Source organism: Pelobates fuscus, chromosome 3, assembly GCF_036172605.1.
Source record: "Pelobates fuscus isolate aPelFus1 chromosome 3, aPelFus1.pri, whole genome shotgun sequence".
Lineage (NCBI taxonomy): Eukaryota > Metazoa > Chordata > Amphibia > Anura > Pelobatidae > Pelobates > Pelobates fuscus.
The window spans coordinates 420,291,011-420,363,099 of NC_086319.1; the positions used below are offsets into that span (position 1 = coordinate 420,291,011).

Consider the following 72,089-nt stretch of genomic DNA (forward strand, 5'->3'; position numbering starts at 1 on the left):
TAGTGTGTTTGTAGTGAGTGCATAGTGTGTTTAATGAATGCAGTGTGTTTCTAGTGAGTACAGAGTGTGTATAATGAATGCAGTGTGTTTGTAGTGAGTGTAGAGTGTTTTTTTAGTGAGTGCAGTGTGAATAATAAATGTAGTGTGTTTGTAGTGAGTGCAGAGTGTGTATTATGAATGCAGTGTATTTGTAGTGAGTGCAGAGTGTGTATAATGAATGCAGTGTATGTAGTGTGTTTGTAGTGAATGCAGAGTGTGTATAGTGAATGTAGTGTGTAGTGAATGCAGAGTGTGTATAATGAATGCAGTGTATGTAGTGTGTTTGTAGTGAATGCAGAGTGTGTATAGTGAATGTAGTGTGTAGTGAGTGCAGAGTGTGTATAATGAATGCAGAGTGTGTATAGTGAATGTAGTGTGTGTAGTGAGTGCAGTGTGTACAGTGAATTTAGTGTGTTTGTAGTGAGTGCAGAGTGTCTATAATGAATGCAGTGTGTGTAGTGAATGTAGTATGTTTGTAGTGAGTGCAGAGTGTGTATAATGAATGCAGAGTGTGTGTAGTGAATGTAGTGTGTTTGTAATGAGTGCAGAATGTGTATAATGAATGTAGTGTGTTTGTAGTAAGTGCAGATTGTGTATAATGAATGCAGTGTGTGTGTGCTGGATTATGTGTGTGTGTGTGTGCTGGATGATTGTGTGTGTGTGTGTGCTGGATGAAGTGTGTGTGTGTGTGTGTGTGTGTGCTTAATGAATTGTGTGTGTGTGTGTGTGCTGGATGATGTGTGTGTGTGTGTGTGTGAGCTGGATGAAGTGTGTGTGTGTGTGCACTGGATGATGTGTGTGTGTGTGCGCTGGATGATGTGTGTGTGTGTGTGCTGGATGAAGTGTGTGTGTGTGCTGGATGAAGTGTGTGTGTGTGCTGGATGAAGTGTGTGTGTGTGCTGGATGAAGTGTGTGTGTGTGCTGGATGAAGTGTGTGTGTTTGTTTGCTGGATGATGTGTGTCTGTGTGCTGGATGATGTGTGTGTGTGTGCTATGATGTGTGTGTGTGCTGGATGATGTGTGTGTGTGCTGAATGATGTGTGTGTGTGCTGGATGATGTGTGTGTGTGTGTGTGTGTGTGTGCTGGATGATGTGTGTGTGTGTGCTGGATTATGTGTGTGTGTGCTGGATTATGTGTGTGTGTGTGCTGGATTATGTGTGTGTGTGCTGGATTATGTGTGTGTGTGTGCTGGATTATGTGTGTGTGCTGGATTATGTGTGTGTGTGTGCTGGATGATGTGTGTGTGTGTGCTGGATTATGTGTGTGTGTGTGCTGGATTATGTGTGTGTGTGTGTGTGTGTGCTGGATTATGTGTGTGTGTGTGCTGGATGATGTGTGTGTGCTGGATTATGTGTGTGTGTGCTGGATGATGTGTGTGTGCTGGATGATGTGTGTGTGCTGGATTATGCGTGTGTGTGTGTGTGTGTGCTGGATTATGCGTGTGTGTGTGCGTGCTGGATTATGCGTGTGTGTGTGCTGGATTATGCGTGTGTGTGTGCTGGATTATGTGTGTGTGTGCTGGATTATGTGTGTGTGTGTGCTGGATTATGTGTGTGTGTGTGCTGGATTATGTGTGTGTGTGTGCTGGATGATGTGTGTGTGTGTGCTGGATGATGTGTGTGTGTGTGCTGGATTATGTGTGTGTGTGTGTGTGTGTGTGCTGGATTATGTGTGTGTGTGTGCTGGATGATGTGTGTGTGCTGGATTATGTGTGTGTGTGCTGGATGATGTGTGTGTGCTGGATGATGTGTGTGTGCTGGATTATGCGTGTGTGTGTGTGTGTGTGCTGGATTATGCGTGTGTGTGTGCGTGCTGGATTATGCGTGTGTGTGTGCTGGATTATGCGTGTGTGTGTGCTGGATTATGTGTGTGTGTGCTGGATTATGTGTGTGTGTGTGCTGGATTATGTGTGTGTGTGTGCTGGATGATGGGAGGGGGTGCATTTGCTTTTTAACCTTTATGTGTTTATGTTTTTTTTACTTTATTCCCCCCTCCCTGCTTCTTACCTTGTCAGGGAGGGGGGAGATCGCCTGGTGGTCCGGTGGAGGGAGGCAGCCGCTGCACACAGGGACCCATCACACGCGGTGTTCTTCTCTAGCTCTAACTCTCGCGAGACTCGCCTGTGCGGAGCGTTGCCATGGTAACTCGTGGCAACGCTCTTACAGCTGCGGGTCTCGCGAGTGTTAGAGCTGGAGAAGAACACCGCGTGTGATGGGTCCCTGTGTGCAGTTAGCAGGGCAGGTCCTGCAGGACTGGTAACGGGAATGGCGTTCCTGCTTTGGAAAAAGTGCAGGAACGCCGTTCCCATGCGTTCCTGCAGGACTCGAGCCCTGCAGTATTGTTAACATAAAGCGATTAAAGTGTTACACTGAATGTTAAAAAACCAAACAAGCTATTCGTTATAAATCCCAGAATAGCTCTATCAAAGACTGGAGATACCAGAGAAGTTGAAAAAAGGCTTTATTAAGATACATAAAAATTAGTAACATAAATACACAGATGGAAGATACATAAGAGTATCTGCATATCAACAAAAGTTAATGTGAAACTTAGAAATATGAGTGTCAAGGTAGGGAGGCAGTGGGCTGTCTTAACACGGTTATACTCAAAGACTAGCGGACATACCCCAAAGGAAGCCCACAATCAAGTACTCCTAACCACACTTAAAAAAAATCAAACATTAAGGTTCAAATAAGCAACAAATAAAGATTGAAGCTAATGCTCTATGACAACCCAGGTACACCTTAATACAGAGGGTGTAACTACATTTCCTAGAGGCAAATTGTTATAGCTAATGGGAATGACTAAACTGCTAAAAATAGGAATTAAACTCACAAGTGTAAATGTATAGGTACTATCCCCACCTACGGATATAATTGGGTCACAGATTCTTCGACAACGCTTGCATATGTGGAGGAAAAGAAACAGTGTATAGTGCTCTCTGTATGCAAGTACATATGAAAATCCACCGAGCTGAATGTGGCGGAACCAACCTCGCCACTGAGAACTGGAGAAGCCTGGTTGCTAGCCTCCTGCCCAGTGATTATGGTCCCTGGGAGATATTGCCCTTTAAGGGACTGAATTGGGGCTTATGGACTGCTACCATAATGTACTGACCCTTTAAGAACTACTTTTGGGCATGTGAATTGTATAATACTGTTCCTAGCCCTTTAAATACTTTGGGGAAAGATTGGTACTTTTTTATATGGCACTTCGGACACAGTCGAAGCTGTCGAAGTTGTCGAAGTTGTCGAAGCTGTCGAAGCTGTCGAAGCTGTCGAAGTTGTCGAAGCTGTCGAAGTGCCGAAGTTACCGAAGTTGTCGAAGTGGCCGGCATCGGACAAAGGACCACGTGACGTCGGCCATTTTAACTTCGAACACCGCCGACCCTTACCATCCCCTCCACTTCGACACTTCGACTAAAGTCGAAGTACCGCCCACACTTCGAACGGGACTTAGCCGTTTTTATGCCAGAAATTGACCGACCGCACAGCCCAAATCCATGGAACTGTTTTGGGCAGGAAAATGTGCTTGTGGTCAGTCATAAAGGGACCTCCAGCTAACTATTGATCTACAGGAGGGATTTGAACGATTTTTGAGAGTGTTCCTAATTGAAGTATGCTGAGTAAGAAAATGTATGTTTTATGTTTGTGACATGTATATTTTAGAAGTTACAAATATTGTGTAAAAAGTATATTTTAAACTGTATGAATAATGGGATTATGTGTCACTCTAAGGGGAGGGGATGTGTGGGAGGTAACATCTATGTCATTGGTTCTTTTATGCCTCCCCCTGGGTGTGGCCTGTATGTGTGAGATGGAAATAAAAGCCAGGCTGGATGTGCCAGTCCAGAGTTCCTGTTTTACCCTCAAAGTGAAGTGTCGTCTCATTATTGGGGGAGGATTTATTGTATGCTGTTCCAGTTTGACTGCTAGGATTGAAAACCTATTCGTATGGTTCCTATTCAACTGTCTACAGCATTCAGAGGCTTGAGAGGATTTATATGCTTCTCAGATTCGGTGATTGTGGTGTCTGCCAGAGTGCTTGGAGTCCTCAGGAAACGCTAGGAGCATCCTTTAACGGAGGTACCCAGTCGGGGTGCCAGGCGATCCGTTACACTGTACTTACAATTTGTGGAGCAGTAAAATTGCTCTGTTTTGACAGCGTGGGTGGTACAATCCCCACCGGGGATCAGATGGTAAAGTTTGTTGTGCTTAAGGGTATGCCAGGAACAGATGAAGGTTAAAAAAGGAATTAATAAAAAAACTAACTGGTTACATTATAAATGAACTGCGGTATTTTATTGAAACAAAAAATAATCCAGAATGCGTTTCACCAGCGTGGAGGCTTCATCAAGTGGAAAGAGTGGTACCTGGAATAAGGGTATAGAAGGAGAAGCACAAGCTGAAAATTGGCACCTTAATGACGTCATAGTCACATAATCACAATTTTGATAATGTGATCAAGTTTGAGAAAACATATATGTACATAATTAAAGGGACACTATAGTCACCTGAACAACTTTAGCTTAATGAAGCAGTTTTGGTGTATAGAACATGCCCCTGCAGCCTCACTGCTCAATCCTCTGCCATTTAGGAGTTAAATCCCTTTGTTTATGAACCCTAGTCACACCTTCCTGCATGTGACTTGCACAGCCTTCCATAAACACTTCCTGTAAAGAGAGCCCTATTTAGGCTTTCTTTATTGCAAGTTCTGTTTAATTAAGATTTTCTTATCCCCTGCTATGTTAATAGCTTGTTAGACCCTGCAAGAGCCTCCTGTATGTGATTAAAGTTCAATTTAGAGATTGAGATACAATTATTTAAGGTAAATTACATCTGTTTGAAAGTGAAACCAGTTTTTTTTTCATGCAGGCTCTGTCAATCATAGCCAGGGGAGGTGTGGCTAGGGCTGCATAAACAGAAACAAAGTGATTTAACTCCTAAATGGCAGTGAATTGAGCAGTGAAATTGCAGGGGAATGATCTATACACTAAAACTGCTTATTTAGGTTTCTATCGGACATGTCCTCTTTTTGAGGGCTATTTTTATGTCCGGGGGGCTTTCAGACTTTGTTTTGCTTTTTGACAGGGCCGGCATCACTACGCTTGAATACATGCCCGACTCCATTACATATAACTGTCAGCATACGGATCCGCCTGCTGCAAGCCCATTAACGAATCAGTGTACACCTGGAACCCAGCCATGGTCATCTCTGGATCCGAACACCTGCTTGACTTAGTGGGGTATTCGTCATTCTAAGGGACAGCAGGGAGCAAGACTGTCTTTGGTACATTGGTTTACTTTAGTTACATTTGGTTAGTGACCCCAGCGTGGACCGGGATAACCCCCACCTGTCCAAAAGGGGTGGGGTAACGGGGCTTCATTTGATTCACTGTGGGGTGTGCAGTTGCAGGCGGGGGATCGGCGGCTTCCCTAGCCATTGGGCCGGCAACCCACTAGGCCGTGGAGCCAGACGGTCAAATAAACTTGCAGAAATTAATGTCTTGGGATCCTGAATGTCTCCTTCGGTAAATATATTGTTTATGCTTGATACCGAGCCGTTTGCAGGTGTGTGCATGCAGTTTTAGCAGAGGTAAAGCTCGATTTGGCAGGAGCTCCTGTATAACACGTCTGGCCAGCTTGGGAGTCAGGCCCCGCCCAGCATGAAATTAGTATTTAATAATTTCTTTTTAATAACAGATTTATTATCGCCCAGTAGAACATGGTAAATGGAATGTACTGACACTCCGTAATGCATGTAAAACACAAAGTAAACACTAGGGATCGGCCGATTATCGGTCTGGCCGATATTATCAGCCAATATTCGTTATTTTTGGCAATATGGGTACCAGACAATAAATATACCGAAATTGCCTATAATACATACCAGGACCTCTGGGCCCATGACAAGCCCGGCGGTCCTGGGGGGCCCAGCAAGCTCTTACTTACCTTCCCAGCAGCTCCCTTCAGCTCCCCTGTGTAAATCTCACGAGTCCCGTGGCCGTCAGAGCATTGCCAGGGGTTACCATGGCAACGCTATGCGCGGCACACAGGCCGCGAGAGTTAGACGGGGAGCTGAAGGGAGCTGCTGGGAAGGTAAGTAAGAGCTTGCTGCGGGTCCCCACTGTGTCACAGTCCATGCCACCGGACCACCAGGTAATGCTATATCCCTCCCTCCCTGGCCAAGTACCAAGCAGGGAGGGGGGACAAAAAAAAATTCAAATAAAAAATCACCTCCCCTCCCCCCAAATTACATACTCACAGAAACACAAACACACTGCATTATATGAACACACTACACACACACACGCACTCTGCATTCATATACACACTACACAAACACACATACACACTCTTCATACATATACACACACTACACAAACACACACACACACTCTGCATTCACTATACACACTACACAAACACACACACACTCTGCATTCATTATACACATACTACACAAACACACACACTCTGCATTCATTATGTACTTACTACACAAACACACACGCTCTGCATTCACTATACACACTACACACACACACTCTGCATTCATTATATACACACTACACAAACACACACACACACACACTCTGCATTCATTATATACACACTACACACACACACACACTCTGCATTCATTATATACACACTACACAAACACACACACACTGCATTCACTATACACACACTACCCAAACACACACAGTCTGCATTCATTATATACACACTACACACACACACACACACACTCTGCATTCATTATATACAACCTACACAAACACACGCAGTCTGCATTCAGTGTATACACACACTGCATTCACTATACACACACTAAACACACTACACACACTGCATTCACTATACACACACTACACACACTGCATTCACTATACACACACTACACACACTGCATTCACTATACACACACACTGCATTCACTTTACACACACCACACACAGCATTACTTTAATCCATTGCATTGTCTCTGGTGGCCGATAAAATGCCCATTCCTCATATCCAACACATTGAAAATGTCAGTCACTTATTAAGAAGTGGAAAATTCAGAGATCTCTTGATACCAAGCCAAGGTCAGTGTGGCAGACACTCGGGTAGGGACACAAGTTTCGCCGCCAAGAAAGTTCTTCCCTTTTTCCCTGGATCTCCGTCAGCGATGTAATCAGTGATTATAGCTGTGCAGTGTGACATAGCTTTTACCTCCAGACATTAGCCGAGACTTAATGCTGGGAGTAGACTGGTTTATTAGGGCAAGGCACACTCAATTTATACACAGACCGGCGCAGGAAAAAGGACCTAGTTTCTTTGTCTCCCTGGCACAGACAACTCGCCAAACTAGCCAGTGCCCCAAAAGTGTCCTCACCAACCTTTTGAACCCCCACAACGTACATTTCTTGAACTGGTCTCCGTTTGCGCGGCTCTTGTGCGAACCCCAGGCAAGGGAAGCGTCTCCTTTTTGGGATACAAATGTTTCCCCTGGTTGGCGTTTGTCTATATGAACTGGCGGCCATCCAGAGGGGCACTCATGAATTACTTCCCTTGCGATTTTGCACTCATGTTACTGGTGTGAGCGTTCTAATTAATTGGGTGTGAACATTCTAATAGAGCCCCGGGGTGGTCCCTGTTCAGGAGATGAGTGGGTTCCGTTGGTATGAACGCTCCCGAATGGAGAACAGGGCATTGTACACGAAAAGCAAGGGGAACACATAACACAAAGGGGAAAATACACAAATGAGCAGTGGTTGTGCCACACAGCTCCCCCTTACCACAAGCCGGCATACACAGTCTGATCCCAACAGAACAGCTTGAGGATGTCCAGGGGAGAACTCACAGATCACAGTTCAAACGAAGCTGACCTCCAATCTCCCCAGGAAGCCATGTAGTCTCTGTTGGGGTGATAGAACAGTACTGTTCCAGGGATACTCACACCCAAGTGGAGGAGGCTATCATTACAGACAGGTCATATCATTTAATTATTATTTCAGTGTCAGAGTGTAAGGTATGTTAGGGTTCATGTCATTGTAGGAAGAGTCATACTGGCCATTCCCTCTAATGTTATATCTGTCACCGAGTGTCATTATGTGTTAAACATCGTACTGAACCTGTTCCAGCCTGCAGTCTGTGGATACGTTAATACTGTCTGTCTGTCCATCCAGCGACCCATCCATAGTGAGTCTTTTATTATTACTCTGTATTTCTGTCTATCTGTCCTGCAGTCTGTCCTGCTGTCTTTCTAGCTGTCTGACTCCCTTTCTGTGCTCGCTAATAGCTATATCTGTCTCTTGTTTGCTGTTATTGTGTTTAGCGCTCTCTCATTTTATCTCTTACTCTGCCCTCTCTCAATCTCTCTCTTTTTCCTCTATCACTCTGCCCTCTCTCAATCTCTCTCTTTTTCCTCTATCACTCTGCCCTCTCTCAATCTCTCTCTTTTTCCTCTATCACTCTGCCCTCTCTCAATCTCTCTCTTTTTCCTCTATCCCTCTCCCTCTCTCAAGCTCTCTCTGTCCTCTCTCTCTCTCTTTCCTCTACCACTTTCTCACTCTCAATCTCTCTCTTTGATCTATCAGTCTCTCTCTAAATATCTTTCCTTTCTCCCTCTCCCTCTAAATCTCTCTCTCTCTTTCCTCTATCACTCCCCCACTCTCAATCTCTCTGTCTCCTTCTCTCAATCTCTTTATTTCCTCTATCACTCTCTCACTCTCAATCTCTCTCTCTCTTTCTCTCAATCTCTCTCTCTCTTTCTCTCAATCTCTCTCTTTCCTCTATCACTCTCCCATTCTCGATCTCTCTCTCCTTCTCTCAATCTCTATCTCAATCTCTCTTTCCTCTATCACTCTCCCACTCTCAATCTCTCTCTCTATTTCCTCTATCACTCTCCCACTCTCAATCTCTCTCTCTCTTTCCTCTATCACTCTCCCACTCTCAATCTCTCTCTATTTCCTCTGTCAGTCTCTCTTCCTCCTCTATTTTCTCTCGTTGTGGTTTGTGTGGTTTATAAATATATTGGGAGAGAAAAGAGAAATGAGGGGTTAATAATATAAAGGAAAGAAAGATAAAAGGAGGGGTTAATAATATAAAGGAAAGAAAGATAAAATGAGGGGTTAATAATATAAAGGAAAGAAAGAGAAATGAGGGGTTAATAATATAAAGGAAAGAAAGATTAAATGAGGGGTTAATAATATAAAGGAAAGAAAGATAAAAGGAGGGGTTAATAATATAAAGAAAAGAAAGAGAAATGAGGGGTTAATAATATAAAGGAAAGAAAGATAAAAGGAGGGGTTAATAATATAAAGGAAAAAAAGAGAAATGAGGGGTTAATAATATAAAGGAAATAAAGATAAAATGAGGGGTTAATAATATAAAGGAAAGAAAGAGAAATGAGGGGTTAATAATATAAAGGAAAGAAAGAGAAATGAGGGGTTAATAATATAAAGGAAAGAAAGAGAAATGAGGGGTTAATAATATAACGGAAAGAAAGATAAATGAGGGGTTAATAATATAAAGGAAAGAAAGATAAAATGAGGGGTTAATAATATAAAGGAAAGAAAGAGAAATGAGGGGTTAATAATATAAAGGAAAGAAAGATAAAATGAGGGGTTAATAATATAAAGGAAAGAAAGATAAAAGGAGGGGTTAATAATATAAAGGAAAAAAAGAGAAATGAGGGGTTAATAATATAAAGGAAATAAAGATAAAATGAGGGGTTAATAATATAAAGGAAAGAAAGAGAAATGAGGGGTTAATAATATAAAGGAAAGAAAGAGAAATGAGGGGTTAATAATATAAAGGAAAGAAAGAGAAATGAGGGGTTAATAATATAAAGGAAAGAAAGATAAATGAGGGGTTAATAATATAAAGGAAATAAAGATAAAATGAGGGGTTAATAATATAAAGGAAATAAAGATAAAAGGAGGGGTTAATAATATAAAGGAAAGAAAGAGAAATGAGGGGTTAATAATATAAAGGAAAGAAAGATAAAATGAGGGGTTAATAATATAAAGGAAAGAAAGATAAAATGAGGGGTTAATAATATAAAGGAAATAAAGATAAAATGAGGGGTTAATAATATAAAGGAAAGAAAGATAAAATGAGGGGTTAATAATATAAAGGAAATAAAGATAAAATGAGGGGTTAATAATATAAAGGAAAGAAAGAGAAATGAGGGGTTAATAATATAAAGGAAAGAAAGAGAAATGAGGGGTTAATAATATAAAGGAAAGAAAGATAAAATGAGGGGTTAATAATATAAAGGAAATAAAGATAAAATGAGGGGTTAATAATATAAAGGAAATAAAGAGAAATGAGGGGTTAATAACATAAAGGAAATAAAGATAAAATGAGGGGTTAATAATATAAAGGAAAGAAAGAGAAATGAGGGGTTAATAATATAAAGGAAAGAAAGAGAAATGAGGGGTTAATATAAGGGAAAGAAAGATAAAATGAGGGGTTAATAATATAAAGGAAAGAAAGAGAAAATGAGGGGTTAATAATATAACACCAACTGGTTTTTGATGTAATAATCACTTGTGATGGAGATGCTGTACTTCCTACACCCTGGACTAGGCTGCAGCTTTCTCCTTCCAGGCAGGTATCCTCACCTCTGCCTTTCCCTCTTCAGCCCCTTTCCCAGGCAGGAATCCTCACCTCTGCCTTTCCCTCTTCAGCTCCTCTCCCAGGCAGGAATCCTCACCTCTGCCTTTTCCACTTCAGCTCCTCTCCCAGGCAGGTATCCTCACCTCTGCCTTTAGCTCTACAGCTCCTCTCACAGGCAGGAATCCTCACCTCTGCCTTTTCCACTTCAGCTCCTCTCACAGGCAGGAATCCTCACCTCTGCCTTTTCCACTTCAGCTCCTCTCCCAGGTAGGTATCCTCACCTCTGCCTTTACCTCTACAGCTCCTCTCCCAGGCAGGAATCCTCACCTCTGCCTTTCCCTCTTCAGCTCCTCTCCCAGGCAGGAATCCTCACCTCTGCCTGCACTGTGAGAGCTTCTGCCTTTACAAAGGCCCTTGTTGCTCTCAGGCCGAACTCTTTTTGACAAGCAGTCAGCCAGCAGGTCCGAAGACTCTGTTACGGGGGTCTCTGAATAAATTTACCAGGTCACACAGTTCCAAAAGAAACTAATGCACACAGCTTTATTTTTTGGAAGAGTGCTAGCCTTTCTTGTCTAGTCCTTAAACATGTGGTGACAAACATCTAAAATACAAGTATACAGTAATTAATGCATTCAATATTTACAAACAATAAAAAGCAGCAATATATGCATTTAACTACAAACTTTGTTGTCCTAATTTGCATGCTAGCATTATTTACATGTTCACACTTCCATTCAGTCAGCAGAGAGTCAAGTAACAATGAATAGTTTGTATATCAATTGCTACAGTCATAAGCCCCTTTCAGGAGCTCTTTGGACCAGGTCCATAGTCTGTGGGTAAGATACTGGCCTTCAAGCCCTTCCAAAAGGTCATGACATGGGAGCTTCTGTCACAGCGACGATTTTCTCAAACTTTCCTTAATTATCTGAACCAATGTTACAGAGTTGGTCAGACTGACCGAATCCTGACTGCTTTTGGCTTTGGTAAATCTGAGAATTGCCAACGTGGTCATAATTTGTTTTATGTTCACCGGATTTAGTGCATTCGGACAATCCGGTGTTTATTGAACAACCCTGCATATATTCAATATTTCCAACACACTCTGAAATATCAGCATAGAAACAGGAATAATATTTCTCTCACTTATTGTAGGTCAAAAATAGTCATACTACAGGACCGTTGAATGCTTCAATCTGATTGGTTGACGAACGTTCTTAGGTGTGCATTATTTTCAGGGAGACGCACGGCTAAAATAGTTCCAGACAGGTCTTGACCGCATTACAGTTGCGTAAGAAATTAGTCCTACATACAAGAGCGTTTTAATGACAAAAACTTGACAAACGTCTTGAAATAAATCATCTCAGCAATGTTTCGAGGTGTGGTAACTGTAGTATAAGTGGAATAATTGACTCCAGGCCGTTGAATTATTAGAAAAAAATAATGCACACCCAAGGTGTAACGGCCACTCCGCTTCGCGTCGTGACCGCATTACCACCTCGGGTGTGCATTATTTTTCTAATAATTCAACGGCCTGTCGTCGGTTATTCCTTACATAAATAATAGATGCTCAAATACCCTGATTATGGTATATTTATTTTTTGTAGGGAACCTGATGGCATTTTTGGGAATACAGACTTCTAAAAATGTCAACAGAATGTAAATTAATGTCTGTGTGTGGGAGGACAAGTGTTACATTGTAGGAGAAGCTAAATTTAAGGACACAAGCAATACGTTTTTTTGCTGTTTGTGTTCAACCACCATTTGGATTTTCTTATTTATTGCACCAACACATATTATATACCATGTTTAGAGGCCAACGATGGCTTTAATTTGATGACACATATACATATATAAATTCACATTTATTATTTTTTTTAAAAAGCATTTTTACTTACAGTTTTGGCAAAAATAACGAGTGCTGCTTAATATGTCCAGCTTAGGAAAAATAATTCAATAAAAATTCATTTATGTGTCTTGATTTATAGAGTACATCATATGTATTGGTTTCAGCTTATTTTGAAAGTTACAGGTCACAAAATACAAGGGCTAAAATAAAATTTCAATGTGAAACAATTTTAGAAGTTGGTATATTTGTCTTGTAGGTTTAGTAGCAATCACAGAAAAAGAAATTTTATAACATGACAGGAGGCTTCGTATTTGCTTAAGTCTCTCTTTACTAGAACTCCACAGCAGCACAGAAAAAACAACCAATCAGAAAAAAGTTAGGTACTATAAAACTCCCCTCCCCATGCATCATTTCCTCTTTCTTTGCTGCTCTGCAGTCAGTACAGGTCAGAGTACCACTGCCTCCTGCTTATAGTGGGTGGCTTTGGGTTTTTATTGCTTATATTCAGTCTTTTAGCCTTATAAATGCAGTATTGTTGTAATCCTTAGGGGATTTTATTCTTATATGCAGTATGTTATATCCTTGTGGGATTCTATTCTTATTATGCAGTATGTTCTATCCACGTGGGATTGTATTCATGTAAATGCAATATTTTTATCCTTATGGCATTCTATGTTTATAATGCAGTATGTTTTATCCTTCTGGTATTTTATTTTTTATATACAGTAGGTTTTATCCTTATGGCATTTTATTTTTATATACAGTAGGTTTTATCCTTATGGCATTTTATTTTTATAATGCAGTATGTTTTATCCTTATGGCATTTTATTTTTATATACAGTGTTTTATCCTTGTGGCATTTTATTTTTTATAATGCAGTGTGTTTTGTGCTTATGGGATTTTTTTCCTGTAAATGCAGTAGGTTATAGGCCTTGTGGCATTTTATTTTTTATAATGCAGTGTGTTTTGTGCTTATGGGATTTTTTCCTGTAAATGCAGTAGGTTATAGGCTTTGTGGCATTTTACTTTTTATAATGCAGTGTGTTTTGTGCTTATGGGATTTTTTTCCTGTAAATGCAGTAGGTTATAGGCCTTGTGGCATTTTATTTTTTATAATGCAGTGTGTTTTGTGCTTATGGGATTTTTTCCTGTAAATGCAGTAGGTTATAGGCCTTGTGGCATTTTATTTTTATAATGCAGTGTGTTTTGTGCTTATAGGATTTTTCCTGTAAATGCAGTAGGTTATAGGCCTTGTGGCATTTTATTTTTTATAATGCAGTGTGTTTTGTGCTTATGGGATTTTTTCCTGTAAATGCAGTAGGTTATAGGCTTTGTGGCATTTTACTTTTTATAATGCAGTGTGTTTTGTGCTTATGGGATTTTTTCCTGTAAATGCAGTAGGTTATAGGCCTTGTGGCATTTTATTTTTTATAATGCAGTGTGTTTTGTGCTTATGGGATTTTTTCCTGTAAATGCAGTAGGTTATAGGCCTTGTGGCATTTTATTTTTTATAATGCAGTGTGTTTTGTGCTTATGGGATTTTTATTTTTTTTTTTTTTCCCTAGGTTATAGGCCTTGTGGGATTTTTCTTCGGTGTCTGTACTTCGGATCATCGCTGCTTCTACCTCCAAAGCATTTGCCTCCTCTGTCCCCCGAGATCTGGGACCGCGGAGTTAATCTCCGCCAGCCCAGTGTGTTTTTTCCAGCTGCCGGTATGCTCGCGAGTGAGCACGACCACCCGGCGGCCGGATCTTCTTTCCCACGTGGCTGCTTCGCTGCAGCCGTCCCCCCCCCCCCCCCCGTGGGTCCCGTGTGTTTTACCCGGTCGCAGGGGTACTCGCGAGTGAGCGCGAGTACCCGGTGGTCGGATCGTTTCCTCCACGTAGAGGCTTCACTGCGGCCGCCTCCGCCCGCGGACCGCGTGTGTGCGGGGGGGCGGGGGGTGTGCCCACGCGCAGCTCCTTCCCCGCCAGTACCGTTCTTGGCGGAGGTCTGTGGAGGGGCTTTCTCCTCCCCCATCTATAGGGTATTCAGACCCCAACCTAATTCGCTGGCAGTCTGGGAGGACCACCTCCCACCCTGCTCAGGGTGCATATCCATATAGAGACATATAGCAATTATGTGATCAAACATATATATTATATATTTTTACTTCTATATTTCTTCAAGGGCTGGAGATCAGCCTGTAGGCAATACACCCTGTACTTCTGAGTTTTCCTGCAACAGGATATCCTTATTTTTGGCCACAAGCATTAAGGTCTAACAGTTTCCTGTATATCTGTAGACACATTACCTCTGCCTAGGGGGTTTGCATATTGGAGTTATTTCACCCTAGGTTCCCTGGTTTTCATTACACATATAGGGGGCTCTACACAGATTGACCCCCTGCTATTGTCGGAATACAACACCGGGGTATGCCCTGCTATGTCTGTGCCCCATTGATTGGCCTGCTATGTCTGTGCCCATAAGAACGGCCTGCTATGTCTGTGCCCATAAGATTGGCCTGCTGTGTCTGTGCCCATAAGATTGGCCTGCTGTGTCTGTGCCCATAAGATTGGCCTGCTATGTCTGTGCCCATAAGATTGGCTTGCTGTGTCTGTGCCCATAAGATTGGCCTGCTGTGTCTGTGCCCATAAGATTGGCCTGCTATGTCTGTGCCCATAAGATTGGCCTGCTATGTCTGTGCCCATAAGATTGGCCTGCTATGTCTGTGCCCATAAGATTGGCCTGCTATGTCTGTGCCCATAAGATTGGCCTGCTATGTCTGTGCCCATAAGATTGGCCTGCTAGGTCTGGCCCATAAGATTGGCCTGCAATACCTGTGCCCAATAAAATGGCCTGCTATGTCTGTGCCCCATTGGATAGCCTGCTATGTCGGTGCCTACTTGGATGGCCAGCTATGCCTGTGACTATTTGCTTGGCTAACCTTTCTGTGTCCATTCGTTTGACCTGCTGAGACTATGCCCTAAGGACGGGCCTACGCTATTGGTACCGAACCCCTTTTGGCCGCAGGCCTGGGGTAATATCACTGAGGAAAACCCAGTGCACACCAGTGACATGGAGATAGGCAGGTGTCCGGGCAAACACCATTGCCATAGTGTTCGAGAGGACACCAGTATACGGCCATCTGAATATGGCGGGAAGGGTGAAGGCCCTAAACCTCATGCCTGAAGGGCAAAGTTTCTTATGAAGACCCCGGACACATCCACGGTTTACTCCAAACCGGCGACTGCACGTCTCCAAGGAGAACTTCGCACCGGCAGGGACCGGTATTCAGACTCCTTCAGGAGAAAGCTGTGTTTTTCCCTTGTCTTTACCATCTACTCTGTATATGCCTCCCGGAGTCCCTATAGGTTCGGTAGTTTTTTCCTGCGTTAGGTTAGCTCCTGGCCCTGTCCAGTGGGATTTACTTTTCTTACCTTCCGGCCTGCTGTTTACATTCTATCCGAGATAGAATGGGTGTATTTTCTCTTATCTTCGTTTATTGTTGCTTTTTTGTTTTGTTTCGTTTTTTTTTCATGACTTCCTTTTCCTATTCGCTCGGGTCGTCGTGAGGCCTGACTTGGTCTCCTCCGACCTCCCGGGCACTCGTGGATTGCGGAGAACGTCTCCAGCTTTCCTCGGACTACCAACAGCCTACCAGGACCCCGCGCGCGCGCGCACGGGATCCGGATAGTCGGTTGATAGTTTTCCATTCCTTGTTTCACAGATTGCCCTCAGCCTTATGCTGACATTTGTGATTGGTGCGCCCTACGGTTTTGGTCACTCTGATCTCTAGGGACTCTAGTTTGCACCACAGGAGGGTGCGGCCCTCCATCACCTCGATCCGAGTATATTTATTTTCAGGAGCAGTGGGCGAATCCTCTCATACGGAACCGGATACTGATTTGTTATTAGAGGGCGCAGTCCCTCACTCGTCATCAACCAGATACTGGGCTGGATACAAAGTACAAGTTGGTGGACCCATTCTCATAGAGAGAACCGGTCTCGGATGTAGACTCTGCTGTTGGTTACTAATGGGTGCGGCCCGCTCAGGCTAGCACCCGGACGCTCTCACGGTATGCGATCACAGTAGTAGAGAGCGCGGCTCTTTCATGCACTCGACGCTCTACAGTACCGGCCATTTGTTCATCACACAGGCTTGTGCCTGTGCAAGACATTGATGACTACATAGAGGGGCGTCCCTCCGGAATTCAATTAGAGCTGCCATCCACGCTACTGGCTTCGTCCTAGAGGACTGCCTGGTCATGCAAGTATTACATGTTTGGACTAGATCCCTCTATTCTATCTCCCGTGATGGATCTACTGGATCCGGGCTGCTGTAAAACACGCGAGAAATACTCAGAGGTATAACGGGGGGAGTCTCCCATTTATTTACACACACTCCTGGAGATGGTACACTAACGGATGGTCCTCCGGTATTTTGAGAGTGCAGGTTTTTGGCATATTCGGCACCATATAATACAGAGTTTGCTTTCTGTTTTAGATATCCAGACCATTACTAGCAAACTGAGCAGAAAGTTTCCCCATGTCAAGATGTCGGGAGATACGGAGACCTTCATGGAGCAAACAGGCACCGCCTTGCTCGGGTAACAACATTAAGGAAGGACTATTGCCCGGTCTGAAGGTAAAACCGTACGTATGGGTCATATGGTAAATCAGGAATCCTCGTTTGTCTTGACTTCTCCGGTCTTTACGATCTTGGGATAAAATCGGAGCGCATACCTGGTGAACATGGTTCGGAGATGGAGGACCCTTCGTCTATACTCTATTCATCCCTCACGGGAGCCGTCTGTTTTTGGATTTGCGCTACCCCCTTTTTTTTCAACTACCGTCGAGGGGATCTATGAGACTTTACGGAGGTACCTGGTGTACCCCGACTCTTACAGACATCTTTCACTCTTTGACGAGGGCATTGCTGGATGGAAATCTGCGTTCCGGTTGGTTTTTCCCTTCCTTTGCAGGTTTCCAGGATTCGCTATTCCCAGTATAGTCGACCACCGTCCTTCCACACAAGTTCAGTTCGGAACCCTGAATGGACGTCCTTTGGAGTCTTTCTCTACTGCGTCCAAGGTTTACTCAGTCCATTTGGAATCTTAGAATCACTTAGAATACGGCTAGTTTGGCCACGCTCTTGCCTGCATTATGAAATTATTCTCGGATGAGACATATCACCGGGTAGGATAGGAAGGAACGAAAGTTCCTCCTCGGTTTCTAATACGATTTTGGTAGTGGACTTGGGCGCATTCCTTGAAATTGGAGATCTACCTGCAAGACCGCATCGCCGAATATCCCTGGCACAATCGGAGGAACCGCCTTACGGATCATGAGTTGAGACGGTGACAGTTTCTTCTCGCGTCCCCAAGTCCGAACTTGACCTTTGATATTAAAACTACAGGAAGATGACTGATAGGTCAGCTTGCCAGCTCATGGACCGGCTGCTAGGAAACAAGTTGCAACCACATACAATGGATTTACCAGCGGATGGTACTTTTTTCCGTAATTGAGATGCTTCGTCGGCTGGCATTTTCTTTTATCCGTCTACTGTCAATTATCGAACTTGGAATGTCCAATTAGGATTACTCTGATATTTCCTGCAATAGATACCAGCGACACAAACAGCGTTGGATTGGTGAATTGAGCGTTGAAACAGCAAATACGAAGCCTCCTGTCATGTTATAAAATTGTAGATTATGCTAGCTTTAGTGTACCTATAATCTTAATTTTATTAATGACAGGAGGCGAGTATTTCCCACCCATTCTTGTCCCTCCCTTGTTTAATGTTATAGTTTAGATTATCAGGTACGTATGCAACTCTGTTTGTTGTCTCTGATACCTGTCGCTTGTTCATTATGTCTGTATTTCTTTCATAAGTAGGGTTGGGATATCTACATATTAAGGTTAATTTTGGTTGCTACATTGGGTACCTACATGTTTATTCTGAGTACATTTCATTGGATAATCAACCTGTTCGATTCTGTTTTTCTCTCGTTTCAGTTTACAGTCCATCAACACTATCTAGTTTGACGGTTACTCTCGGATGGTGGACATCGTTATATTCATCGTATCTAGGACTTCGTTTCTTCCCCATGATGTTCTCTGCCTTTTATTCTGTTTTGTCGCAGCTTGAAAGAGGAAATGATGCATGGGGAGGGGAGTTTTATAGTACCTAACTTTTTTCTGATTGGTTGTTTTTTCTGTGCTGCTGTGGAGTTCTAGTAAAGAGAGACTTAAGCAAATACTCGCCTCCTGTCATTAATAAAATTAAGATTATAGGTACACTAAAGCTAGCATAATCTACAATTGTCGCACAAAAGTAAATATTGATATAAAGTAGACATCACAGGCTATTTACCTAAGGTTATTTTGACACTTTTTACGTAGCCATTTCATCGCCAATCTCTGCTAAATATTGGAGTAAAATATTTTTTTCTGTTTTTTGACATACTCTCATATAACAACGTTTTTGTTATGTGCATTTTGTAAAGCTGGTGTGTGCTTTTCCTGCATAGACCCCCATATTGTGTTCAGCTACATCTGCTGAGTATAACAATACTATATTCTGTGAATTCTGGCACTATTCTGTGAATCTACAATGCCATATAAGAGATAAGGCTATTTTAGTTTATATAGTTAGAATTTTCATAGATGTATTTGATGGGCCTATGTCTCATTTCAGGGCATTATAACAGTTTGACTGTTCAGATAACCTCATAAAGGCAGATACTCCAGGGTATCCTACATGGCATATGGCGTGCCATAACTTGTCGTCATTTTTTCACCAATTTATGTCAAAGTTTGTGGTGAAAGAAAAATTGGCATTTTTGTACATACATGTTGCATTTTTGCTGGGTATTTTGTATATTTGATATGTGCCACTGTCATGAAATCCCCCAAAATATGCTCAGTTACCTCTTCTGAGCAAAGCAATAAGCCTAATCTATGACCTAGACACTATTTTTTGAAGTTACAGTGCTGTAAAAGAAACGTAACATTTTTTCAGTTAGTGATCAAAGGGCAATGAAAAGGTTAAATTGTATCAGAACACGGTAAAGGTGGGGGGGACAACAGGATTTTACACTAACATATTTTTAAAGGGACAAGTAGATCAGCAACAATCCCCATCTTTCTCCACTTCACAGCTTACTCAGAGGTGGAGCGAGGCAGTTCAGAAGTCCCTGCAGCACATGTGATCACTGTGACTGGCTATCACGGTGATCACATGTGCTGGGACAGTACGATTGGCTGCTGTTGGTCTGCACTGGACATCGAGGCAGATTGTTGCATAATTAACCCCACCATCCGGAGTTAATTTTAGTAATTAAGGGAAAATTTCCATCTAGTGTACTTAAGGTGTTAAATGTTGCACTCCTCTCCAATGCAAAATGACAGTTAAAAGTTTTCTACCAGCACCACATCCACAACAGTCCGCTGTAGCCTTTATGATACCATTACCCGGGCCCGATTCCACAGTAATCGGAGCTGCACAGAATTGACATAGGCCAGCCAAGAACTCTTGCTCTGGTGGCCAGGGACACTCCAATGATGTTGCCAGAGGTGGAGTTAAACCTCTGGCAGCAAAGGGGTTAAACTCTGAGTAGTGTTTCAAAGTGAATCACAGCATATAGAAACTTCAGGCACCATGACCACTGAGACTTGGAGTACGCCTTTAACACAATTTAACCCAATGTTGTAAGTTAGGGCTAATAAAATTAGTGGACAATGCCACACACTATGCCAGTACTTCTGTAATTGTCCTAGGACGGTGTGAAACTCGTGGGAGAGTCAGTAATAATATAATTGCAGGTTGTTTTAGAATGTTTGACACATTTATCTGAATGAAAGGCTGTGCGTTTAATAATGTAGACAAGTCTGATGTCTCTTACCAGGCTGCGTCAGAGAATATGATGTGATAATTAAATACACCCAGTGTAATGACACCTTCACGCAGACACACAGGATGCAATTTGGGGATAAAAGACGAGTAGCATGGGGTAATCTTCAGGAGAGGACATTCCTTTACTTTGCAGTTAATTCGATTTCTTAAAGTAATGCTTAACAATCATGCTAGCATTAGAGAGGAGCGCATTCATTTCAAAGACTGAAGTATTCAAAAGCTGACATATACAGGCCCTGCTACAGAACTTTAAACAAGCTGTTACCTCATTCTGTCACCTGGTCCAAAATACCTCCCAAGGAGAAACCATGGGGCCTTACGGTGCTAGGCCAGCAGAATCATGCGCTTTACGCTTTAAGCAAGAGCTCTTTAGAGAATAACAATGAACACCTTCCCTACTCTCTGATTGGCAGAGGGAATCTTCATTAAACCCCTAAAGCAGAGGGAGGAACCTTCGGCACATCAGATGTTGCGAACCACATCCCCCACAATGCTCTTACAGCCATAATGCTGGCAAAGCATCATGGGAGATGCAGTCCACAACATCTGGGGTGCCATAGGATGCCTAACCCTGTCCTAAAGTAGTTTTCATATTTGCGCCCCTCAAGTTTTACTTTATTATAAAATATATAATTTGACGTTTTCTTGGTACATGAGGCGTTAGTGATCTATGGTCTCTGTGCTGCGCTCTTCGTATGGGCAGTGTAATCCGTGCTGTCCTTCTATGAGTGGGACTCCGATTAGTGTAAATGTAGCGCTGTGTTTTATAATATGACAGGAACATAGTGTGAATGCATGTGACCTGTTTGTTTAATTACCCGTTTCACTAAATAAATGTCCAGAAATCGTGCTGTCTGCACTGACATGGGCCCCAATATCAAGAAAGGGCTGTTTAATCTTCCATTCATTAAAGATAAATTGATTAAGTCAACATTATCGATTAAAGCGGACCCCCCAAAAATGCTGTGTGACAGACACCCCATTACTGACACTGAACCCCCAGGTTAGAGGAAGGACACGAAGGGACATTTCATTGGAACCCCTAAATGTATATTAGATCCTAACATGAGGTGAGCACCCTTACACCTCTAACTCGCTACTCTGAATAATCTAGTAACATGCAATCAGCCTTATTAATCATAAGTCATCATGCACTCTCTGTGTGTATTATTATCTATGTGTATTGCACTCTCCGTGTATTGCACTCTCCGTGTATTGCACTCTCCGTGTATTGCACTCTCTGTGTATTGCACTTTCTCTGTGTATTATTATCTATGTGTATTGCACTCTCCGTGTATTGCACTCTCTGTGTATTGCACTTTCTCTGTGTATTATTATCTATGTGTATTGCACTCTCCGTGTATTGCACTCTCTGTGTATTGCACTTTCTCTGTGTATTATTATCTATGTGTATTGCACTCTCTGTGTGTATTATTATCTATGTGTATTGCACTCTCTGTGTGTATTATTATCTATGTGTATTGCACTCTCTGAGTATTGCACTCTCTGTGTATTGCATTTTCTCTGTGTATTATTATCTATGTGTATTGCACTCTCTGTGTGTATTATTATCTATGTGTATTGCACTCTCTGAGTATTGCACTCTGTTTATTGCACTTGTGGCGAAACCAACTTCGCCACATTGTATTGGAGGAGCCTGGTTGCTCGCCTGCTGCCTTTAGATTATGGACCGGCAGCTAAAGGGTTAATTTTACTGTGCAGAAGGATTTATTTCTCCCTTTCTGCACAGCAGTTCGGTAGATTTCATCTACCGAACAAACAGCCGTTCACCAACCTCCCCAGAGCCGTGGGAAGCCGGCCGGCGTTGTTAATGGGCCACCCAGAAGCTGGAGTGTGCCTCCAATTTACGTCCCTGAAGCTGCGGTTAACCGCAGCTTAATTGAATGTTACTGGGTGGCCGCTGTTACACTTAGCGGCCGCTAGGTGGCCGTGTTCTGGAGCTCTCCGGGCAGCCAGCGCTTTTCTGCCCGGCTTTCATGCACCAAAATCGGACACTTTTACGTGCAGGCACCGCTGAACCTCCAGCCCCTGGTTCTAATTCGTATGGATTTGGTGAATGCAGGGAAATTCGGTATTTTATATTTTATGTGAATGTTTTAACCCAGATAGCAATGCCATGGAGCCTGTTCGTATAATTAAAGACTTTGGCTCCATGGCAATTAAACTGTATTCGCGTGGTCTGGGTGCCATTCACCTAATAATGTGCACTCAGACCTGAGCTATCTGGGGATATGTTACATGTCTGTGTTTTATGTATAAAATGTGTCTTTATGTATTTTAAAGTGATAGTCTGTTTTGTGTCCCCACGTGTATAATGGAGTTTTGCCTTTGTCCTGGGAGATAATTGAATTACTTCACTAATTATCTCCAGGACAGAGAGGAGGACGCCAGGATGCATTGTGGGAAAGTATTGTGGCTGTATGTACTAAAGTGATACATGTCTGTCTGCTGTTTCAGTCTTCCATTTGGTCCCTTAGGGGAGTGTCCACCAAGTGGGAGACCTGCATAAATACTGGGCAGGTAGCCCTCAGTAAACCAGTTCCTGCTTAACCCTCAAAGCGATGTGTCGTCTCGTTCTTTGGGGGAATTGGATTGTATGCTGACTGCCAGGAGTGTAAGCGGATTGTATGCTTTTCCTGTTCGGCTGATTCCAGGGTTCGTGTGTTTGCAGTTCGGGAGTTGGTGAATTCATACAGTTTGGAATTCGAGAGATTGGTGATTGCTGTAGCTGCTGGTCTATGTAAAAGGGGATTATCGCCTAAACGATTTTTATCCCCTTCTGAGCGAAACGGTCCGTTACAGCACTCTTTGTGTGTATTGCACTCTCTGTGTGTATTATCTATGTGTATTGCACTCTCTGTGTATTGCACTCTCTGTGTATTGAACTCTCTGTGTATTGCACTCTCTGTGTGTATTGAACTCTCTGTGTATTGCACTCTCTGTGTATTGCACTCTCTGTGTATTGCACTCTGTGTATTGCACTCTGTGTATTGCACTCTCTGTGTGTATTGCACTCTCTCTGTGTATTGCACTCTGTGTGTATTGCACTATGTGTGTATTGCACACTCTATGTGTATTGCACTCTCTGTGTGTATTATCTATGTGTATTGCACTCTTGGTGTATTGCACTCTCTGTGTGTATTATTATCTATGTGTATTGCACTCTCTGTGTATTGCACTCTCTGTGTGTATTGAACTCTCTGTGTATTGCACACTCTGTGTATTGCACACCCTGTGTATTGCACTCGCTCTGTGTATTGCACTCTGTGTATTGCACTCTCTGTGTATTGCACTCTGTGTATTGCACTCTCTGTGTGTGAATTGCACCCTGTGTATTGCACTCTGTGTATTGCGCACTCTGTGTATTGCACTCTGTGTATTGCACTCTCTGTGTATTGCACTCTCTGTGTATTGCACACCCTGTGTATTGCACTCGCTCTGTGTATTGCACTCTGTGTATTGCACTCTCTGTGTATTGCACTCTGTGTATTGCTCTCTGTGTATTGCACACTCTGTGTATTGCACACCCTGTGTATTGCACTCGCTCTGTGTATTGCACTCTGTGTATTGCACTCTCTGTGTATTGCACTCTGTGTATTGCACTCTCTGTGTGTGAATTGCACCCTGTGTATTGCACTCTGTGTATTGCGCACTCTGTGTATTGCACTCTGTGTATTGCACTCTCTGTGTATTGCACTCTCTGTGTATTGCACACCCTGTGTATTGCACTCGCTCTGTGTATTGCACTCTGTGTATTGCACTCTCTGTGTATTGCACTCTGTGTATTGCTCTCTGTGTATTGCACACTCTGTGTATTGCACACCCTGTGTATTGCACTCGCTCTGTGTATTGCACTCTGTGTATTGCACTCTCTGTGTATTGCACTCTGTGTATTGCACTCTCTGTGTGTGAATTGCACCCTGTGTATTGCACTCTGTGTATTGCGCACTCTGTGTATTGCACTCTGTGTATTGCACTCTCTGTGTATTGCACTCTCTGTGTATTGCACTCTTTATGTGTATTTCACTCTGTGTATTGCACTCTCTGTGTGTATTGCACTCTGTGTATTGACCTCTCCGTGTATATTGCACTCTCTGTGTATTGCACTCTGTGTATTGCACTCTCTCTGTGTATTGACCTCTCTGTGTATTGCATTCTCTGTGTGTATTGTACACTCTGTGTATATTGTTATCTATGTGTATTGTTCTCTTTCTCTGTGTATTGCACTCTATGCGTGTGTATTGCTCTCTCTCTCTCTCTCTCTCTCTCTCTCTCTGTATGGCACTATATGTGGGTTGCACTCTCAATGTATTGCACTCTCTGTGTATAATGTTATCTATGTGTATTGCACTCTCTGTGTGTATTGTACTTTCTGTGTGTAATGCTCTCTCTGTGTGTATTGCACTCTGTGTGTACTGCACACTCTATGTGTATTGCACTCTCTGTGTATGTTGTTATCTATGTGTATTACTCTCTCTCTCTCTGTGTATTGCACACTCAGTGTATTGCACTCTGTGTATTGCACTCTATGTGTATATAGTTATCTATGTGTATTGCTCACCAATACAGACAGTCAGGTAATAAATCACCCCCATACATTGCACACAATCCCTCCCCTCTGCTTAGGAGATAATTGAGTTAATTACTGTATCAACTCAATTATCTCCAAACAGAAAAATATTTTAGAAATACCCCAAAAACATGTCATACACTCATAATCCCCTGATAGCCCCGATCTGGGGGAGCAACATACTGAAAAATCACCCAGATCGGTTCAGGGGTTTGACAGTTTTATGGAGGTCTTAGTTTTACCGACCGCTCACGAGGTGTAAGCCGTGAACAGTTCCATGTGTTTGGGCTGTGCGGTCAGTCTCTGTTCAGGAGTTTGAAATACATGAAAGTACGTAAAAACATGGCTTGTGCCTAGTTCGTTCAGTTCCTCTCGTTCGTGTGATTCCTTTCACCGAATGCTGCTCTGTTCTGAGTTTTCACGAACTGATACGAAGATGGAAGTCTCTGCGGTGTTCAGGCTGTTTAGTGTCCGATTTGGGTTCCAGGCACTTGATGACCAAACACTGCTGGTGTAATTCGTATTCAAAGATGGCCGCTGCCACGTGTTCGTATGATGAACGGTGGCCACACAGTGGGATCACCTAGTCCGTTTGTGTGTCGGCAATTGAGAGTGTGTGAACCAGGTTAAGGAGGTCAATTGGCGCCACCCTCCTCTTCTGGGTGGCCTGGTTGTTCGGTAGTTAGTTCATTTGTTGAAATTAGCTGAACAGGGGGTTCTTACCGAACAACCAGACGAACGTTATCAGATACTATCTTGTTACTTGTTTCTCTTAATCCCAATCTCCAAAGAATCCAGTATCCTTTTTGATATCCTGTACTAAGTCATGTAAGTCTTGTATATGTTTATGGATCATAGTGCCATGGTCAGATAGGTTAAAACAGCACAGACCTTCAATAGCTTCGCAGCCTAAGTCATGTTTCAGTAGTAAGTAGTCAATTGCTGCTCTATTCTCAAGGATTGCCTTCTTATTTGCCTGGTTGTCCATAAGTAGCTCTTCTAGGGTCTGGGAAGTGGCATTTAAACCCTTTGCAAGGGAACAAGCTACAGCATTAATTGATCTCGCATTAGAGGTTGCTAGGTCTGGAACCCCACTAAAGATACTGCCAGGGATATATATTCAGCTTGGGACAGTAATCTGACACTTGATAACAAAGATCAATATTGGATCTATAACAGCAGCTAATTACCACTGAGGACCAATCGTGGGTTTGTTCATGCGAACAGGTAGCTAGCATTCGGTTCCATTCGAATGAAGGGAAAGTGCAGAACTAGGGGCACCCAGGGAAAGCTGCTAAAGGCGGCTGGTCAGGGTAACTCCAAAATGGTGTACCAGACCTGGACCATAGTCAGTGGGCAGGAGGCCAGCTTGCACACTCCTCCAGGAGTTCATGGCAAACGTTCATGGGAAGGAGCGTTTGTCACACCCTCTCTCTGTGTATTGCACTCTCTCTGTGTCTCTATGCTTATGGCACTCTCTCTCTCTTTCTCTTTGTGTATTGTACTCTCTGTGTGTATTGTATTATCTCTCTGTGCATTGCACTCTCTCTGTCTCTCTGTGTATTGCCCTCTCTCTCTCTGTATTGCCCTCTCTCTGTGTGTCTCTCTGTATATTGCCCTCTCTCTCTGTATCTCGCTGTGTATTGCACTCTTTCTGTGTATTGCACTTTCTCTGTGTCTCTCTTTGTATTGCTCTCTATCTCTGTGTATTGCACTCTCTATATCGCTCTGTGTAGTGCACTCTCTCTCTCACTGTTTATTGCACTCTCTCTGTGTATCGCACTTGTGGCGGAACCAACCTCGCCACTGTGCATTGGAGGAGCCTGGTTGCCTGCCTGCTGCCTTTTGACTATGGACCGGCATTTAAATACTTCATTTTCCTATGCAGAAAGGTCTATTCATGTATTTCTGCTCTGGCGTTCGGTAGATTCTCGGATTTACTGAATGAACTCATTTAACCCAGATAGCTATGCCATGGAGCCTATTTGTGTAATAAAATACTTTGGCACCATGGCAATTGAACTGTATGTGTGTGGTCTGAGAGCCATTCAGTAATAATGTGCGCTCAGACCTAAGCTATCTGGGGATATGTTGCATGTCTGTATTTTATGTAATAAATGTAACCTTGTCTATTTTATTGTATTTTACTGTCTTTTTACCGCCATGTGCTTAATGGAGTTTTGCCCCTGTCCTTGGAGATAATTGGAATGTGATGCATACTTTTAAAGTTATGAATAATGTGGAAAAACTGTATTTCTCTGCCTGTGATAATTACATTATCCATTGTGTAAGGTAATTGTATCACAGGTAGAGGGGAGGATTTTGTGTGGGAGTGTCTGAGTGTATTGTACGTGTTTATTGGTTGTTTTCCAAAACCCTGTGGGTGGTACTAATGTGTATATAAGAACAATAAACCCACAGCTCTGTCTGTTCCTGCTTGACCCTCAAAACGGAGCCTTGTCTCGTTCTTGGGGGGGGATGTATTGTATGCTGTTCCAGTTTCACTGCTAGGAGTGTAAACCTATTCATATGGTTTTTCCTATTCGGCTGTTTACAGCATTCGTATGTTTGAGAGCATTCATATGCTTCTCCGGTTCGGCGTATTGGTGTCTACAGTAGTTGTGCCTGTGTCTCTGGAAGGGAAGATCTACTAAACGGCTTTTAACCCCTTTTTATGCCTGGGGGTGCCGTTACAGCACTCTCTATGTATCTCTGTGCATTGCACTCTATCTGTGTATTGCACTCTCTCAATGTTTATTTCCCTTTCTCTCTCTCTCTCTCCATCTATGTATTGCACTCTCTCTGTATCTCCGTGTATTGCACTCTCTCTCCGTGTATTGCACTCTCTCTTTGTATTGCACTCTCTCTTGGTGTATTGCTAAAGTCCTTCTCTTTCATATCTCTTCTTCCCCAGAATCTCTCACTCATTCCTGTTTCTTGCTCTAATTTACTCTCTATGATCTCTCGTTTCTTGTCTGCTTTTCTGGAATCTCAGTGGATTCCAGGTCTCTTTCTTAATCCCTCAGTCGCTTTCTCCTTGATCCCTCTTCCCAGTCTGTCTTACTGTCTCTCTGTAATACTCTCTCGTGTTTCTCCATCTCTTTCACAGGCTCTCCAGCTACTCTCTCCCTAAATCTCTGTGTATTTTGTCTACGTCATTATACGTTAATTTTCTATATTTCATTTACTTTTGTCATTCTTTATTGTAATGCATTGTGTCTGTGTGTGTTCTAGGGATGATCAAACGCCGCCGTAGCTCCATCGTTATCCTTTCAATCCTACTTACCTTTACCCTGTCTCTCCTTACTTGGATTGAGTGGGAAGACGAGCCTCTGTATGAACTCCCAGACTTCCTTCATCCCTTCCAAGCCAACCAGAGCTCCCCTCCATCCCTCCGGAGCTCAGCAACATTGTACGACTCCAACTTCAGCTTCTCCCTTAATCTGAGCGAATATTCCATGCACTACCCAGCTCTCCAGAGCTATAGATGCAGGGCAGCCATTGACTTATTCGGATACTGCTGGTCTAATGATCCTTTAATACTGCTGGCAATAAAATCCCACCCGGCCTCATTCACCAGGAGAGATGTCCTGCGTCAGACTTGGGCCAGGGAGAAAAAGATTCTGGAATATAGAGTGAAGCCTGTGTTCCTCATGGCCAATTCTGGCAAGCGTCACCAGATGGAGAGGGTGGTGAAGGAGGCCTTTTACAATGGGGACATCATTCTATGGGATTTTCTGGAAAGCCATCACAATCTCTCTCTAAAAGAGAGATGTTTTTTGGAATGGATTTATCACCGCTGTCCAGAGGCCAAGTACATATTCAAAGGTGATGTGTTCCCTAGCTCAGACATAGATAGCTATATAGATGGATGGATGGATAGATAGATAGACAGAAAGACAAACAGACAGATAGACAGACAGAGAGAGAGAGAGAGAGAGAGAGAGAGATACAGAGAGAGAGAGAGAGATAGAGAGATAGATAGAAAGAGAGAGATAGATAGAAAAATGAACGCTTGCAATAATTATTCTGCTTGATACTTTTTCATATATATGTATGTAAATTCTTCTCTCTTTTTGTTGGGTAGCTCGCCTTGTATCATGCATATTATAGTTATTCTGTGTCACTTAAACATAACGCAATCAGACTTTCCTGGCTTTTCTTATAAAAGAGATTTATTCTTCTTGCTTTGCAGATACAAAGTCAGTACTTACAATGTCATTGATGTTAAATAGATCAACAGCTGATGGTACGTGCTAGACATTCAGAGTGTGAGGATACTCTAGCAGCTGATGGTACACGCTAGACATTCAGAGTGCGGAGACACTCTCACAGCTGATGGTACACGCTGGACATTCAGAGTGTGAGGACACTCTCGCAGCTGATGGCACATGCTAGACATTCAGAGTGCGGAGACACTCTCACAGCTGATGGTACACGCTAGACATTCAGAGTGCGGAGACACTCTCACAGCTGATGGTACATTCTGGACATTCAGAGTGCGGAGACACTCTCACAGCTGATGGTACATGCTGGACATTCAGAGTGTGGAGACACTCTCACAGCCAGGGCTGGTGCAAGCATTTTTGGCACCCTAGGAGAAAACAAATTTTCTTCACCCATTTGCTTCACCCAATCATGCAGACTAACACACACGCTGACTCAAGTAGACACACACTGACCATGCAAACTGACACACACGCACTAATCCATGTAGACTGACGCACACAGACTCATATACACACACTAACCCATGCTGACACACACATACAGACACACTGACCCATGCAGACACACACACTGACATACAGACAGACACACTGACCCATACAGACAGACACGCTGACCCATACAGACAGACAAACTGACCCATACAGACTGACACTGACCCATAAAGACAGACACACTGAACTATACAGACAGACACACTGACCCATACAGACAGACACATTGTCCCATACAGACAGATACACTGACATACATAAACATACTGACTGAAGCAGACTAACACACATTCTCTGACATACCTTACCTTCATTGCTGTTCATTCCTTGCGCCTGGCTGCCCTTTCTCTGCACATCATGCTCCCGCCAACTTCTCGAGACGTACAGGGGAAGGGGCGGGAGCGAGGAATTGAAGCACCCGTGCGCTGCCGCACTGCATGTCTGGGAGGGAGGGGCATGGTTGGGTGGACTGTATGCCGCCGGACCTGTTTTCTACCGGGCGCTAGTGAGCAACAATGTAAGAGCTTCCAAGTGCCCGGTAAAATGGCCGGCGGCATACTCGAAATAATCTAACTTGTCAGGTCCGGCGCCCCCTCTTAAGCAGCGCCCTAGGGGCCGCCTAGTTTGCCTTTGTAGCAGATTGTATTGATGCTGTCCATAGAAATTTGTATAAGAAATGTATTTGTGTATTGTTGCCCTGTACATTGGTAAAGTGTATGTGGTATTTGTATGATGGTTCGGTAGTTTCATACGAATGAAGCTACTGAACCATCAAACCACCCCAGTGAGAAGTGTGCGCCTCGTTAAGCGTTCACACTCTGCAAACCACTGCTTAATTGTTTCATTGTATGTGCCTGTGTGGTCGCCGTTCGGCAACTGAACCACATGCGGCGGCCATCTTACGCATGAAAACACTCAAACAACCGAACACCGCTGGGACCTCCACAGCTCCATAACTCACAAACGGAGAGACTAGGCAGCCCCTCGTTCGGTAAAAGCAATGTACCGAACAAGGGAATTAATACGAATGGAAGATTGTATCTATGTATTTTAACTCCCGAACAGAGACCGACCGCAAGGCCAAAACGCATGGAGCCTTTTTCGGATACCACCTCGTGTCCAGTCGGTCAAATTACACGCTCCACCTAACTCCCGAACCCCTGGTCCGATCTGGGTGAATTTTGGATATGTTAGTCACCCAGATCAGGGCTACCAGGGGATACCCAAATTATTATTCTAACTACGTGTTTTGGGGTACATCTAGAATTCAGGGAAAAGTACAGTATGTTTAATAGGATTATGTGTCACACTGAGGGGAGGAGATGTGTGGGAGGTAACTGCTATATTATTGGCTACTGGAATAATTATGGTGAATCCCTTCCTTGCATGGGAGAATGCTTTAAAAGGAGGTTGTGTGAATTAAAAGTGAGTTCTGCTCCTGATGCTGTGTGTCGTCCAGTCATTGGGATCTGTATGGGGATTTTCGTGGATTACTTTGTATGCTGGAATTATTACTTCATGGTCTTTTTACTACTTGTTCCTGAGCCTCACTGGGATCTTTAGTGGAGTTAACCTGTGGAATACCAGGCCTCCGCTACAGCCTTGCTCAAAGCTGATGGTACACACTGGACATTTAGAGTGCGGAGACACACTAACAGCTGATGGTACATAGTTACATAGTTACATAGTTACATAGCTGAAAAGAGACTTGCGGCCATCAAGTTCAGCCTTCCTCACATATGTTTTTTGCTGTTGATCCAAAAGAAGGCAAAAAAACCCAGTTTGAAGCACTTCCAATTTTGCAACAAGCTAGGAAAAAAAATCCTTCTTGACCCCAGAATGGCAGTCAGATTTATCCTTGGATCAAGCAGTTATTACCCTACATTGAAAGATTATATCCTTGAATATTCTGTTTTTGCAAGTATGCATCTGGTAGCTGTTTGAACATCTGTATGGACTTTGATAAAACCACTTCTTCAGGCAGAGAATTCCACATCCTGATTGTTCTTACAGTAAAAAAAAACCTTTCATTTGCCTTAGACGAAATCTTCTTTCTTCTAGTCTAAACGCATGACCTCGTGTCCTATGTAAAGTCCGGTTTGTGAATAGATTTCCACACAATGGTTTGTATTGGCCTCGAATATATTTGTGCTGGACATTTAAAATGTGAAGACAGTCTCACAGCTGATGGTACACGCTGGACATTCAGAGTACAGAGACACTCTCACAGCTGATGGTAATACCTGTATTACTGTTTCCTTTAAACTCTTATTTTAGAATACCTCAAGAATACCTGTATTACTGTTTCCTTTAAACTCCTATTTTAAAGTTGTGTTCTATTCCATCTCCCTCCCTATACTATCACTACTTAACCCCTTAAGGACCGGACTGCTTTTGCGATGTTGTACATTTGCGACCAGGCATCTTTTTACACTTTTGTGCTGTTTGTGTTTAGCTGTAATTTTTCGCTCTCTCATTTACTGTTCCCATACAAATTATATATATTTTTTTCAGGACAAAAGGGGCTTTACATACCATTATTTATAAAATCTCATGTAATTTAATTTAAAAAAAAAATGAAAAAATATGATGAAAAATTGAAATAAATACATGTTTTTTTACTTTTTATGTGAAAAATCTTTTACTCATCTACAAAAGCGAATGAAAAAACCTGCTAAATAGATTCAAAATTTTGTCCTGAGTTTAAAAATACCCAGTGTTTACATGCTTTTTGCTATTTTTTTTGCATGTTATAGGGCTATAAGTACAAGTAGGATATTGCGGTTTCAAAACATACATTTTTAAAATGTATCAATAGTGACATTGTAACAGTATTATCTGCAGGGGCGGACTGAGAACCCTCAGGGCCCCCGGGCAAAATAAATCAAGGGCCCCCTTACAGGCCCCACCCATACTCCGCAGCAAGCGCCACCCATGTCCCGCCTCCATGCACTGCCTCCAGCCACACCCTACACAATCTTTAGACACAAGGAACAAAAGTGCAATAATCCCTTCAAGGCCCCAGTAGAGACTACAATTGAGGGCTAATGGGCCACGGAGGGGGGTCTTTCTAGCAGAGGCTATGTCAGTGTCCTTTAGAGAGTGTGTTAGAAAGAATCCCCTCCAGGCCCTATTAGAGACTACAATGGAGTCTAATAGGCTTGGAAGGGGGTCTTTCTAACAGAGGCCATCTCAGTGTCCCTGCTGGAAACAGTCGCCTCCAGGCCCCAGTAGAGACTACAATTGAGGGCTAATGGGCCATGGAGGGGGGGAGCATTCTAGCAGAGGCTATCTCAGTGTCCTTTAGAGAGAGTGTGTTAGAAAGAATTTCCTCCAGGTCCCATTAGAGACTACAATGGAGTCTAATGGGGCCTGGAGGGGGGTCTCTCCAACACTCTGGTTCCTATTCACAATATAGCAACACAACATAGCTGATACCTAGGCCAAGTTGGCTCCTCTTACCTTAATTACTGTTGCTGGCTGGCAGTCTGTGGGCTTGCTGGAAGGCTGTGGGCTTACTGGCTGCGGCTGGCAGGCTGTGGGCTTGCTGGCTACTGCTGGCAGGCTGTGGGCTTGCTGGCTACTGCCGGCAGGCTGTGGGCTTGCTGGCTACTGCCGGCAGGCTGTGGGCTTGCTGGCTACTGCCGGCAGGCTGTGGGCTTGCTGGCTACTGCCGGCAGGCTGTGGGCTTGCTGGCTACTGCCGGCAGGCTGTGGGCTTGCTGGCTGCGGCTGGCAGGCTGTGGCTTGCTGGCTGCGGCTGGCAGGCTGTGGCTTGCTGGCTGTAGCTTGCTGGCTGGCAGGCTGTGGGTTTGCTGGCTTTAAGCCTAACTGGTGGCCTGTAGGCTGGCTGGCTGTCTACTGGCCAGCCTGTGGGCTGGCTGGCCTGTGGGTTGGCTGGCTTGCTGGCTACTGGGGCACTCGTAGATTATTTAAAGAAATAATCCATGCACAATAACCACTACTACTCTGTGTAGTCGTTATGGTGCCAGGAGGGCCGGGCCCCCCTCCCAGAGTAAGTAGTCAAACCGTTTAAGAACAGTTTGACAACTTACCTGGGGTCTGCTGGGATATGAGGCTGTAGTAGGGTATAGGAGCAGTGGTGCAATGTGTAAGGGGTGCAGTGTGTGTGAAAGGTTCAGTGTGTGTGAGGGGGTGTAGTGTGTGAATGTGTAGGGTGTGTGGGGCAATGTGTGTACGAGGGGGCTGTGTATGTGTGTGGCAATGTTAGTATGGGGGGCTGTGTGTGTGTGGGTGGGCAGTGTATGTGTGTGTGTGTGTGAGGCAATGTGTGTAAATGTGTGTGGTGTGTGTGGGGGCAGTGTGTGTGTATGGGGGGCAGTGTGTGAATGTGTATGGTGTGTGGGGGCAGTGTGTTTATGGGGCTAAAGTTCACTCTCACCACTGCGACCACCAGGAATACCTGGTGGTCACAGTGTTGAGAGTGAACTCTAGCCCGTAGCTCCAGGGCTAGAGTTTACTCTCGCAAGAGCCGTAACGTTGCCGTGGTAACCGCGGCAACGATCTGTGCTCGCTCAAGAAGGACCCAGAGGAGCTGCAGGCTGAGCTCCCGGGTCCTCTCTTCCTCCCTCCCCTGCCGGCTGCCCGCACGGTGCCTGCGGACAGGGGAGGGGGCAATTGCCCTCCTCTTACTCCCCCCTCCCCCTCTTCTTACTCCCCCCTCCCCCTCTCCTTACTCCCCCTTCTTACTCTCCCCTCTTCTTACTCCCCCCTCCCCCTCTTCTTACTCCCACCTCTTCTTACTCCTCCCTCTTCTTACTCCCCCCTCTTCTTACCCCCTCCCCGCTCTTCTTACCCCCCCTCCCCCTCTTCTTACTCCTCCCTCTTCTTACCCCCTCCCCGCTCTTCTTACCCCCTCCCCCCTCTTCTTACTCCCCCTTCCTCTTTTTACTCCCCCCTCCCCTCTTCTTACCCCCTTTACTCCCCCCCTCTCTTCTTACTCTCCCCTCTTCTTACCCCCCTCCCCCCTCTTCTTACTCTCCCCATCCCCTCTTCTTACTCCCCCTCCCTCTCTCTTTTAACCACCCTCCCTCTCTCTTTTAACCTCCCCTCCCTCCCTCTTTTAACAACCCTCTCTCTTTTAACCCCCTCCCTCTTTTAAACCCCCCTCCCTCTCTCTTTTAACCCCCCTCCTCTCTCTTTTAACCCCCCCTCCTCTCTTTTAACCCCCCCTCTCTCTTTTAACCCCCTCTCCTCTCTCTTTTAACCCCCCCTCCTCTCTCTTTTAACCCCCGCCTCCCTCTCTTTTAACCCCCCCTCCCTCTCTTTTAACCCCCCCTCCCTCTCTCAACCACCCCCCTCCCTCTCTCAACCACCCCCCCCTCCCTCTCTCTTTTAACCCCCCCCTCCCACTCAACCCCCCCTCCCTCCCTCTCAACCCCCCCCCCCCCTCCCTCCCTCCCTCTCAACCCCCCCCCCTCCCTCCCTCCCTCTTTTAACCCCCTCCCCGTAGCGTGGCCGAGCTGCTCTGCGTCCGCGGTGCCGGCCGGATTGATAGGAAGTGCACTGAGTGTGCACCTTCCTGTCAGTCCGGCCGGGTACAGGAAACAGAAACTCCTGTTCCGCGCGGAACAGAAGTTTCTGTTTCCTGTACCCGGCCGGACTGACAGGAAGGTGCACACTCAGTGTGTGTGCACCTTCCTATCAATCCGGCCGGCACCGCGGACGCAGAGCAGCTCGGCCACGCTACGGGGAGGGGAGGTGAGAAGCTGCAGCCGCCTGAGCGCTCTTAAGAGAGCGCTCAGGCGGCTGCAGCATTTAAAGGGGCGGCCGGGCCCCCTGATGGCGGGCCCCCCTCCCGGCCGGGCCCTCGGACCATGCCCGAAGTGCCCGACCGGTCAGTCCGCCCCTGATTATCTGTCATAAATCGCTGAATAACACCCAACATGTACATATTTTTTTTAAAGTAGACAACCCAGGGTATTCAATATGGGGTATGTCCAGACTTTTTTTAGTAGCCACTTAGTCGCAAACACTGGCCAAAGTTAGCGTTCATATTTGTTTGTGTGTGAAAAAAGTAAAACACTAAATTGAACGCTAATTTTGGCCAGTGTTTGTGACTAAGTGGTTACTAAAAAAGACTGGACATACACCATTTGCAATACCTTGGGTTGTCTTCTTTTGCAAATGGTATGCCATCATGGGGGTAAATCTCATTCCTGGGCTACCATACGCACTCAAAGGCAACGTAACCAACCTGGCCTTTTTCAATGTAAAAATATTTGACCCATATATTTGACCCTGTAACTTTCAGAAACGCTATAAAACCTGTACATGGGGGGTACTGTTATACTCTGGAGACTTTGCTGAACACAAATATTAGTGTTTCAAAACTGTAAAATGTATCACAACAATTATATCATCAGTGAAAGTGCTGTTTGTGTGTGAAAAATGCAAAAAAAGTCACTTTCACTGACAATATCATTGCTGTGATATGTTTTACTGTTTTGAATCACTAATATTTGTGTTCAGCGAAGTCTCCCGAGTAAAACAGTACCCTCCATGTACAGGTTTTAGGGTGTCGTAGAACGTTACAGGGTAAAATACAGTGATAGCAAATTAAATTCTCTGGACTTTCGGCCTGGGTTGGCAGGCAGGTCCCTTAAATTGCAATCAATAAAATAACTTAATTATGTAAAAATATTACATAAATACGCACGTAGAATTTAAATATATATGCATATTTATATATTTGAAGTCTACGTGTATATTTATATAATTATTTATGTAATTTTGTATATGGACATATGAATAGTTCGTATTCTTTTTATTTATTTATATATACATAGATATATATACAATTTCATTCTAAGTGTATTTTGATATAAATATATATATATATATATTAATATCAAAATACAGTTAGAATAAAATTTCGTATAGATATATAATTTTTTTCAAAAATTTTATTATTATTTTTACATGTTTAATTTAATTTAAATTACTTATTATTTGTATTTTATAATAATATATATATACAATATATATAGTTATTATATATATTATATATATACGTGTGTAATTTAATTATAAGTGTATTTTTATATTAATATATGTACATATTAATATAAAAATATACTTAGTATGACATTATATATATATGATATATAGACATATATTATATAGGTATAATATATGTCTATATATCATTTATATATATATATACACATATATAATTATTATTTTTTTATTAACTTTAACTTTATTTTTTTTTCTGATTTTACAGTTGCAGGGAGACTGCCTGTCAGCACAGACAGTCCCCCTGCAGGCAGACACATGGACACCTATTGTGACCATGTGGTCGCCCTGTTGAGCGATCACATGGCCCCAGGGGTCCTAATTCGCCATGGGGAGACTGTCTGGGCTGCAGGCAGTCTCCCCACAACGGGAGCACCGCCGATCGCCGCCGGGGGAACGACGGCGATCGGGTAAGTAAATCTTAAAGTTAGGACGGTTCAGGACCGTCAGTGGTCAGCAATGGAAAAATGCCGATGACGGTCCTGAACCGTCCTCCGTCCTTAAGGGGTTAATTGATAACTATATCTCCCATCCTGATCTTCTGTTTTTGTTTTTCTTAAAGCTGGTATGATCATGTCATTTTATGTTCATTCTCTAAGACTCTTTGTTAATTGTTTGTTTAGCTAGTGTTACTACTCTCACTGATAATCTAGTAAATTTATGTTCATGGTTTATGACTTTCACCTATCTGATCCTTCCTATCTTTTTATCCCAAATGTTCTCTCCTTTTAGTTTTTCATCTCTAATTAATTACCTCAATAGCCCCATGTCTCCCCACCCATAATAGTGTGTTTTATTTCTTTTTTTTCTAACCTCAGACCTTATATTTCAGACTGGGCCCCTTAAAACAGCATTAACACCCAGCACTCCCAAGCAACCAAGTCCTGCTGAATCTTCAGAGCAGAGGTATCATCTCTGGTAGATTGCCCACCCTCCTCACCCCACCCTATGGTCATCAACTTACTTATAGATAGTGCACATCAGCTGGTTTCTTTAACACACCAATCAAGTCACTAAACCTCTCCTCACCTGAATTAATTTAACACACTGCATCCTTACATTGGTTTAACCCCTTAAGGACACATGACATGTGTGACATGTCATGATTCCCTTTTATTCCAGAAGTTTGGTCATTAAGGGGTTAAACACTCATTGATATTTGTGTGTGTCTGTATATATGATCTACATATCTATATAATACACATTTTCTCTAATGTTCTCCCTTCTATTTTTCACTTTAACACTAACTTCTCTCATCACTAAAATATCCCTATCCTTTCACTCACCTGTCCCTGGCAACACCATCATCATTACTTCCACCTTACTCCCCTCCCCTCTCTATTCACCCCATGCACTCTACACATACCTTTCCAGCCTATCTCCATTAACTCCTCCCAAATCCTCTACATACACACATACCCTCCTACAAAACTTTCAAATCCTACTCCCACCTTCACTTCCTTTCTATCCTTCTGCTCCTAGCAGCTGGTGATGTCTCTCCAAACCCCGGTCCCCTCTCAACAAACTCAGCACATACTAACCCAAGGATCCACACTAATCTCATACCCATCTCATGTTCCTCTAAATCCTTCTTCAATACTGCCCTCTGGAACGCACGCTCGCTCTGTTTGCAATATAACTAAATCCACTGCTGTCCATGACTTCTTCATCTCTCGTTCAATAGATTTACTAGCCTTAACAGAAACCTGGCTCTCCCCCTCTGACACTGCCACCCCTGCATCTTTGTCCTTCGGTGGTCTCCAACTTACCCACAACCCAAGAAACTCTGAATGTAAAGGTGGTGGTGTTGGGTTTCTCCTCTCCCCTCACTGCTCTTTTAAACCTCTTCCCACCCCCCATTCCCTCTATTTCCCGTCATTTGAAATACACTCAATTCGCCTTTTCAAACCCTTCTCTGCTAACATTGCTGTTATTTACCATCCCCTCACTGACAAGATTGAACAGCTAAGGAAAGAATTCTCCCCTCCTTGCCTTTCTGTTCCTCAATCACACATAGATCATGCCTACCCTTCAGACATTCTCCCCAGCTACTGACCAAGAGGTGGCTGCTCTTCTTTGCTCCTCTCGCCCCACCACTTGCCCACTCGATCCTGTCCCATCTCACCTTATCAGATCTCTCTCCACTTGTCTCATGCCTTCTCTAACACACATCTTCAACTGCTCGCTCTCTTCTGGCATCGTCCCTGCTGACCTTAAACATGCCACTGTAGTACCTATACTAAAAAGACCTTCCCTCGACCCATCCACCCTCTCTAACTACCTGTGAGGAACTGACTCTGCAGGGTTTCGAACCCTGGTTTACATGCTGCTAAACCTCTTCCTTACCACTACACCAGCCTGCCTTTTGCAAATGTAACAGGTAACCTTGACTCTATAAGCATTGGTATCAGTGACACGTCTCTTCAGCTGTGTCTGGTCATGTGTCTGGTTCTTGGCCTATAAAAGCCACTTCCTGTCTCTGTACCTTTGCCAGATTATTGTGGTTCCTGTACTCTCTAATCAAGCTTGTTCCTGTTTCTCCTACCTGTTGCTGATTTTGGACCGTTTTGACTTTGCTGCTTCTCCTTCCCACTGGCCTCGGCTTGCCTCATTACGATTATCATCTCTCTGTTCCAGTCTCCCATCTCTGCTTAAGACCAGAAGGCCACTCAAGGCTCAGGGGCTCAACCACCTGGGTAACGAGTGGCTACCTCTGGCAGAAAACATTGCTGATCTGGCTACTGGACTCCAAAACTTTGTAACATCAATATCATTACAGAATAATCTGGCCCATTCATGGAGACCATCGGATCAGATTCTGCATTGGCCCAGCAGGTTGCTTTTAATGCAAGAACTATGCAGACCCAGGCACAGACCATTCAAGTGCTGCAAGATCAGGTAGCTGAACTGCAAAATGAAGTTCGATCAATGCATAGTGAGCTTACCAGCTACAGGGCACATGATGTTGCGGCTGCTGCTGCTACTACTGTTACACCTGCACAAGATGCCCGCTTGCCTCTACCAGAAAAATTTGGAGGAGACCGCAAAAAATTTAGGGGTTTCCTAAATCAATGCCGTTTGCATTTCATGATGTTACCTAACCGTTTTCCATCTGAAAGAGAGAAGGTTGGATTTATTTTCTCCCTATTCAAAGATGAAGCCCTGGCTTGGGGCTCCCCTTTTCTGGAACAGGACAGTCCAGTCTTGGGAAATTTAAAAGACTTTCTTGAGGCCATGTGCCTAGTTTTTGATGACCCCAATCGCTGTGCTACAGCAGAAGCCACTCTCCTTCATTTACATCAAGGGAGGCGCTCTGTGGCTGAATATGCTGCTGGATTCAGACAGTGGGTTGCTGATACTACTTGGAACCAATCAGCCCAGAGGTTCCACTTCAGAAGGGGTCTCTCAGAAGCTATAAAAGATGAGCTAGCTCGTGTTGATCTTCCTGTTGAGTTTGATGCATTTGTGCGGTTGGCTATCCGTATTGATCGGAGACTTTCAGAAAGAAGGTTGGAAAGACAGGGCTCTTTTAAACCAAGTGCTACTCCTACTTTCTATTCAAGAATTTCTACTCCAACCCCACAAACACCTACAGAATCTGAACCTGAGGCTATGCAGGTAGATCTAATAAGAGGGTCATTATCCAATGAAGAAAAACAGTGGCGAGGCACTCACAATTTATGCCTGTATTGTGGTAGTGCAGGGCATTATGCCATCAATTGCCCTAGCAAGTCTAAAAGAACAATAGCTACGATTATCATCTCTCTGTTCCAGTCTCCCATCTCTGCTTAAGACCAGAAGGCCACTCAAGGCTCAGGGGCTCAACCACCTGGGTAACGAGTGGCTACCTCTGGCAGAAAACATTGCTGATCTGGCTACTGGACTCCAAAACTTTGTAACATCAATATCATTACACTACCGTCCCATATCCCTGCTCCCTTTTTCCTCAAAGCTTCTGGAACGACTTGTCTTTACCCGTGTGTCTCATTTCTTCAATTCCAACTCTCTCCTTGACCCCCTTCAAACTGGCTTCCGCCCTCTCCACTCTACAGAGACTGCCCTTATCAAAGTTACTAACGACCTAATCGCAGCTAAATCCAAAGCCCACTACTCCTTACTAATTCTTCTTGACCTCTCAGCGGCCTTTGACACCGTTAATCATGCTCTCCTTCTTCACACTCTTCAATCGCTTGGTCTCTGTGACTCTGTCCTCTCGTGGTTTTCCTCTTATCTCTCCCAACACTCATTCAGTGTCTCCTTTTCTAATGATACCTCCTCCCCTCACCCTGTCTCGGTTGGAGTCCCCTTCTATTTTCTCTTTATACTGCCTCTCTTGGCAAACTTATTACCTCTTTTGGATTCCACTACCACGCTGATGACACCCAGCTATATCTCACCTCCCCGGACCTCTCCCCTGCCGTCCTGCAACGTGTCACTGCTTGCCTTCCTTCCATCTCTGACTGGATGTCCTCCCGCTTTCTGAAACTCAATCTCTCAAAAACTGAGCTCCTTGTCTTTCCTCCTCCTAATACTGATCCTCCTCTTTCTCTCTCCCTTCAAGTTTGTGGTACCAACATCAGTCCATCCTTGCAAGCGTGCTGTCTTGGCGTCATACTTGACTCTGGTCTCACCTTTGAGCCTCACATCCAGCATGTTGCCAAATCCTGTAGATTCCATCTTAAAAACATAGCCCGCATCCGCCCCTTTCTTGCACCAGATACTACCAAGGAGCTTGTCCATGCTCTAGTAATTTCCCGCATGGATTATTGTAACCCTCTCCTGATTGGTCTTCCCAATAGCCGTACTGCACCCCTACAGAGATTGATTTTCCTCTCTAGTTGTTTCTCTCACACCTCACCCCTCTGCCAGTCCTTACATTGGCTTCCTGTATGCTATAGGAGTCAATTCAAGGTACTAACTCACACCTATAAAGCACTGAACAACTCTAGCCCCTCTTATATCTCCTCACAGATCCATAGGTATGTCCCTTCTCGGTCTCTCCGCTCTGCCCGTGACCACCTCCTGTCCGTTGTCTGCACTCGTACGGCCAACTCGCGCTTGCAGGACTTCTCGCGGGCGGCTCCCTTCCTATGGAATAGCCTGCCTACCGCCATCAGTCTCTCCCCTAGTCTTGCATCTTTTAAGAAGTGCCTTAAAACCCATCTCTTTAGGAAAGCTTATGGCCTCCAAGACTAACCCCTTCCTCACATACCTGTCTCTTGCCCTCTCCTAAAGGGAAGCCCACCTTATTTGATTGCAAATTCCTGTCCTAATGTGTTTTACACCCCACCTCCTATAGAATGTAAGCTCGATTGAGCAGGGTCCTCTTCAACCTATTGTTCCTGTAAGTTTATTTGTAATTGTCCTATTTATAGCTAAATCCCCTCTCATAATATTGTAAAGCGCTACGGAATCTGTTGGCGCTATATAAATGGCAATAATAATAATAATAATAATAATAATGGTACATGAACACGCTGGACATTCAGAGTGCGGAGACACTCTCACAGCTGATGGTACGTGCTGGACATTCAGAATGCGGAGACACTCTCACAGTTGATGGTTGTCAGGGTTTCTTTGCTGTTTTAAACAGCAAACCTTTCTGTTTCAGTGATTGAGTGTGCAGCTGCAATTACTATGAGCTGCTTCTGCTTGTTGCCACGGTTACTCACCTGTGAGTAATAATCAACCCTGCTGCTAATCAGTTCTGCCTATTTAAGCAGATAAGCCCAGAACCTCCTTGCCCTTGCGTGGTTTCCTGTTTCCCAGAAGTCTCCTTGTTCCTGTGTTTCCTGTTTGCTCCTGGTTCCTGACTCCGGCCTTGTTCCTGACTCCGCTGCTCTCCGTGCTCCTGATCCTGGCTTGTCTGACTACCCGCTCTGGTGACTGACCCCTGCTTGATTCCTGGACTTTGCTTTTGTTTATTATTTGTTATTTATTAATAAAGGTGTGTTTGCATCTACTTCTGTCTCTGTCTGGTTCCTGGTCCCTGACATTACGCAAGGGCCATGAATACAGATGGTACAGGCAAGACACCTATACCTAACCTGCTTACCCAGTGGGACCAGCAGAACCACCATCTGGATCCAGTACCCGGCCAGCCTGCGATTGCGGCCGCCTCTGCCTCACTTCCTGTTCTAGCACCGGTTGTAACCTCCAAACCTGTAGCGGCTAGAGAAATGACTGGGTCTGTCCCGCTCCCTCAGCATTTTGGGGGCGACCCAGCACAGTGCAGAGAATTTATAAATCAGGTTAAAGGATACCTTGAAACCCTGCCCCAGGCATTTCCTACAGACAGTGACAAAGTTCACTTCATGATTTCTTTGCTGTCTGAAAAGGCCCTAGCTTGGGCAAAACCTCTCTGGGAGGCGGAGAAGCCTATTATTTACAATTACCCTGAATTTGTTGCATCCTTCAATAGGGTTTTTGATATTCCAGCTCGCTCCACCCCTACTGCCGAACTACTCATGTCTAATTCTCAGGGCACAAAAACTATTGTCGAGTATGCCAGTGAATTCCGTACCATGGCAGCAGAGGGTGGCTGGAACAACGAGACTCTTGTGGCTGCCTTTGCACAAGGTCTCTCCGATGTGTTTAAAAATGAGATTGCAGCCAGAGAATTACCTAAAGATCTCGAGGAACTGATATCATTTGTCACCCTCATTGACATCAGACTCCGAGAGAGATCCTCATCCAAGGAGCGCCTGCGGAGGCCTCTTGTAAATTTGACACCGAGCTTTTCTTGCCCACCCGAACCTCCCTCACCTCCCTTGCCTCCTGGTCCTGAGTCCTCTGTCTGTGTGGAGCCAAGGCGGTTAGGCTTCTCACGCCTCTCGGCCGAGGAGAGAGCCTTTAGGAGGAGGGAGGGCCTGTGCCTATACTGCGGACACCACGGTCACATGTTAAAGTTTTGCCCGATCCGTCCGGCAAAGGGTCCGTACCCAAGATACTGTCAGGGGCAGATCTTGGGTGGTCTTTCTGCAGACCCAGAGATATGTGTGCACAAACCCTTGGTGCCTGTTATCCTCTCCTGGTCTGATTCATCCATTGAAACCCGGGCGTTACTTGATTCTGGGGCCGCAGGCTTGTTTATAGATTGTGCATTTGCAGCAAAGCACTCTATACCCTTACAGTCTCGCAACTCCCCACTAGCCTTCGAAGCCATCGATGGCAGACCAATACAGCCAACCCACGTGACCCAAGAAACCGTGCCCATATCTCTGGCTGTAGGGGCTCTACATCATGAGACGACCCAATTCCAGGTCATTTCCTCTCCATATTACCAGGTTGTTTTGGGATACCCTTGGTTACAGAAGCATAACCCCACAATTGATTGGCGCAAAGCTGAGATATTATCATGGTCCCAGCAATGCACATTGTCCTGTCTCCAGAAACCGGTCAAAGTTTTGGGCGCATGTTCTGCCTCTTCCTTACCCGCTGAGTACCAAGAATTCCAAGATGTATTTGACAAGGGTCAAGCCAGCGTTCTGCCACCACACCGTCCGTATGACTGTGGTATCGAACTCCAACCGGGTACCAATCCTCCCCGGGGCCGGATTTACCCACTGTCTGTAGCAGAAAATCGAGCCATGGAGGAGTATGTTACCGATGCACTGTCTAAGGGTTTTATTCGGAAGTCATCTTCTCCTGCCGGGGCCGGCTTTTTCTTTGTAAAGAAAAAAGATGGCGAGTTGAGACCCTGTATCGACTATAGGGGTCTCAATCGCATTACTATTAAGAATGCCTACCCCATTCCATTAATCACGGAATTATTTGACCGCCTCAAGGGAGCAACGGTCTTCACCAAACTTGATCTGAGAGGGGCATATAATCTCGTCCGGATAAAAGAGGACCACGAATGGAAAACCGCATTTAACACCAGGAGCGGCCATTACGAATACCTAGTAATGCCCTTTGGTCTTTGCAATGCTCCGGCGGTTTTCCAAGAATTTATAAATGACATCCTGCGAGATATGCTGCAGCAATGTGTGGTGGTTTATCTTGATGATATTCTGATCCACTCCACATCTCTCGAGAACCATCACGCAGACGTTTCTCGTGTTCTACAGAGACTTAGAGAAAATAGTCTGTTCTGCAAATTGGAGAAATGTGAGTTCTTTGCAACGCGCAATGCAGAACTACAAACTCCAGGCCGACCGCAGACGCCTTCCTGCACCTACCTATCAGGTCGGAGAGAGGGTATGGCTGTCTTCCCGCAACCTACGCCTCCGTGTTCCCTCACAAAAACTGGCACCCCGATACGTTGGGCCATTTCGTATACTTCGAAGGGTTAACCCTGTAGCTTACGCACTTGACCTTCCTGCTAACATGCGCATCTCAAATGTTTTCCATGTTTCCCTCTTGAAACCGTTGGTTTGTAATCGCTACACCAACTCAGTGCCACGTCCACGTCCTGTTCTGATTGACAATCATGAGGAATATGAAATACGCAGCATCATTGACTCACGGGTCTTCAGAGGACAGATCCAATACTTGGTGCACTGGAAAGGATACGGCCCAGAGGAACGCTCCTGGGTTCCAGCCTCTGATGTCCATGCACCATCCCTCCTTCGTTCCTATCACGCCCGCTTCCCCATGAAGCCCGGACCCACCAACAGAGATGGGGGGAATCGTTGAGGGGGAGGTACTGTCAGGGTTTCTTTGCTTTTTTAAACAGCAAACCTTTCTGTTTCAGTGATTGAGTGTGCAGCTGCAATTACTATGAGCCCAGAACCTGCTTGCCCTTGCGTAGTTTCCTGTTTCCCAGAAGTCTCCTTGTTCCTGTGTTTCCTGTTTGATCCTGGTTCCTGACTCCGGCCTTGTTCCTGACTCCGCTGCTCTCCGTGCTCCTGATCCTGGCTTGTCTGACTACCCGCTCTGGTGACTGACCCCTGCTTGATTCCTGGACTTTGCTTTTGTTTATTATTTGTTATTTATTAATAAAGGTGTGTTTGCATCTACTTCTGTCTCTGTCTGGTTCCTGGTCCCTGACAATGGTACATTGTGGATATTCAGAATGTGACTCTTGCTTGCCCTTTAAGAACTATCCTGGGACATACTGTGACTTTTGGGAACAATGCTCCTTTAAGACGGTGTCCCCAGTGTCCCCAGACTCTTAATATACTGTGTTCCTGGCTTTCTCCCACTTGGTTCAGTAAATGGGGCTTACTGAACCAGGTACCACACAGGCGGACCACCCAGAAGTGGCAGTGTGCAGGCAATTTACCTCCCAGGCTGGGAGCCTGCTGTAGGTAAATTGCCGACCGCTGGGGGGCCGCACTTCATGCAAACGAACACGTGGCGGCGGCCATCTTTAATTCAGCTAAAGTTTTACCTTCTCCAGACTTCAATGCATTCGACAGTTCGAACGCCGTTTGACAGTTCATTCGACAATTCCTTCGACAGTTCGACAATTCGAATGGTTGTCTCTCGTCTGTTTGAACTGACTTTAACATGGGAAATAGACCGACCGCACAGCCTACTTCTCTAGAAAATTTTTGGGCATGAAAATGTGCTTGCGGTCGGTCAAATAAGACTTTCCCTTAACTTTTTAACCCCTAAACCGATTGCCCTGATTTTTGAGTATGTGTATATTTCAAGCATGCTGATTCTGAAAATGCATGTTTTATGTGAATGGCATGTGTATTTTGGAAGTTATTAATATTTTGTAAAAACTGTATTTCTCTGCCTGGGATAATTATATTAACCATTGTGTTCAGTAATCATAGGCAGAGGGGACGATTTTGTGTAGGAGTGTCTGTGTGTATTGTACGGATTGATTGGTTGTATTTCAAAACCCTGTGGGCAGTACTATGTTTGTGGATTGTGAATAAAAGAGGCTGTATGTGCCAGAACAGTCAGTTCTGCTTGACCCTCAAAACGAAGTGTGGGGGATTTCGATTGTATGCTGATTGCCAGGAGTGTAAGCTGATTGTATGCTTTTCCGGTTCAGTGGTTTACAGCATTCATATGTGTGAGAGCATTCGTATGCTTCTCCGGTTCGGTGGTTGTGGTGTCTGCTAGAGTGCTTGGAGCCCTCAGGAAGCGCTAGGAGCATCCTTCAATGGAGGTACCCAGTCGGGGTGCCCATCGATCCGTTACACAGTGTCATCAGTGTCAGCGCTGGGGACACTACAAAAGAGACTGACCACAACTTCGGGATCTAACAAACTTGAATCCGGCCGGGTCCACCACCACCACCCAGAGCAGCAGCCCATTGTTACCAGGCAGAGACCACCGTACCCTATAACGCCGCAGTACCAGCTACTACAGTTGAACAGTGGGAAGTGCTGCATGAGGCTGATCCCCTTCTGGCCAACGCAGAAAACCGCCAACATCACCGGCAGACAGTCTACCTGGAGGGAAAGGCAGTACAAGGACTTCGCGACTCTGGAGCCACCATCACTTTGGTAAAAAGCCACCTGGTTCCCAATGAAGCAAGAACCAGCAGAACTGTAGCCGTAAGGGTAGCCGGGGGAGCAGTATATCGGTTGCCCACAGCTCGAGTGCATTTGAATTGGGGAGCAGGGCACGGGAATGTGGAGGTGGGGTTGATGCCGCAACTACCTGCTGAAGTTTTGTTGGGGAATGACTTGGGAAAACTAACCTCAGCGTATGAACCTCAGGTACGCGCTACTGGAGAGGCTCACCCCGTTGTCACACGTCAGCAGGACTACAACTCACACCCGGAGGTTCAGGTAAGAGACCCTTCCCCATCTATAGAGTGTGTCCCCTGGGCGCCCCCTAGTGAATTTGAAGCGGAGGTAGCCACCGACCCCACATTGCAGGTGTATAGGGATAAGGTCACCTCAGGGCATGCAGGGGCAGAAGGGTAGAGATTTATATGGGAGGGCAAGCTTCTGTACAGGGAAACAGAGAAAAGGATAGATGGGTCAGACCCGGTCATCAGCCGCCAGTTAGCGGTACTGATCAGAGTTACTCCGGATAGCGCATGATCCGGACATCTGGGGGTCAGTCGCACCCGGTATCGATTGACCCAGAGTTTTGTCTGGCCGGGGATAAGTCAGGAGGTCAGGAGGTACTGCAGAGGGTGGGAAAAAGGGGGGACCGCTGGAAAGCCAAGTTACATCCCTTACCCATAGTGGAGGAACCGTTCAGCCGAATAGCGGTGGACATAGTAGGTCCCTTAAAGAAGGCTAGCCCCTCTGGCAAGAAATATATATTAACCGTAGTGGACTATGCTACCAGATATCCAGAGGCGGTGGCGCTGACTAACAGTTGAGAAACGGTGGCTGAGGCCCTCATGCAGATTTTCACCCGGGTAGGGTTACCCCGGGAGATTGTCTCGGATCAGGGCACTCAGTTCACCGCTAAAGTCACCCAGCACCTCTGGAAGTTCTGTGGCATTAGGCCAATCATCAGTGCCCCTTATTACCCCCAGACCAATGGGCTCTGCGAACGGTTTAATGGGACATTAAACAGATGTTCTGCACCTTCGCTGAGACCCATCGGGACTGGGAACGATTCCTACCCCACCTTCTCTTTGCCTATCGGGAAGTGCTGCAGGAATCCACAGGGTTCTCCCCATTTGAATTGTTGTATGGGAGGCGGGTCCGAGGCCCCCCAGACCACATTAAGGAGCACTGGGAGGGAGACCACAGTACCGCCGGTACTCCCATCATACCCTATGTGCTGGAGTTCCAGAACCGACTAGAGAAATTAACGCGAGCGGTACAGGAAAACCTTACCGTAGCTTTCAGGTTGGGTAGAATGTTTTAATTTTAATACCCGTCCGACATGACAAGCTACAGGCAGCCTGGCAGGGCCCTTATAAGGTGCTGGAGCAGCGATGTGACACCACCTATATAATTGGTCCATGTACCGGCTCAGGGGGGCGACGTATGCTCCATGTGAACATGATGAAGCCCTACCGGGAATGCTCAGAAGAGGTGACAGCCATTTGTGCACCTCCCTTTGAAGAGTTTGACAGCCTTCCCCTCCCAGACCTGCTGGGGGACGGAAAGTTGTATAGTGACATAGCCGAGGTTAAACTGGGGGAGCGGCTGAGTCCACAGGAGCGTAGCGAGATACAACAGCTGTTAAGGGAAAAGCAAAGCAGGACACCTTCTCCGATGTGCCAGGCTACACTCCCCTGGCGACTCACCGCTTGAGACCCCAGGCCAGTTGCCTATGCGCCAGACCCCATACCGCATCCCAGAGGCGGTGCGAGAGAATATGCGCAAGGAGATCAATGAAATGCTCCAACTGGGGGTCATTGAGCCCTCAGACAGCCCCTGGGCTTCTCCAGTAGTCCTCATACCTAAACGGGATGGTACCACCTGTTTCTGCGTGGACTACTGGAGGTTGAATGAGAAAACAGTGTCTGACGCCTATCCCATGTCGCGGATACAATTGACCTTTGTAAGGGGTATTGGCAGATTCCCTTAGCCCAGGACGCCATCCCTAAGCCCGCGTTCGTCACCCCATTCGGTTTGTACCAATTTAAGGTGATGCCGTTTGGGATGAAGAACGCCCCAGCCACATTCCAGAGGATGGTGGACCGACTCTTAGACGGGTTCCAGGACTATACCTGCCCATACCTCGATGATATTGCCATCTTCAGCAATACCTGGCAGGTACACCTGGCCCATATAGGAGCGGTTCTAGACAGGATCCGGGAGGCAGGGTTAACCTTAAAACCGGCCAAGTGCAGTATTGGGATGGCTGAGGTTCAGTACCTCGGCCATCGAGTGGGTTGTGGAAAGCAGAAGCCAGAACCCGCAAAAGTAGAGGCCGTAGCTCAGTGGCCAACCACTAGGACCAAGACTCAGGTGTTAGCCTTTTTAGGGATGGCAGGGTATTATCGGAAGTTTGTGCCCAATTATAGTGCCCTGGCCAAACCCCTTACCGACCTTACCTGTAAAAACCTTCCCCGTCAGGTAACCTGGACCCCGGAGTGTGAGCAGGCATTCCAACAGTTGAAAAACGCACTTGTAAATGCTCCTGTCTTGGCAGCCCCTGATCCAACTAAACGCTTTCTTGTTCACACGGACGCTTCTATGTGTGGATTTGGGGCCGTACTGAGCCAAGTCGGGGCCGATGGCGGAGAACATCCAGTAGCATACATCAGTAGAAAGTTGTTACCGAGAGAAATGAGCTACGCCGCCATCGAGAAAGAATGCCTGGCCGTGGTGTGGGCTCTGAAGAAATTACAACCCTATTTGTATGGACAGCCGTTTTCGTTGCTCACGGATCACAACCCGTTGGTATGGTTAAACCAGCTGGCAGGGGACAATGCCCGGCTGCTGCGCTGGAGTTTGGCGCTGCAGCCCTTTGACTTTAATATCCAGTACCGCCCGGGAAAACAAAATGGAAACACTGACGGGTTGTCTAGACAGACTGACTTGGAAAAATGATCCGTGAGCATCCCCGGACATCCCCAAGCCGATCCGTGCTCGATCAGACTGTATATGCCGGCTTGTGGGCAAGGGGGAGCAGTATAGCAGAACCCCTCTGGCTGTCCAACACATTTCCTTCATAATTTTTTTATTTGAACATAAAAGGTTTTAGTATGGACTTCTATTAGACTGTGTATAGATTGTGTATAGGAAGGTGTACCCCTCCCCGTTTCCTGTCCCATTGTTCTCCAGCAGGGCGTTGTCCCAGGCACACTGCCAGACTGGTTGGAACTGGTTTGGGCTGGAAAGCCATGCTTCAGTGAGCCTAAAGGAAACTCCACCTAACTTTTTAACCCCCATAACTCCCAAACCCCTGGTCCGATCTGATTTTTGAATATGTTATTCACCCAGATCGGTGCTATCAGGGGATACCACATTTAGGGGTGTACCCTATGTATTTGGGGTACATCTAGAACTTGGGGAAAAATATGTACATTTTAATTCTGTTAACAGATAAGCTGATGGGAGGAGATGTGTGGGTTGTACCTTGTACTTTATTGGTTAATGTACTAATTATTGTGGGTGGCTCCCTTGCATGGGAGCATTGCATAAAAGCAGGGATTGTGTGATTAAAAGTTAGTTATGTTCTGCTCCTGATACTGTGTGTCGTCCAGTGATTGGGAAAGGTGATGGGATATTACTGGATTGCCTTGCTGATTGTGCTTGTTACCCTATTGGATTTACTACTTGTTCCTGAGCCATTCTAGGATACCAGCGGAAATAGGCTGTGGGAAATCAGCTCTCCGCTACAGTGCACATTCAGGGTGTGGAGACACTCTGCCTTCATGTTCCGTGTCTCAGTGTCTATGTTTCATGCTCCTAGACATTCCTTACACAGATAATACATTCTACATATATTAGAATAAACACCATTCCCTCACACAGTGGTAAAATGGTGCTCAAGAGTGGAGCGCTTAAATCATACACTTACCCCTCGGGGATTTAAGCGCTCCACTCTTGAGCACCATTTTACCACTGTGTGAGGGAATGGTGTTTATTCTATTGTCTGTTACTTTATACTAGGACGAAGGGTTCCTATTTGGGTGGTAGCTGCTATTTTATTACTATTGTTTCCATATTGTATAAGCGCCTATTTCACAGATATCCACGCATTTTCACATTCTACATATATACCACCAAAATGGCTGTGTAAGCATTACAAGTCAATGCTATTGATACAATATGCTTGTTGGCAATTCCTTTTCAGGTCTTCTCACATTCCATGGACACTCAGAAATAGAGAAGAGCTTACAGCACTTATTGTCATCTGTTCATGTCACTCAATATCAACCACACCTCAGTGTGAAATGCATGTAAGAGACATTTCCAAACTGTAGAATATTTTACAGATAGACAGACAGACAGACAGACAGAGAGACAGACAGATAAGTGTTTGTCAATCCTTGACAAGGGCGGCAAAAATCCTTGCACCGGCTGTGGCGAAACCAACCTCGCCACTGGGCCCTGGAGAAGCCTGTTTGCCCACCTCCTACCTGCTGACTATGGCCCCTGGGTTATTTGGGGCATATTGTATTTTATTGTGCGACTGCTGGCCCTTTAAGCACAGTGAATGGTATTTTATTGTACTGCTGCTGGCCCTTTAAGAACTGTCTGGGGACATATTGAGACTTTGGGTAACAATACCCTTTAAGACTATGGCCCCTGAAAACGTATGGACTTTTATTGGGTGTGTATGGCCCTTTAAGAACCGTCTGGGGACATCTTGTAACTTTGGTGAACAATGCCCCTTTAAGACTATGTCCCCAGACCTGTAAAATAACTTGCCCCTGGCTTTCCCCCACTTGGGCTTACTGAACCAAGTACCACACAGGCGGACCACCCAGGAGTTAAAGTGTGCAGGCAATTTACCTCCCAGGCTGTGAGGTTACTGCAGGTTAATTGCACGTGGCGGCGGCCATCTTTGTTCAGTCGAATGCGGTCAGCGGTGTATGCTAAAGATTCTGTGGAACTGAAATCGGCTACACATTTTACCGAGCACCGCTGACCCTTACCTTCTTCCATACTGAACTTGCAGCTCCAGAGACTAAGTCCCGTTCTAAATGGGACTTAGTCGTTTTTCGGCATGAAATTGAGCGACCGCACAGCCCAAATCTATGGAACTGTTTTGGGCAGGAAAATGTGCTTGCGGTCGGTCATAAAGGGACCTCCAGCTAACTTTTGATCCACTGGAGGGATTTGGCTGATTTTTGGAAGGGTGTATGTTTAAAGTGTGCTGATTCTAAATATGTGGGAAGATGGGATGTATGGATTTAAAGTTATAGCACATGTATAAAAACTGTAGTTTTCCTGGCTGTAATAATTATGTTAACTGGTTATCTGAGGGGAGGGGATGTGTGGGTTGTACCATGTATGTGATTGGTTATTTTATGCCTCCCCCTGGGTGTGGCCTGTAAGTGTACAAGTGTAATAAAAGCCAGGCTGGATGAGCCAGTCCAGAGTTCCTGTTTTACCCTCAAAGTGATGTGTCGTCTCATTATTGGGGGGAAGGATTGATTGCATGCTGTTCCAGTTGACTGCTAGGAGTACAAGCCTGTTCATATGGTTCCTATTCAACGGTCTACAGCATTCATATGCTTGGGAGAATTTAAAAGGTTTCTCGGATTCGGTGATTGTGGTGTCTGCCAGAGTGCTTGGAGTCCTCAGGAAGCACTAGGAGCATCCATTAACGGAGGTACCAAGTCGGGGTGCCAGGTGATCCGTTACACCGGCCCTGAGTCACAGTCACAGTCACAAAGACAAATAAGGATTTTTTGCCGAACTTGGCAAAAAAAAAAATTACTGCCCAATTTGATCCATTCACTCATGCAGACTGACATGCACTAACCCATGCAGCCTGACACACACACACACTGACCCATGCAGACTGACGCACACGTACTGACACATGCAGACACACACATACACACTGACTTGTGCAGACACACATACTGGCCCATACAGACACATATAATGACACACACACTGACCTATGCAGACACACACTGAACCATGAAGACACATACATACAGATACGCACTGACCCATACAGACACACGCTGACCTATTCTACAGACAGATACTGACCCATACTGCAGACAGACACTGACCCATACTACAGACAGACACTGACCCATCCTGCAGACAGACACTGACCCATCCTGCAGACAGACACTGACCCATCCTGCAGACAGACACTGACCCATCCTGCAGACAGACACTGACCCATCCTGCAGACAGACACTGACCCATCCTGCAGACAGACACTGACCCATCCTGCAGACAGACACTGACCCATCCTGCAGACAGACACTGACCCATACTGCAGACAGACACTGACCCATACTGCAGACAGACACTGACCCATACTGCAGACAGACACTGACCCATACTGCAGACAGACACTGACCCATACTGCAGACAGACACTGACCCATACTGCAGACAGACACTGACCCATACTGCAGACAGACACTGACCCATACTGCAGACAGACACTGACCCATACTGCAGACAGACACTGACCCATCCTGCAGACAGACACTGACCCATACTGCAGACAGACACTGACCCATCCTGCAGACAGACACTGACCCATCCTGCAGACAGACACTGACCCATACTGCAGACAGACACTGACCCATACTGCAGACAGACACTGACCCATACTGCAGACAAAAGCGAAAGACACAGGCAACACTCCAGGATCAAGAAGATAAGTTTATTTCTGGAAACACCACCTCATCAAGTGCAACGTTTCGGCTCATCAGAGTCTTAATAAGGGATACAACGTGATACAGTGCTTAAATAACCCCCACCCCAATTAAACTCATTGATAAATTGCATCACATGATAGTTAAACATATCCATAGAGAGAACTCTAAAACATGACAAGGAGTCTAATAGAAATCCCAAGTAGTACTCAATCATCTTAAAGGTATAACACCCTATTTCATCTTAAAGGTACAAAGCAGAATATGAATCTTTATAACATAATGAGAATAATTAGAGAGTAAACATTCTAAATTATATGAATAAATGAGACATAGGAGCAAAGAATTGGATCCAAAGATCACTCTATTGGAAATTCCCAACATTTATAAGTCAACCTAGAATTAACCATTTAGTTAACATCCCATAAATATGTGAGTGAAAATATACTAAGTACATAGTCACAATATAGAAAATGTATATAATGAAATAAGACGTTCCTCATATGTAACCGTCCTAATCCAGGTGGGCACCAGAGGGTACACAATACGCTTCAAGTAGCGTTGTAAAAGAAAGAAAAAAATCTCACTAATAATAAATACCCACAAGATTACAAAAGAGAAGTAAGAGAACATTCCCTATTAAGTCCCTTGGGCCATATGGTGTTTCATGTGTGGATCCAAAAGGACTCCTTCTTTTTAAGCAAACCTTGACGGCTGCCACCTCTCCTGAGTGAAGGTGTGGCGAAACCGACCTCGCCACTGGGCATTAGAGAAGACTGATTGAAAATGTAAGTTATGAATATTGTGTAAAACTGTGTATTTCTCTGCCTGTGATAATTACATTAGACCATTGTGTACAGTAATTATATCACAGGCAGAGGGGAGGATTTTGTGTGGGAGTGTCTGAGTGTATTGTACGTATTGGTTGTTCTGCAAAACCCTGTGGGCAGTACTATGTGTGTAAAATGTGCATAAAAGCAGAGTGTTTGATTAAAAGCTTGAGTTCTACTTCACCCTCAATTGGGAGTGCCGTCTCTTATTGGGGGAATCTGCTACAAGGGATTGCTATGCTTGTCATACTCCCTTGCTAAATCACTACTACGCTCTTGTAAGAGCTTGTTCCTGCCTTGCTCTCTGGAGGATTATACGGTGGTTATGGTGTCTGCTGCAGTGCTTGGAGTCCTCAGGAAGCGCTAGGAGCAGTCAGGGTGCTCATCAATCCGTAACAGAAGGCACTTGGTCAATAACCTGAAAACGTAAATTGAGATATATTGTGACTATGTTCCATGAAGTGTGCAGGAATAGGTCATTCCTTTTGTCTAGTTCTTATAGTTGATTTATGCTTATTAAGTCTCTCATGGACCTTCATCGTGGTCTCTCCTACATAGAGAAGGCCACATGGGCACTTAAGGACATAGACAACATAGCAGGACTCACATGTGAAATAATTCTTAATATTATATGAACGACCTGTTTGGGGATGAGAAAATGTATCACCTTTAATAATAGAGTTGCAGGAACTACAGTTATGGCATGGACATGTGCCATATACTGGAGTGGATACTACATACTACAGACAGACACTGACCCATACAGAGACACACTGACCCATACAGACTGACATACTCAAACACAAATTCTTCACAAATACAAAATGTGATGTCCCATTGACCCTCTTACCTTTCTTGCATATATGACTGATTTTCATTTGTAATTGGCTGCTTACCTGTGCCTGGCCGCCTTCATCCTTGTTATGCTCCCGCCTACTTAAACCCACCTACCAGGCAAGGCGCGGGAGCGAGGAATTGAAGTGCCCTCGCACTGTTGGGGCAATGGCAGTCTTCGTGGTGGGCCTGGTTGAGGAGGCTGAAGTGGATGCCGCCGGACCAGTATTACACCGGGTGCTAGTCAGCAGACATGAAAGTGCTCCCTACCACCTGGTAACATGGCACGCTTTGTAGAATTTCTCCAACATAGAGAGGCAGCAAAATGAGCAGAGCAGTAAAGCTCCTGCCGGCACCCCCTCTTGAGCAGCCACCTAATTGGCCCTATAGGAAGCACCGGGCCTGCTATGACTGACTGCTTGGTTTATTTCATTCAAATTTGTTATTTATTTTATTTTGGTTTGTCCGAAATTCTTAAATGATCAATTCAGAACAAGAATTTCTGAAGTGAAAGGATAAGATTCCAAATAATGAAATCAAGATTGATCATGAAGGTGGGGCTACCGCGACTAGACTGGTGCAGCATGGGAGAAAAGGTGAGTAAAATATTTTTTTTTACTGCGATCAGATGGGGTCTGGTCACTTAAACAGCCACTTTAAAAAAGTTTATTAAAAAATATTACACCGAAGCCTAGCTTTGCCCTTTTGCTTATGATTGTTTTTTTTATCCTGGTGTTAATGGTGGGCAGATACACATAATATTATCCCTGGACCTCACTATGTTTAATAAAAGACCTAAACATTGCTCTTTGTCCTTTCTCGGCAGGTGACGATGACGAGTTTGTGAACCCCTACGCCATTGTAAGTTATATACAGCACTCTCTTCCTCCACATCCTCTGAAAATCCATGGCCAACTTCAAATCCACCCACCTCCGGAGCGCTCGGGGAAGTATGCCGTTCCTTTCTCCTTTTACCCACACGGGCACTACCCTCCATTTGTTTCTGGTGGGGGGTTTCTTCTTCCGGGAGAGCTGATTCCTTCTCTTTACTTGGCTGCATCCACCATCCCTGTTTTCCCACTGGATGATGTATTTTTTGGGTTCCTAGCGCTGTCCGCCAACATTACCTTCCACCACGAACCCCGCTTCTGTTCATTTGGGTTAAAGGCAAACAGACTATGCCAATACGTTGATGTTTTAGTGGTCCATGGATTAACGCCAAAAAAGATGCTGGAGATCTGGAAATATCTGCCGAACACTGCATCATGTTCACCCAGTGAGAAGACACCGACGGAGGACACAAAGAGGAAAACTTTAGTTAAATAACAAACAAACTTATTAAACTTACAGATCTTTGATAAAAATTACTATGTTCTTTTACACCTGCTTTTCCCTTGGTAACATCACTGGGGACAGGACTGACTCATAGCGCCCCCTGTTTGTGTCACTGTGTCACCCTGCATTAGGAGGGCCAGACTCAGTGCCCGCACTGTCTGTGTCACTGTGTCACCCTGCAGGGGGAGGGACAGACTTATAGCGCCCCCTGTCTGTGTCACTGTGTCACCCTGCAGGGGAGGGACAGACTCATAGCGCCTCCTGTCTTTGTCAGTGAGTCACCCTGAAGGGGGAGGGACAGACTCATTGCGGCCCCTGTTTGTGTCCATGTGTCACCCTGCAGGGGGAGAGACAGACTTATAGCGCTCCCTGTCTGTGTCACCAGTAGCGTACACACAATCCATGGGGCCCCGGTGCAAAACTGATCCATGGGGCCCCCAGCCCCCCTCTGCTTCCTCTTGCGTGGCTCCTGGTGGCGGCCGAGCCCCCTTGGGTAACGGGCCTGATCATAGCTGCGACCCCTGCATGTACGTCACTGTGTGTCACTGTCACCCTGCTGGGGAGGGACAGACTCATAGCGCCTCCTGTCTGTGTCACTGTGTCCCCCTGCAGGGGAGGACAGACTCATAGCGCCCCCTGTCTGTGTCACTGTGTCACTCTGCAGGGGAGGGACAGACTCATAGCGCCCCCTGTCTGTGTCACTGTGTCACCCTGCAGGAGGAGGGACAGACTCATAGCGCCCCCTGTCTGTTTCACTGTGTCACTCTGCAGGGGGAGGGACAGACTCATAGCGCCCCCTGTCTGTGTCACTGTGTCACCCTGCAGGAGGAGGGACAGACTCATAGCTCCCCCTGTCTGTGTCACTATGTCACCCTGTGGGGGAGGGACAGACTCATGGTGACATGACACAGACAAACTAAGCTTTCCACTTCTAGATAATATCCGTGGGTGCTGTCATTGTTTTCATGAGACAATGTGCACACATTGGTCTAACTCATATAGAAACACGGTTAGAGCTATAAGGTTATGGGTGACTATATTTTTATTATTTTTAATTGCACTTTGTTAAAGCAGGTCTGTCACTCTCGGAGTCCAGTGGTCATGGGGTGCAGTAAAAGGTAGGGTTATTTTCCGAAGCTGTCCCTCGTAGCCGCCATCTTCATCCTGGGGTCGAGAATGCAACACAGAGGTCTGGGGAGGATCCAGCGAGAGCTGTCGCTTGTGATAGCTGCTTGGATTGGATAAAAGTTTACAGTGGAGTTTCAACTTTCTTCAACTTTTGCCAACCTCAGACTTGTCCATGAGACAAAGCATACTTTACCCTTTAATATCTTCGGATTGCATTCTCAACATCATTCCAACATAGCATCAGTATTTTATAGAGATTATATCTTCATAAACTACTGAGAAGTGTCAGAGCCACTTTAAATAAATTACCTCTGTGATGCATTATATAATTGTGGGTCTATCCAGCCGGGAATATCCTTTAAACACCAGAATGAACATTATTATCATTTTATAGAGTAACTGGAGAATGTCGCCATCGTCGTTTAATTGTATAATCAAGATGTAATTATTAGTGTTATTCTCGTTGTGTAACCTGGGACTGACTGAGCTGGTGGACAGGAATTCTCGGCTATTTCTATAAACGGTTTACATCCTCTGAGTTCACGCCCATAGTGTGCTCTATTGCACGTGTTTTTTTTTAATGATTTTATTGTGTATTTATATGTAATGTGTATACCATGAAAATGTGTCAATTTTGTAATTATCACTTCTAGAACGAGGATCATTAATAACTCTCAACCTGATTATTAAATTATAGACATTTTGGAATGTAATCTCCTTGTGCCTCACTGATCTGATTTATAAATGTGACTAACCATAACCATTACAATATTTAATACACTCTTGATGAAAACAATCATAAAACTAGATATTTTAAATAAAATATTTTTAATATAACCATGTGTAAATCTTTAATATAAAGTCAGACAGATAGGTAGGTAATGTAAATCCCATGTAGTAATATTGTTTTTACCCAGCCCTTTTCTCAATATTTATAGTAAATCTCACTGAAGGTCAGAACCAGGACTTGCTTGTGATCCTGAGCCCCGCAGTGACCTATTCCTCACGAGCCCAAAGCAGCCCGGACTTCAGGAGGAAAATGTCCGGGGATGGCAGGATACTACATTGTTTTTTTCTTAATCCAGTGAATTGACAAACATTTTCTTTCCTGTTCTTACTGCATGTGGGTAGCTACACTGATTATTTCCATCTCCCGAGGTCTTCTTAAGTAGAAGTTGGGATTCCTAAGAAGTTGTCTGAAGGTTACGTCTGCCTTGTAGTATTGTAAACTTTGGAGACACACGATCCAACATAATATGTGTGTGATGTGTAAAGTGTCTATACTTCACCAAAACTAATACATATATGGTCACGCAGACACATTATGGACATGTATTGCATATACAGACACATACATGATCACTGACTGAGTTGGCAGGGAAGGTTAAATCAGGTGGGAGGGCAAATGTACCTAGCTGGGCCTAAGGCAGCCAAAACCTTAACAGGTCACCCCATGGACAGATGATGCAACTGCCATTTGAAATTCATCCTGTCTGATTTAGTAGCCCACCCTCCCAGGCAGCACCAGGTTTAATGCCTCTCAGTGTAGGGAAGTACCAAATAAATGATAAATGTTGTGCCATAAAAACATCAGGACATTAATGCGGGTTGGGAAGGAGCTTTCTTGATATTAAATCATAATTCAGGGAGGTTGATGGACATGGGTATGGTGGGATAGGTGATATGGGGTGGAGAGTGTGATGGAACCGCTGCCTGTTCGTGGCTTTTCCCTCTCTTTTACATGTGTTCTCCCTGTATATTCGCTTATTGTGTCTACTCCCCATTCGGGAGTGTTTCCACAAAGGAAATTCCTTCACCTCTCAAATGGGGACCACCCTAATCCCTCATTTAGAATGTTGGGTTAGAGTGTTCCCACCTTGCAACCTAAGTGTCAAAACCACAAACCACAAGGGAAGCAATTAATGAGTGCTCCCCTGGTTGGCCGCCATTCGTATAGACGAATGCAACCATGGGGAGCATTCGTGGATTGTTTCCCGAACAAGGACCTCCCCGGTGCACCATTGGAATGTTCACACCAATTAATCTGAACCTTCAAACTAGCAACATATGTGTGAAACCGCAAGGGAAATAATTAATGAGTGCTTCCCTGGGTGGCCGCCATTCGTAACGCCCATTCTCGGCAGGAGACGGCCGCCCAGAGAGTGAGCAGCATGTATGGCAGAGGAGAGGCTGGAGTGAGCACGCAGCAGCACACTCCCATCAGCCTCAGCCAACATCACCAGGACCACAAGCAAGCCACTTCCTGAACACACAAGGTAAGTTAACAGGTGGGTGGCTCTGATGTATGTCATATTGTGTGTATGTGCCAGTGTGTCACTGTGTGTGCCAGTGTGTGTGTGTTTGCCAGTGTGTGTATCTGTGTGTCAAGGTGTGTGTATGTGCCAGTATCTATCAGTGTGTTTGTATGTGCCTATGTGTGTATGTATATGACACTGTGTGTATGTGTCAATGTGTGTATCTGAGAGTGTGTACGTGTTAGTGTGTGTATCTGTGGGTGCAAGTGTGTGTATCTGTGTGCCACTATGTGCCAGTGTGTGCATCGGTGGGTCAGATTCATACACACTGATACACAGATACACACACTAGCACATACAAACACAGATACACACACCTTGATACACAGACACACTGGCACATACAAACACAGATACACACACTTTGACATACAGATATGCACACCTAGATAGGCTGAATGCTTCTTATCTGCCGTCACATTCTATGTTTCTATGCTTCTATGTTTGTTTCACCTTGACACACAGATACACACACCTTGACACAGATACATGTGTTTGTATGTGCCAGTGTGTGTATGTGTTTGTATGTGCCAGTGTGTGTATCTGTATGACAATTTGTATATGTGTGTGTGTGTATGTATCTGACACACAGATACACACACACTGGCACATAGTTGCACACACATACACACATACACACACACACACACACATATACACAATGTGTGTCACGGTGTGTGTATCTGTATGTCAATTTGTATGTGTGTGTGTGTGTGCCACTATGTGCCAGTGTGTGTGTGTGTGTCTGTGTGTCTGTGTGTCAGATACATACACACACACACACACACACACAGATACAAATTGACATACAGATACACACACTGGCACATACAAACACAGATACACACACCTTGACAAAAAGACACACACCAGCACATAAAAAAAAAGGTTTATGCAACATTGCAATTTTTTTTTTTTACCGGGGGTTGGGGTTCCACGATGTTGATACACTATGTCAAAGAGTTCCATGCGAAAAAATTATTGGGAACTCCTGTGTGGCAAAACCAACCATTGGAGAAGACTGATTGCCAGCCTGTGATGTATTGCCCTTTAAGGAACTGATTTGGGGCTTATGGACTTGTATTGGACTGTGTATGGCCCGTTAAGAACTATATTTGGGCATAATGGCTTTTATTGTGCTGTTTCTGGCCCTTTAAGTACTTTGTGAAAGGACCTGCAGTTTTGACATGGCACTTCGGATGAAGCTGAAGTGCCGAAGTAGTCGAAGTGGCTGCCATTAGAAAACCGAACACGTGGCGGCGGCCATTTTGATTCATTCTAATGCAGTCAGCGTTGTGTGCCGTCAAACTCATGGAACTAAAATCGGCTACAGAACGGCACAAACACCGCTGAAGTTTTACCTTCCCTGGAACTAATGCATTCGACAGTTCATTCGACAGTTCGACAATTCAAATGGTTGTCGTTCATCTGTTTGAACTGACTTTAACATGGGAAATAGACCGGCCGCACAGCCTGATTCTATGAAACTGTTTTGGGCATGAAAATGTGCTTGTGGTCGGTCATAAAAGGGCTTCCAGCTAACTTTTTAACCCCTGGATGGAATTGGCTGAATTTTGACTATATTTATAATTAAAGTGTGCTGAATAATATGTCATTTTTTATAAAGATTGAATGTATATTTTTAAAGTTATAGTACATGTGTAAAAACTGTATTTCTCTGCCTGTGATAATTACATTAACCCATTGTGTACAGTAATTATATCACAGGCAGAGGGGAGGATTTTGTGTGGGAGTGTCTGAGTGTATTGTACGTATGGATTGGTTGTACTTCAAAACCCTGTGGGCGGTACTATGGTTGTAGAATGTGCATAAAAGCAGAGTGTTTGAATAAAAGTTCAGTTCTACTTCACCCTCAATTTGGAGTGCCGTCTCTTATTGGGGGAATCTGCTACAAGGGATTGCTATGCTTGTCATACTCCCTTGCTAAATCACTACTAAGCTCTTGTAAGAGCTTGTTCCTGCCTTGCTCTCTGGAGGAGTCTACAGTGGTTATGGTGTCTGCTGCAGTGCTTGAAGTCCTCAGGAAGCGCTAGGAGCATTCTTCAACGGAGGTACCCAGTCGGGGTGCCCGCCGATCCGTTACATTGGTGGCAAGCGGTGGGATGGCGTCCTAGTGCGAGGAGAAGCAGCTCGGAGCCACTGGTAATGTTTGGAGTTATAAACTGAGGGCAACGCTAGTATCCGTACAGCGCCCCTGGCTACAGCAGGGTGGATCAGATCCCCAGCGTCAGAGTCAGCGACCGGCAGTAGGCAGCAGTATGGGGAAGAGAGCAAAAAAATTCCGGACCATCGCAGAGGAAGGCTCCCGCGACATCAGTGTCCTCCTGCAGCCGCGCCTAGGCCCAAAATGGCGGCGCAGCAGGACCCACTCTATTCCTCCTCTGAGGAGGAAATCCTCGATGCCCCAGATGAAATACCCCACACGGAGGGCCTAATCTCCACACATCAGGAGGAAGATCTGACAGCCCCAGCTACAAGGGGAGACATAAAGGCACTAATGCACAACATCCGTGCCTTTTTCAATGCTGACTTAAACATAATAAGGGAAGATATCACAGTAGTCACTGCCAGAGTTCAGGCTACAGAGGACAGCATCCACTCTATCACACAACAGCAGATAAACACCAAAGAACAGATGCAACAACTCCTGGCAGCAAATAAAGCGATGCAGATCAGACGCAAAAACCTCAAAATAAGAGGCAAAACTGAAACAATTGGTGACCAAGAACTCCCGCATTTAATTAGGCGACTCCTGTCTACTTTGCTGCCCCAACGCTCTTCAAGGGGCATTCAAATCGATGGCTGCTTCTGCCTCGCAAAATCTAACAGGGCTCCGGCTGGGGCTCCCCGAGACGTCCTGATACGCTTCCTTGCACTGCGGGACAAACTAGCAACCCAAGAAGCTGTGAAAAACAAAACACCACTTCAATTCGAAACAATGCAGCTCCAGTTTATGCAAGACCTATGCCGATCCACCTTAGACTGGAGACGAGCCTTTCAATCAGTCATGAGGGTCCCACGAACGGCTAACATCCCCTATAAATGAGGTCAGTCTCGTACCCTCACAGCTACTAGAGACGGCCGCACTTACCAGCTTCTTTACGTAGAGGACTCCTCAGCCTTCCTAAGGGACTTTGGCCTGAACTCACTTCCAGACGACGCTGCCTGACCGAACCGCACCTGGGACGTGAACAACATTGTACCCTTTACCCCCCGCACCGATGCAGACACCACCTGAAGAGGAGACGGACACCCCGTAGCTCCAACTGTACACGGAGGGAACCCCTGCAGCCTCGTAGGGACGCACTGACCTCAATCCGTCCCATTTGTTTGTTATTTATGCTATTAATTTTTTTAAAGTAATGCTTAGTACGGCTTAGTTTTATTGTTTAAAGGTTACACTGTTGTCACCATATGCCTACTCACCGCATCGGAGCTGTCCTGACATACGAACATCGACTCAACCGGCCTCCCCCCCCCCCCAACACTCAGGGGTTATTGAGTGTAAGTTGACAGGAAGCACCCACGACAGACCCATGTCATCATTACCGTTAGCTACTAGGACACAAGCATAATCTTATTACATAAGACCCACAGGGCTGAGTCTCCCTCCTACTCTCAAAGCCTCGACGAGATTAAAAAGCCCCACAATTCTTAGATCACTAACCAGCTACAGTTTTATATCTTACATGATTGCACCTAGTTTGCATACTAGTCACTTACTTAACTAATAATTACCCACACAGTGTCAGGGTCCAAGCTATTTTTATTAACACTTATGCATCCATACACTGACACAGCTAAACTCAACTTGTTTCGCTCTCTCATAGCGGTTACCTGCTATATTTTCTTACTCACTGCCAGACGACAAAGTATATCCCCATTAATCCTTCCGCATTTTAAGTCACTGACACATTTTGATTTCACTCGTAATTTACTTTAAAATTGTGCACAGTAGTTTCTATGCCATGTTACACTCTATTGCTGAATGGTTTCCTACAGCTATTGTGGTGTAGCAGACCTGAATGTAATCTCATGCACGAACAAAAATAAAGAATAAAAAAAAAAAAAAAAGATATTACCTAATATATTATATCTTTTTAGAACATTACCTAAAGCACTTTCCAACAAATTACTTAAGCAAATTCTGAGTATCATAAATGCTCATATTTGGAAGAGGAAACCCCCTAGAGTGGCACGAGGGAGCTCAGGTCTTTCATATGTAAAAGGTGGTCTGGGGTTGCCATACATTAAAACATATTATAGGGCATCCTTCCTAGCAGAAGGGATTAGATTACTGAGATTTAGGAAATCCACTCAATACCCAATTTGGTTAATACTTGAAAATGCGTGTTTAGATGCAAATAACTATGGACATAGTTTCCTTTAAAATCTATGTTACAAAGCACAAAACTCGTGTTGAGAATATGGAAAGAATGGTGTCCATATGTAATAAACTTAAATCTGATGTTTAGAGCTGCACCAATAACGGCATTAGCGGCCCTCTCTTTGGACCTTCAGATGAGGAGATGGCAAGAGAATTCCTTAAATTAAAGAGATGACCAGAGAATTATGAGAGTTGTAGTACGGCAACATCTGGGGGGGTTCAGATTTTCAGTTGCCTGCTCTAGAAGCATAAGCTGTGTAGCAGAATTGACCCTGCTACCGCATTTTATACTGGCTCTGGGCTGTTCGTACCCACTTTACCCCTCTTCATTGTCCCCTATGTGTGAAAGTTACCATAACTGTGCAAGACTTTTTCCCTTTGCTTTGAAACCCAAGGTTTTCTCTGTTTCGCCTGGCCGTTCGTCAAAATCCATTCCCCTAAGTGGTTACCACGGTTTTATTCATCAACCGAACAAACTACCGAACGGCAGACCACCCAGATATGGAGTGTGCCGCTCATTAACCCAGTTCACACCTCCATAAACCGCAATCACACAAGCGTACTAAGTGGTCGGTGGGGTGGCCATCTTGGGACACGAACAAAGGCAGCAGTGTTTGGTCGTCGAGTGCCTGGAACTAAAATTGCACAAAAAAGGCAGTGTGCCACCATTAAAAGTCAGTTATTACCAAAAGCTGGTAGACAGCCACTAGTGATGTCGCGAACATAAAATTTTCGGTTTGCGAACGGCGGACGCGAACTTCCGCAAATGTTCGCGAAACCGGGCAAACTGCCATAGCCTTCAATAGGCAGGCAAATATTAAAACCCACAGGGACTTTCTGGCCACAATAGTGGTTGAAGGGGGGGGGAGGAGACCTACTCTCCGCCCCCACCCCTGGGTTCGGGTAGGGGCCATAAAGATAATGAGGGGGGGACCTACTGTCCTCCCCCTATCCGGCCCCCACCCCTGGGCGGCAGGTGGGGGCCATAAAGATAATGAGGGGTGGACCTACTGTCCTCCCCCTCTCCGGCCCCCACCCCTGTGCGGCGGGTGGGGGCCCTAAAAATAACAATAAAGGGGGGACCTACTGTCCCCCCCGGCCCCCACCCCTGAGCGGTGGGTGGGGGCCCTAAAAATAACAATAAGGGGGAACCTACTGTCCCCCCCGGCCCCCACCCCTGAGCGGTGGGTGGGGGCCCTAAAAATAACAATAAGGGGGGACCTACTGCCCCCCCGGCCCCCACCCCTGAGCGGTGGGTGGGGGCCCTAAAATTAACAATAAGGGGGGGACCCACTGTCCCCCCCGGCCCCCACCCCTGAGCGGTGGGTGGGGGCCCTAAAAATAACAATAAGGGGGGACCTACTGCCCCCCCGGCCCCCACCCCTGAGCGGTGGGTGGGGGCCCTAAAATTAACAATAAGGGGGGGACCCACTGTCCCCCCCGGCCCCCACCCCTGAGCGGTGGGTGGGGGCCCTAAAAATAACAATAAGGGGGGACCTATTGTCCCCTCCGGCCCCCACCCCTGAGCGGTGGGTGGGGGCCCTAAAATTAACAATAAGGGGGGGGGCCTATTGTCCCCCCGGCCCCCACCCCTGAGCGGTGGGTGGGGGCCCTAAATAGTCACTCCTCCCCCCCCAAAAAAAATTATCTCCCTACCTACCCCCCTCACCCTAAAAATAATGAGGGGGGGACCTTTAACTAAAAACCTGTAAAAAAAAAAAGATAAAAAAACTTACCATTCGATGTTTTCTTTCTTCTACAATCTTCTTTTTTCAGCCCCAAAAAAGGCCAAATAAAAATCCATAATCACCAACGCAATTAAAAAAAAATAAAAAATAAATGAGCGCACAAAAATAAATCCATGTTCACCCATGGAGGGCTCCGCGCAGACTGAGCTCTGCAGGGCGGGGGAAGGCTTATAAAGCCTTGCCCCGCCCTGCAATTAGGCTCAGAACACTCTGCTACGCTGGTTTAAGCCAATCAGAGTGCTCTGTGTCATTTTACACAGCGTGGGAAAATTGAACTTTCCCACGCTGTGTAAAATGACACAGAGCACTGTGATTTTTTTTTTACAGGTTTTTAGTTAAAGGTCCCCCCCTCATTATTTTTAGGGTGAGGGGGGTAGGTAGGGAGATAATTTTTTTTGTGGGGGGGAGGAGTGACTAGGGTCCCCCCCATTGTATTTAGGGCCCCCACCCACCGCTCAGGGGTGGGGGCCGGGGGGGACAATAGGTCCCCCCTTATTGTTATTTTTAGGGCCCCCAACCACCGCTCAGGGGTGGGGGCCGGGGGGGACAATAGGTCCCCCCTTATTGTTAATTTTAGGGCCCCCACCCACCGCTCAGGGGTGGGGGCCGGGGGGGACAATAGGTCCCCCTTATTGTTAATTTTAGGGCCCCCACCCACCGCTCAGGGGTGGGGGCCGGGGGGGACAATAGGTCCCCCCCTTATTGTTATTTTTAGGGCCCCCACCCACCGCTCAGGGGTGGGGGCCGGGGGGGGGACAATAGGTCCCCCTTATTGTTATTTTTAGGGCCCCCACCCACCGCTCAGGGGTGGGGGCCGTGGGGGACAGTAGGTCCCCCCTTATTGTTATTTTTAGGGTCCCCACACCTTTTTTTTTTTTTTTAACAGTGTTTAATAGACATGCCCCTACTCACGGTATTGCGAGTAGGGGCACAATCTACTAATACTAAGTAATTTTTACTTAGTATTAGTAAATTAATAGGGGCGGACCGAACATCGCATATGTTCGCCGTCCGTGGTGAACGCGAACACGCTATGTTCGCCAAGAACTATTCGCCTGCGAACCGTTCGGGACATCACTAACAGCCACTAGAGGTAACGTTGATCCTGCAAGGTAATTGTTGCAGTTACTCAATAACGGCAATGGTTGCCATTGCAGTTTTAAGGGGATAGGGACAGTGCACCCAGATCACTTCAGTGAGCTGAAGTGGTCTGTGTGCCTATAGTGTCCCTTTAGTTCAGTGAAGAGAGTTTCCTGCTAGAGAAAGGCAGGGAACCGTGCCCGGCAGACCACAGGTAAAAAGTCAAGCCATTAGCAAATGGTTTGACAACTTGGTTTGACACCAAGGCACTCCTGGAACCATATATAGTACAACAGCTGTAGTTGTTTTGGTGCACCATAAAATTTCATATTCGTAAATGGATTATATAGTCGCTGGAGTTTCCTTCTTTAATTTTTATACCATTTTCGATGGTGGTTATCGTGGCTAGGGTGTTACGGTGCCAGTAACGGTGGCGCTGTATTACGCTCTTATCATTTTCCCCATAGCTTACCATCAGGTAGATATGGATTTAATCTGTACATTGGGCGTATCACAGATAAAGCCTACATAGTTATAAAACATTCAATATCTATAGTATTAATAGTAAGTTTGTTTAATAATAACTGACATGCCACTAATAACGAAAAATAAATAAATACATGGAAAGAGCTCTTCATAACAACAACAACACAAAATAGTCAGTTATTACCCCAAAACTGAGTGTCGTCCAATTACTGGGGAGGTGTTGGAAGAATCTTGGCTTGTCTTGCTGTATTTAGCTGTTCCCTTGGAGTAACTTCTTTGGTCCTGAGTACATCTTGGAGAAACCATCGGAGAAGAGTCCCTGCTAAGACCAGCGCTCCGCTATGCGCTGTATAGTGAAATAGTTATTATTGCAAGGAGGAAATCAAGATCTCTCCCAAATCTCACGGTAAGGAGAAGTCACTATGGCAAAAAAATAATATTTTGTTTGAGACAACAAGGCGAAAAAATCTGACAACTGATTTTTGGGATATGTGGAAGATGCATAAAGTAAAAGGAATAATCTATTGAAATAAATCATTTTAGGCAAAAGAGAAAATATTGTAGACGCTATAACAATCATAGAAGCTCTACATCTGAAAAGACCAGGGGGTCTGACACGGATAGTAGTTCTTCGACATTGCAGCGAGGACCCTCACGTAACACAAGCTCAGACAGAAAAAGGGAACTTTCCTCCAAATCCCTAACTAATAAAAGTATCCTAAAGGGTACTGATAAATCAGTATCTTTTTGGACACTCCAATCCCCTTAGATGCTAATAACATATCCACTCTGTAACCCCCTCGCCAATAGAGGGGAAGACTGGCGGACAGTGACAGGTGGGCACACAAGGTCCAGGGACGCACACAGAAATTCTAGCATCCAACAGGATCATTCATTTATCAGACTTTACTCTTCAACCCAGAAACACCTCTTTATTAAGCAAAGGTTTATATGATCGAACTTGACCCCGGACCTAAACCCCATTGAAGTCAATAGGAACCCACACAAATGACTCTAAAAAAGTCCTGGAAAGGGCTAGAGGGCTGCAAAAGGAAGTAAAATGGGGGTAAGAGTAGGACAAGTGCCCTGCAAACAAATGTGGATAGGGAAATAACTTAAAATAACATAAAATACATAAAAATTAAAAATACAGCTGAGCCATAAAATAGCACTAGATGGAATCTTTGATTTTAGCTTTGGAAGAACATAAATCAAAATCTAATGCATGGCTGTCAGGAGGATCACCAGAATTATCAATTTGAGAGAGGGTTGGAGTGCAGGGTATTCTCTTTCATTGTTCAAACTGAGCTCAACTCCTGATGCATGGAGAAAAGGCCTTCGCAAGCCTCTGCTATTGTGCTGCTAAGTGACCCATAGGTTGAGGAGGCAGTGACCGTAACGGTGTAGGTGGAAGCGGCGGTGGAGGAGGAGGTAGCCAACACTGTTTTTTTTTTTTGGTTTTTTTTTTAATTGGGGTAGCCCCCAAAATATTGGGCCATATAAAAAAAGAAACATATGCGGCCTGCGGTGCATTTCTTGCAGTCCAATAACGCCATCAGGTTTTTAAAACTGTCCGTCTCCACCATACGGAAAGACAGCATTTCAAAGGCCAGGAATGCTGGCATTCAGGGCCAGGGATCGCGGGTGGCTAGGGGGGTTCTTCCTCTTTCTCTCCAGTGCTTGGGAGATGGACAGCTGAACGCTTCCATGGGACAGTGTGGAGATGCTTGGGACGGTGGCGGACGTGGTGGCATTGCTGCCACATCCTCTGTTTGGCACTGTCACTCCAGAGGCGGAGGAAGAGGCCGAGACAGCAGCAGAAGAGGAAGCAGGAGGAGTCTGAGACCTTTCTTGGTTTTTGCGGTGCTTACTCCACTGCAGCTCGTGCTTTGCTTGTAGATGCCTGGTCATGCAGGTTGTGCTCAGGTTTAGAACGTTTATGCCTTGCTTCAGGCTTTGATTGCACAGCGTGCAAACCACTCGTGTCTTGTCGTCAGCACATCGTCTGAAGAACTTCCACGCCAGGGAACTCCTTGGAGCTGGCTTTGGTGTGCTCGGTCCCTGGGTGCGGTGGGCAGTAGCAAGCGTACTGTCTAGGAGACGGCCGCACCGCTTTTGCACCCTGCTCTAGGAGGAGGAGGTGGATGTGGAGTAGGAGGTTGAGGAGGCAGTGACCGTTGCAGTGTAGGTGGAAGCGGAGGTGGCCAACACTGTTTTTTATTTATTTATTTATTTTAATTGGGGTAGCCGCCAAAATATTGGGACATATAAAAAAAGAAACATTTGTGGCCTGCTGTGCATTTCGTGCAGTTCAATAACGCCATCAGGTTTTTAAAACTGTCCGTCTCCACCAGACAGAAAGACAGCATTTCAAAGGCCAGGAATTTTGAAATGCTGGCATTCAGGGCCAGGGATCGCAGGTGGGTAGGGGGGTACTTCCTCTTTCTCTCCAGTGTTTGGGAGATGGACAGCTGAACGCTTCCATGGGACAGTGTGGAGATGCTAACAAAGAAAGAGAGAAAGGAAGCTAAAAGAACACTCTTAACCCCTTAAGGACCAAACTTCTGGAATAAAAGGGAATCATGACATGTCACACATGTCATGTGTCCTTAAGGGGTTAACCCATACACAAAAGTGATAAACAAACAATAGATGAGTGTTCTATTCAATAAAATATAACTATTAATTATACTATTAAAAATAGTGAATTAACAAAGATGAAATGTCGGATTTCCCAAAAATATACAATCTAACATTCGTCCGTGTGTAAATATGCCAATGTAAAAATCCTATCAAAATTGATGGTAGATAAAGTTAGGGTTGATCTTATTGCAAGGTATTCCAAATCCTTTTCAAATAACAATTATTATAAAAACATGCATCATGGTACGATATAGTCTCCTCTGGGCTCAAAATTAAATATATAGAGTCCTTAACTTTATAATGCAATGGTGTGAGTGTTAAAGGGTTAAATAACCATTAATAAGGTAGAGTGAGTCCTAAACGTTCTAATGCAATAATATAAGTACTGAATTTCAAAGGTTCAATACCCAGGAATGAGGACTTGAAAAGGTTAAATGTATACAGACTTGGGAGGTTCTGTTCTAAGGTTTTCAGAATCCACAGTGGTCAGATTCAATAGCTATTGCTGTACGGTTTGTACAGAGATAGTCTCACTATTGCCAAGTAACCCGTCGGTTATCGAGTGCAATCTAACCATTCTGTAACAATAAGGTAGATACTCTCTTCCCTTTTCTAAATGTATCACAAATGGATGATTTGAAATAGAATACAGCTGGAAAATAAAGTGGTTAACTAGGGAAGTTCTGTGATGTAGCCTCTGTGGATCGTAATGAAGAAACCGTGATTGCCGTGGGGACAGTTAATGGGCTTGCTGTTTTAAGCAAATCCAAAAGTAGCGAGATAGCTAAAGATAAATGCAGCCCATAATGTCTAAAGTAAGCAAAAACAGTTTAGAAGTGCTCGGGACCCGAGCTTAATGTAGTCTGGTGTGACGGTAGTAGAAAATATCCCCGTCAAGCATTCCCTTCTTCCCATAAAAGTAAAATCACCCAATATTCCACAAGTAGAAATATCCCTGGAATCGCCGAATAATCCACACATGAGCCAAGGCTTAATGCTGGAACAGGACTGATTTACTGGCACACAGAACTCAAAATTTATGCAACACAAAACTCCTCCTCTGGGCCAGGCTAGATAATTGAGTTTTAGCAATATACATAGCTCAATTATCTGCTGGCCAGAACATTTACAGTTTAACATACTGTGGCGAAACCGACCTCGCCACGTGTCCTTGGAGGGGGCTGATTGCCCGCCTCTTGCCTTTGGACTATGGACCAGACTTTATGGGAATGTGATACCCCAGATAGCCATACCATGGAGCCTATTCATATAATGAAAGACTATGGGAAAGACTTTAGCTCCATGGCAATTGTACTGTGTGAGTAGGATCTGCGCGCTATTTGGTAGTTTTGTGCGTGCAGATCCCAGCTATCTGGGGATAGGTGAAATATCTGTGTGTTATGTGTA

General features: G+C 45.0%; 1 protein-coding gene across 1 annotated transcript; it reads left to right on the plus strand.

Annotated features, from left to right (window-relative positions):
- The first annotated feature begins 28,223 nt into the window (after positions 1 to 28,223).
- LOC134603634 (UDP-GlcNAc:betaGal beta-1,3-N-acetylglucosaminyltransferase 7-like) lies at positions 28,224 to 56,968 on the plus strand. Its single transcript, XM_063449783.1, has 2 exons — positions 28,224 to 28,815; positions 56,366 to 56,968. Exons 1-2 carry the CDS (start codon positions 28,224 to 28,226, stop codon positions 56,863 to 56,865), a joined length of 1,092 nt encoding a protein of 363 aa, XP_063305853.1. The 3' UTR covers positions 56,866 to 56,968.
- Positions 56,969 to 72,089: the final 15,121 nt, after the last annotated feature.

Excerpts from the sequence above, each read along its gene's own strand:
- LOC134603634 (XM_063449783.1), top strand. The coding sequence starts at position 28,224 with ATGATCAAACGCCGCCGTAGCTCCATCGTTATCCTTTCAATCCTACTT. Across the intron at positions 28,816-56,365 it reads GGCCAAGTACATATTCAAAG|GTGACGATGACGAGTTTGTG; the intron begins GTGATGTGTTCC and ends CTTTCTCGGCAG.